Source organism: Apium graveolens, chromosome 4 (assembly GCF_009905375.1).
Source record: "Apium graveolens cultivar Ventura chromosome 4, ASM990537v1, whole genome shotgun sequence".
NCBI classification, from domain to species: Eukaryota; Viridiplantae; Streptophyta; class Magnoliopsida; order Apiales; family Apiaceae; genus Apium; species Apium graveolens.
The window spans coordinates 310,396,466-310,447,512 of NC_133650.1; the positions used below are offsets into that span (position 1 = coordinate 310,396,466).

General features: G+C 34.5%; 4 protein-coding genes across 4 annotated transcripts; 2 read left to right on the forward strand and 2 right to left on the reverse strand.

Moving 5' to 3' along the window:
- Positions 1 to 2,377: 2,377 nt before the first annotated feature.
- LOC141720125 (uncharacterized) lies at positions 2,378 to 3,865 on the forward strand. The gene has a single exon (XM_074522480.1). It carries the CDS (start codon positions 2,378 to 2,380, stop codon positions 3,863 to 3,865), a length of 1,488 nt encoding a protein of 495 aa, XP_074378581.1.
- Positions 3,866 to 23,981: 20,116 nt separating this feature from the next.
- On the reverse strand, positions 23,982 to 24,479 carry LOC141720126 (uncharacterized). Its single transcript, XM_074522481.1, has one exon. It carries the CDS (start codon positions 24,477 to 24,479, stop codon positions 23,982 to 23,984), a length of 498 nt encoding a protein of 165 aa, XP_074378582.1.
- Positions 24,480 to 25,624: 1,145 nt separating this feature from the next.
- Positions 25,625 to 27,112, forward strand: LOC141720127 (uncharacterized). The gene has a single exon (XM_074522482.1). The coding sequence runs from the start codon at positions 25,625 to 25,627 to the stop codon at positions 27,110 to 27,112; it is 1,488 nt and encodes a 495-aa protein (XP_074378583.1).
- Positions 27,113 to 33,673: 6,561 nt separating this feature from the next.
- Positions 33,674 to 34,150, reverse strand: LOC141720128 (uncharacterized). Its single transcript, XM_074522483.1, has one exon. It carries the CDS (start codon positions 34,148 to 34,150, stop codon positions 33,674 to 33,676), a length of 477 nt encoding a protein of 158 aa, XP_074378584.1.
- Between the last annotated feature and the right edge of the window lie 16,897 nt (positions 34,151 to 51,047).

Sequence of the window (51,047 nt, forward strand, 5' to 3'; positions counted from 1 at the left end):
AATTTGACACTATCTTCCTTCTTCGGGTTAAACACCTTTACTTTCTTCTTTCTTTTATTACAGGGGGATCCCAACATAACCCAATTTTATGTTTTCATCTTCACTTGATGAATCATCAGACCTTAATTCATCACTAGCATAATCATTCTCATCATACTCACTCTCATCACTATCAACTGCTATTTTTCTTCTTTGTACTCTAGAAGCAATGAGCTCTTCATCACTTTACTCCTCACTACCTACCTCATAATTAAGATCTTCACTGTCTCCACCACTTGACCATTCACCAATATCATCTTCCAACACATCATCTTCAACATTTTCCTTACCACTGCCACATGTTTCTACAACATCCTTACCACTACCTGTTTCTACAACATCCTTACCACTACTACCTGTTTCTACAACATCCTTACCAGCCAATTGCACATTATTCCCCAAATGATCAATAAACACATTCATTTTCTTAAATGGCCTAGAAATCCTAATCAACTCCCTAATTGAATCATCATCATACAAGAATCTGATGCCCCTTTTAAATGTGTGACCATCAGATTGAAAATAATAAAAGTCATCCTTACTATAATTAAACTTCTCGGCATAATCTTCAAAATTAAGAATTGATTGACGATCAGTGTCAACATCATTAATGATACCAACCTTTCCCCTAACATAATTAGCATTAGATTTGAAGGACCCAGGGGTAAATGAGTCATGATGGTGCAGATGAATTGAAACTCTAGAACTCATTCCTATTTAAAAACGGAACAACGATTACAAAACAAAATAGATACAAAAGAAACATAAACAACACGAATCGAAAAAAGTCTATTTTTTACAACTAATTTATATTTTTTGTTAAACTCCGTATCCAATCCCAAGAAGAATCCCAAGAAGGTGGGAGTATATAAGCAGGCCCAACAAATTATTAATATGTATTTATCGAATTCTGGAAACGTGACAAAGCAAGCAGATGTAAGTAATAACTTTGTAAAATTTAATATTAACGACTAGTAAAACATTAAATTTATAATACCTTCCGCGATAATAATTTTTTATTAAGTTTAAGGATACCGATTAGTATTTATTCAATATAAATTCTAGGTGACTAATAGATAAGAAGTTTAGATTTTAATTATCTTATTAACCAAATATTTGATATTTTAAATAATTTAATATTAATTAATATTATCTTTAAGTTATTTTATAATTAACTTTTTTAATATAATTTATTTAATATTAAAATATGAATGATAACAAATATTTTTTAAATTAAAAATAATTATTTTATTTGTGTACCAATTAAATATAATTTTAAATTTAATATAAATTCCAGGTGACTGTGGATGAATATGTTGTTTGTTGTTCAGTTACACGTGAACGACATTTTCATTTTTGCTACTTGAACTAGGGTTTGGTCGCTGGGTGTAGGGATGATCATTTAATCCGATCCAACGGATACCGATCCGAAATCCGAGATTTTAGATATACCGAATCCCAAGTTTTGGACATAGGCAATAACTAGCGTATATGGTACGCGGCTAGGGGTATGCTGCCACGAGCGTAGTCTATTTAAAAAAGTCTCTAAAATATAAAGTGAGAAAGAAAAAGTTTCAAGAAAGAAGGAAAAAAATAATAATTAAATAAGGTGAAACAATTAGAGAGGAAAATGTGGGAGGAGTATGAGAAGGAAATAATAATATATTAATAATTTGATAAAACGAAAAGAGACACGAGGGAATTTGAGAGGAGTATAGTGATGGATGACACAATAGACATGACCTAATAATTGACAAAAAGTGCAAGGCCCACCCAGCTTCCTATGTCAGGTTTTCATAATATCCCACTCTTGTGTGTGGTGCATTTTAAATATTAAAAAAATAATAATTAAATAAGGTGAAACAATTAGAGAGGAAAATGTGAGAGTATGAGAAGGAAATAATAATATACTCACACTCTATGCCATTAAATTCTATATGTTACTTTTCGGCATGCTTTTTAATACTAATTTAAAATAAAACTTCACAATATTTTTTATAAAAAAAAAAATTTTAAACTTTTAATAAAAAAAAAATTTGAAAAAAACATTATCAAACTCGAAATACTTGCAAATAGTAAACTTATAAAATCTAAGTGGACGGAGAGAATGATGAAATCTTCCAAGGACCGGCAAACAGACTAGAGAGAAATCATCCACGAGAATGTTATCTTCTGAGGACCAGCTAACCGACTAGCTATGTCTGCTACTACTCGAATACTTACTATATAAAGAGGTCTTTACATGAAGCTTAATTAAGTGCATTCTTTTATAACTCAAACATACAGTGAGAAGAAAATAATATAGGTACTCTAATATAAACACAGTGAGAAGAAGAAAATGAGTCCAACAGTCGTAGCGTTGCCGAGGCTTATTGAGCTGAGGTCGCAATATGACAATACGGTATTGCGATATGTAAAGGAAGAGGGGGAGGTGAAGGGGTTTGTTCAATTTCGTGGTGAACAGGTAGGGAGCGCAGACCCAAAGTTTGAAGTCCAGAGCTCCACAAATGGGAATGGACTGGTTCACTTGAGAAGCTGTTACAACAACAAGTACCTGGTGTTGAACGAAAACAACAATTGGTTTGCTGCCAAGGCTGAAAAGCCCGAGGAAGATCAATCCAAGCGTTCGTGTACACTGTTGAGGCCTACTTCTGTGGACGGGGATCCTAAAAAAATCCGACTTACCAATGTTCATATTGAAAATTATCTTTGCTTGTGGCGAGCAGCTGCACCCTATTATGGATGCATATTCGCAGGCGGCTCAGATCCGGATGCCTCCTCCTGTGACGTGTTTCATGTTATAGATTGGCAGGCATTGGTGTTTCTTCCCAAATATGTTACCTTTGAAGGTGATAATGATAAATTTCTCCAAGCCTACTCGTGTGAAGATCATGAATATCTTCAGTTTTCGGAAGCTAAGAAAGATGATAATCCAATGAAGGTGGGGAATGAGATCGTGGAGACTTCCAACGGTAACATTTGCATTCGTAACTTGCACTGGAAGAAATACTGGAGGTCAAGCACAGACTGGATTTGGGCGGATTCGACAGATCCCACAAGTAATGGTACAGAATTTGAGCCAGTTAAAATCAGCGACGACACAATCGCTCTCAGAAGCATAGCAAACAATTTATTCTGCAAAAGGCTGACCAGCAGAGACGTAGAAAGCTGTATTAGTGCCTGTTCTTATAAAATCGATACTTATTCCAAATTAAAGGTATCAGAGCTTGCCATTTCAAGGAAGATCGAAAATGTCAACTTCCGGCTCATGGATGCAAGGATCTACGGTGAGTCTGTTGTCATGATGTACAGTTCATCTTTTACAAATCATAGCAATGAAATCCAGGGGCAGACATTACACTTGTCATATAAAGATCCAGCATTAAGTACTTGGAGCTGGAACGTGTCGTTGAAGACGAGTGTTGAAACAAGTTTTAAGTTAGGCCTTCCAATGATCGAGGATGGCGAAGTTAAATTGGGGGATGAGGTTGCGGGAGCGTACCTGTGGGGAGAAACTAAGGACATAGAAGTAGAAAGATCCTTTAACTATGAGGTTAAGATACCACCAAAGACAAAGGTAACGCTACGACTTTTGGCAACCTGTGGTACATGTGATGTTCCTTTTTCTTGTGATCTGCACGAAGTACTTTATACCGGGGAAACACTTACCACTGAAATGGACGACGGGGTTTACACTGCCGTCAATAGCTATTCTTACTACCCTGAAGTCAAAGAGGAATCACTGATTAAGGATCATAATATCGAAGCTGCAGGATTTAAGAAGGTTGCTAAAGTGTCACCGTCTGGTGTGATAACTCCTATCTAACGACCTTGAATCAAGGTGGCAACTGGCAACATACCACGATGCTTTGGTGATGTTGGTTTAGTACTCTAAGCTATATACCCGTTTTATTATAAAATAAAGACTTTGTCGTTTATCAGGATTGTTATAAAAAACAGTCTATGTTTAAGCTGTATCTATGCTTACTATTGTATTTCTGTTGCTTGGTATGTTGAAAATATTACTATTCTCTCGCTCGCTCGCTCTCTCTCCCTCTACCTCTACCTCTACCTCTCTCTCTCTCTCTCGCTCTCTCTCTCTCTCGCTCCCTCTACCTCTACCACTCTCTCTCTCTCTCTCTCTCGCTCCCTCTACCTCTCTCTCTCTCTCTCTCGCTCGCTCGCTCGCTCGCTCGCTCTCTCTCAATCTCGTCTCTCTCTCTCTCTTGCTCTCTCTCTCTCAATCTCGTCTCTCTCAATATCCTCTCTCTCTCTCTCTTGCTCTCTCTCTTGCTCTCTCTCTCTCTCTCAATCTCCTCTCTCTCTCTCCTCTCTCTCTCTCTCTAGCTCCCTCTACCTCTCTCTCTATCTCTCTCGCTCGCTCTCTCTCTCAGTTAAAAGTTATTCTGTAGTAATTTGAAAATATCCTGCAAAGGCTTTCAGCACAGAGTATGCATCAGTATTAGTGATCTTCTGCATAATAAGGTGTTTCTATTCGTGATTCAGACAACACAGTTTGGAGGTGCAATGCTACATTTGAATTTGTATAAGATGCAAATGATGGAACCACACTCGATTTAAATGAAACTAAAATCATACTCAACTTTGCTTCTCTCTTCTTATGCTAACATCAAATGTGTTCCTATTGAATTTATCTTGTCCAAATGCTGACATAAAAAAAATGGAGAAACTATAATAATTAAAGAAAAAAAAAACACCTTATAATTCTGAAATATTTTGGTAAAATGTATTCTCTATTAATTCTTTAATTTAAATTATAATTTATATTTTAATATAAGTTTAAGAATTTCGAGATAAACTTTAACAGAAATTTCATAAGATGGTCATTCATTTGTGCGGATTTTATTAGGAATGTAAATATTCATGATAGTAATTTCAAAACAAAAGGATAGTAAGTAAATGAATGTCAATTAAAATTTTACATAATTTTCTCATAATTTCAGAAGAAAATTGTGATTAATCTCAATATCTTTTGTTTTATTTGAAAGACTATCGATAATTACCGTAGGTAGTTAGGTAAGACGGGTAAAAGACTAGTCAAGATATCATATTTTCTTTTTTACGGTATAATTAAACAGTTACATCAATATAATTATTTAATATGTAAATTTAAATACATGTTTTTTGCATCGTTGTGTGTGTTGAAAAATAATTTCAAAATATAATAAATAAACATGACATTTTGCATGTAAAATTCTGCCGCGGAACGCTAATTAATACTGTAAATAATGTAAAGTTCTAAAGCTTAACTCTGCGTAAGTAGCATGTTAATACTAATGAATAAAGTGAATTTTGCTGTAAAATGTTATGTTTTATACCTGAACTCTACGTAAATAGCAGATTAAAACTACACAATAAAGCGAATTATGCCGAAAAACCCTAATTAATACTACAAGTAATACAAATATTGTTATAGAACCCAAAATTTTGATCTGAATTCAATTGTTAAAAGATCTCATGATTTCAATACAAAATACAAAGTTCGGTTAAAGAATACAAAACTACAAAATAAGGCGAGTTCTACTCGAGAATCTTAGTTAACTTACCTAAAATATATAAGTTGTAAGAGTTCTTAGGCGAAAAGGTCTAGGAGGAACATAACCCATACTTATATTATTTAATAGTCGATATCGTACTTGATTTATATAATACAACCAAACTACTTTTATATCTATATTGAAGATAGAAGTATTATAATCATGATATGATTCAAACTTATTATTTTATTAAAAAATAAGAAAGAATTTTATAGAAAGTAGAAGTATCATTATTATTTCATGATTAAAACAATTTTATATTATATTAAATAATAACATAAAACTCTACCTGTAATAATAATAATAATTTATTTATTATAATTTCAATCATAATTAAGAACTTATCTCTATAAAAATATTATTTAGTATTGAGATTTTAATCTCGGCCCGTACTTAGCAAGGTTATCAACTAGTTAATAATTTTTATTAATAAGCGAAATCTCTTTTTAAGTGATACTTTGGTTTCACTCATTTTTTAGTTCAATCACGTTTTGGTTTCACTTTTTATGATTTATGTTATAACTCTAAGTGTATTATTTTTATATTTTTTGATTTCTATTGATTTATAATTCTATATATATTATTTTTACCCGTTTTTCTTTATTAATTATCTTTTTAAGTGGTACTTTGGTTTCACTTATTTTTTGGTCCCACCACCTTTTGGTTTCACCTTTTATGATTAAAGTTATAACTTTAAGTGTATTATTTTTATCTTTTTTGATTCTTATATGACTTGTAATTCTATATGTATTATTTTTACCCGTTTTTCTGTGAAAGAGGTGAGAAAGAAGTCGAGGGTAATTAGAAGTTAAGTTGAATTGTAGTTCAAAGATTTTGTAGTTATGTTAGATATCTGATTTAGGCTCTGTTTGGGATTGCTGTTAAAAATTGTTGTGCTGTTAAAAAAAGTGCTGCCGTAAAAATCAGATTACTGTTTGGTAATTTTTTTGATACGTATATGTTTTGATGCAAAAAATTAAAAATAATGATGTTTTTGGTAAGGTTTGATGGTGAAATCAGCATCTGCTTCCCGCAACAGCTGAAAAGCAGTTTTTTCTAAAAGCATGGGGGACTTGCTTTCTCTAACAGCAGCTTTTAAGCCAAAAGCACTTTTCAGAAAACCAGCTTTTAAATTTTACCAAACAGTTTTTTAACTGCTTTTCAGCGAAAAGCTGTTGTTGCTGTCTGCAACAGCAATACCAAACACACCCTTAATATATTTAAATAAATTATTTTTGTTTTAACTTTATGTTGAAAGGTGAAACAAATGTTTTCGGTAAATGAATTATTTTTGTTTTAACTTTATTTTGGAAGGTGTAAACAAATATTTTAGAAAAGTGTTAACTAATCGACCAAACGAAATCATATTTCGCTTATAATAATATAATATAGATAGATTGTATCAGTCAAGGTATAATAGGAAATAAAGGTATAATAGTGTTAACTACCGGAGCGATGACGATAAAATGCATTGAACTAGTCAAATTTTTACTCCAAACACATTAACAGGCAAATGCAGTTGGACTGGTCAAGCACACCTCTAAAATTCTAATGCTTCAGCCAGATCTAGTTCTGCTTCTATTGTGTTGGGGGATATTCCGATACTTCCAACATATTAATTTCTAAAACTATTGTGTAGGAGATTGAAGATGATTTAGAGATTTTGATGTATATTTGTTGTTTTAATTCATTAAACTATGTTGCTCGTGGTCACAGTTTATTTGGTAAATCAATAATAAAGATTTTCTTAAATCAATTATATTTATGCTTACAAATAAAATAAAACATATTTATGAAAACAACTATCATTAGTAAGGTGCCACATGGCCCATACGTGGAACGCCACATGAAACAATGTAAAGTCGCCATTTGGCATTATAAAGAGTCTCCATGTGGCATGACCAAAGTCGTCACATGGCATAATAAACATATGCCAAGTGGCACATCCATACGCACCACATTAATATGTCATGTAGGTGCCACATGTACTATTATCGCCACGTAAGCTTGTGACAAGTAGGCTGATTACTCATTATTAGTTATTCAGGTGATGTGGGGTCCACAAGTTATATTATCTACCAATTGACACATGTGTAGGTAAAGAGTCTTTCTCCGCCAACTTTTATCTACCAATCACTACCAATACTTTATTGGTAAGTAAATCTCTATGCTTACCAATACTATACTTTTACCTGCCTTTATAATTGGTAGGTAAAGGTCAAATTTCTTGTAGTAACCCCTCTGTCAACATATGCAGGGCCAGGTACAGGGACATTTACAATTCTTACCATAAAGAATGTAAAATGCTCACCAGCCATTCTCAGGCATACCGACTACATACTATATAAACATTCAAAATTCTACAAAAATACACTAGGAAACACCAAAAAATCCAAACTTTAAATTATGTTTGTCGGAATACTACTATGAAGTGAAGTCTGTAGGAAGCTATTGTATCATGCTCCTTTTATACTATTCAAATATCATTTAACAGATAAAAAAAGAACACCAGTTATCACTAATGTGGCCATTTAGATGTAAATCACTAGTGACGATTTAAATACAGCCCCTTAAAATGACACAAATTACAAGTCACTAATGATCGGCGTTCAAAAAATAGCTGGTCTTAACACAACAAATCAGTAGCTCTCAATTATCATTCTAATTTTGATTATTTCAGGACTCTCTATACACAAGTATACATACAATCATATAAAACCAAAAACTTTACAGAATCAAATACTAAAAAACAACACAATTACAAAACATAATCATCATTATCACATAAATGAAATAAAATAAAATCTCAAGTTCCTTAAACAGCGATCTCCGAATAGATGAATCACTGAGAGGAACAGACACAGAAAGCTACAACCAAAAAAATTAAATAAAATGAATGACACAAGTATGTAAAAATAATTACAATCTAATTAAAATGAAGAAAGTAAACCTAAATTAGATAAAGTTTAGAACAGAAACCTGTGCAATAACAGAATTAGCCATGAAAATGAGGTAAAAAGTAGTGTTTGTGTAATGAGCAGGACAAAACTATAGAGTTGGACCATGGAGCAGTTAAGTTGGGTAATGAGGAACAACCTTTAGGCTCATGGAAAGGACAAAACTATAGAGTCGTAGGAGTTTCAAGAGACAACTTGAGCGAGCACCCCGCATCACAAACCGTAACACCACTCAAACCACCATCATCTTTTAACATTTTCATAACACTTTCCACAGTTTTCGCATATATCCAATTCTAATATCCAATTGCACCTTATCAGTATCTCCATATATCTTCTTCCACCTATCAAACCCATTGTTATTAAAATACTCTCGGACCACTTCCTTATCGTTGCCGCCGACTTCTTCGGCTTGCAGTTGGCGGTGTTTCTCGGGGTCGGTGAGAGTGAAGGCGGCCACGATGGCGGCGACGGAGCTGGTTCCAATGACGGCGATTGTGGCGGTGTCGAGGATTTCGAGTTGGGGTGAAATGTCGGAGACTGAGAGGGGCTTTCGGGTCGGGTTGGTGAGAGTGGGGAATGGGCTGGGCTTTTTGAAGTGGAGTGGAGTGTGGGAGAAGATACGGTGGCTGGTTATGATTAGCTTACCGTGGAATTTTGGATTCAATACCCCTTCTCTATCTAGATTACTATCATCAAATGAGGAGATTGATGAAAATCACTTAATCGATGTGATTTTGAAAAACAAAATTAGGTAAGAAACTGGAGAGGTGACATTATTTTAAACAAATCAAGGTCAGAAATCAGAGATCGGAGATGGAAGAGCGGTAGAGAAACAATGAAAAATTGGGGGAGCAGACAAAAAATTAATTAAAGAAAGAAGTAGTGTGATTGGGAAAAAAGGGGGAGATAAGGGGGAAATGAAATTTGGAGGAAGGGGAAATGAAATTTCATTGAAAGGAATAGAAAAATTGGGTGAAAATGTGAAAATAGTTTAATAAATTTTTCAATTTACAAATATTATTATATTTATCATATTATATATTAGTATTAAAGAATTATTTAAATTTTTCTTATTTAAAAATATCAGTTATTTTTATACATGAATTTGTATTAATATTATAAAATTTCCTTAACATCGAAGATGGATTTTAAATTTGTTAATAATTTTTTCATATGACTAAAATCGATATATCTTAACAATCATATGGTTGGATCATTGAAAAAAATCATTTTAAAAATTAATCTTGTAAATCGGGAACGAGTCTCGTTGTCGGGAGAGGTACTTTTACGGGATTTTTCTAATCCTGACATGCAAGATTAATTTCAAATTTGTTAATAATTTTTTCATATGACTAAAATCGATATATCTTAACATCCGTACGGTTGGATCATTGAAAAAATTATTTTAAAAATTAATCTTGTAAATCGGGACCGAGTCTCGTTGTCGGAAGTGGTACTTTTACGGGAATTTTCTAATCCTGACATGCAAGATGAATTTCAAATTTGTTAATAATTTTTTCATATGACTAAAATTGATATATCTTAACATCCTTGTGGGTGGATCGTCGAAAAATTCATTTTTAAAATTAATCTTATAAATCGGGAACGAGTCTCATTGTCGGGAGTGGTACTTTTACTGGAATTTTCTAATCCTGGCATTCAAGATGAATTTCAAACTTTTTAATAATTTTTTCATATGACTAAAATCGATACATCTTAATATCCGTACGGTTGGATCATCGAAAAAATCATTTTAAAAATTAATCTTGTAAATCGGGAACGAGTCTCGTTGCCGGGAGTGGTACTTTTACGGGATTTTTCTAATCCTGACATGCAAGATGAATTTCAAATTTGTTAATAATTTTTTCATATGGATAAAATCGATATATCTTAACATCCATACAGTTGGATCGTCGAAAAAATCATTTTAAAAATTAATTTGTAAATCGGAAACGAGTCTCGTTATCGGGAGGTGTACTTTTACTAGAATTTTCTAATCGTGACAAGCAAGCTAAATTTCAAATTTGTTTATAATTTTTTCATATGACTAAAATTGATATATCTTAACATTCGTACGGTTGGATCGTCGAAAAAAGATTTTTAAAAATTAATCTTGTAAATCGGGAACGAGTCTCGTTGTCGCGAATGGTACTTTTACTAGATTTTTCTAATCCTTGACAAGTAAGATGAATTTTAATTTTTTTAATAATTGTTTCATATGACTAAAATTGATATATCTTAACATCCGTACGGTCGGGTCGTCGAAAAAAAGAATTTTAAAAATTAATCTTGTAAATTGGGAACGAGTCTCGTTGTCGCAAGTGGTACTTTTACGGGATTTTTCTAATCCTGACTTGCAAGATGAATTTTATATTTCTTAGTAATTTTTTCATATGACTAAAATTGCTATATCTTAACATCCGTATGGTTGGATCATCGAAAAAATCATTAAAAAATTTAACTTGTTAACATGGAATCTCATTTTATACAGTTATACTTTTACAATGGTTTCCTTTAAACACCATTGTGTAAAGATAAACTAAGACAATGCTTTTTTTATTATTATAAAACCGTTTTGTAAGTATATCATCTTTTTTCAATCTAACGGCTAATATCTAATCTCATTTCAATCAAGGGCTGTCATTTTGACACTTCAGCAATCCGAGTAATATGTTTACAACCTATCATGCGCTGTCAGCTCATCACGTGGTGCTTATTTAAATTATAAAATAACTATTTCAGACAACTGTTTTATTCCGTTGTATGAAAGTTTTTAAGACAACCCTTCTAAAAATTGTGTGAATTACACAACGTAATATCTAAAAGCTTGTATGAGACCAACTAAGACAACACTTTTGTTTTAACATAAAAACGTTGTATAAGAATATTCGTTATTTTTCGCTCTAACGGCCGATATCAAATCTCATTTCAATTAAGGGCTCTCATTTCGCCACCTCAGCAATCCTTGTGAATGATTTACCACCTATCACGTGCTGCCACCTCAATACGTGGTACCCATTGAAATTTCTCAGACAACTGTTTTCATTCCGTTGTTTGATGGTTTAGAGGACAACCTTTCTAAAAAATCGTTGTCTGAATTACACAATGTATGTCAAGACCGTTGTCTTATATCCCTATACGTTAACATAGTAACAACGGTTTGGAATCGTTGTGTTAAAGATCTACAACAACACTATATTTTAAAAACCGTTGTCTGACTCGATGAGAGGATATAACTTGTACAACAGTTTAAAAAAGATGGATATCCGTTGTTTGTTCTGAAGCTCACACAACTGTTTTTTCTGCAAAATCAATTCACCGTTGTATGATTTTTTAGGACGACGGTTTTTTTTAACCATTGTCTATCAAGTGTTGTCTGATTGCAAATTTCTTGTAGTGAACTCTAAGTGTATTATTTTTATCTTTTTGTATTCCTATATGACTTATAATTCTATACTAGCCTATGACCCGAGCGATGCACGGATTGCTTTAACACTTGAATGATTTTTTAATAATATAATTATATCTTAAAATTATTATATTTTGATATATAGTTTCAATAGTTGAAAAATAAATTGAAGAACATAATAAATTATAATAATAATTGTTTTGTGATAATTTGAGAGTTTACTGAAAATAAATAATATAATATCATATGTTGTTCACGGGACTCGAGCCCTAAACCTGTAGAAATTGTTAAAATAAAGAATATAAAAGTTTAAATATAATAAACTGTTGACGGGGTTCGAACCCCGAATCCATGAGAGCAGTTTAAATATTAATATAATAATATTTTATTATTGCATCCAACGGTTCTCATCTATCTAACTTTAGATCTGACGGTTGTTATTTGTCGTACCAAACAACTGTACCGAACAACCGACTACCAAATAGAGGGTGTTCTGCTTATAATAGTATAACCTTGAATCCATGAGAGCAGTTTAAATATTACTATAATAATATTTTATTATTGCATCCAACGGTTCTCATCTAACTAACTTTAGACCTGACGGTTGTTATTTGTCGTACCAAACAACTGTACCGAACAACCGACTACCAAATAGAGGGTGTTCTGCTTATAATAGTATAGTATAGATAGATATATTATTTTTACCCATTTTTTATATGTTATAAGCCATGCTTTTTAATTATTTTTATAGGTTTGAATCCTATTTTTAATTATGTTTTAAAATAAATAAATTCATAAATTGGCCCAACTAAATAGGTTCCGAAAAATATAAACCACAACCAAGTAAATAGGTCATGTGTTTAAATTGGAATTTTTATTTAGATTTTTTTAATTTTGTCGGTGGAATTTTATTTTAATAAAATGATATGAATATTATAGAAATTGTTTTGGTTTCATCCCTAAAAAATAATAAAATTGTTCAAACCGTAGTATGATTATAATTATATTTTCTTAGAATTCTAAATTATTTCTTGATAGGGTACTTGGTTTCATCATAGTACGGTTACGCCGTAATTTGGTTTCACCCTTATATTTCTCTTTTATGTAGAGTTCTATGTTGTTTTTTAACAAAATATAGATTTGAATCATATTATAATTACGATATTCTATTTTTCATAGAATTCTTTTTTCTTTTATATTAAAATAATAAAATTGAATCCTTTATACATTGTTATTATTAATTATTAGGGAAACCATCTTTTTAGGGGTACTTTGGTTTCGCCCTTCTTCGGTTATACGAACTTTTGGTTTCACCCCTTTTTAAATCTTACTATATCTCTAAATATATCATTTTTATTTTTTTATTCCTATATAACTTATAATTCTATATATAATATTTTACCCTTTTTTTGATTCTTATATACCATATATTTATATTATTTTTATATAAACAAAATCGTATATACATTGTAATTTCTAGATTCATACCTACAAAATTCTATTTTAGCACCAATACAAATTTATACATTCATAAAGAATATTTTATTAGAAAAAAATATGCAATCACAAATTATATAAAAACACAAATTCAGCTAACAATAAGAAATATAATATGTAATTACTTAGTAATGTTGATTTAACGTTTTTTCAAATTATTCATCAATCGTGTTGCTCATTACTTACCTAAAGTTTCGATGTAAAATGTTAGTTATGCCCTTTTGAACAACAGATACATAATAACGTTGAGTTTGTTGTCCTAATAATATTTGAGTTAATGAAAACTACATATAATTTAAAAGGAAAAATTGCAATAATCGTACAATTTTATTTATTATATATTTTAATAATAATTTTTTAAAAATTCTATAATCATTATTTAATATTGATATTGTTATGGATAAAAAACATGTAGTTATTTATTCCGTGTATTTAATGTTAGGGTTTGATAAGCTTCGAGCTTTAATGGCTGCACTTGTGTTTCATGGCTTGAATCTGCCCTCACAAGATGCCTACGTACCTTAGCGTATGCCAAGGATCAAGCCAAAACGTAGTTCTTGGTGATGCATGCCCTCGGGGCTATGGCAGCGAGAGCTCACCAAGGACGTAGTGACTTTCATGTCCTTCAAGGACTAAGTCTAAAACGTCATTCTAGGTAATGGCCTCGTGGCTTGTGGGATACCTTCGCGGTTTTACGATGCTTAAAGCTGTCTTCCAAACCGGGTTTAATAGTGGTGACGTATGGAGCTCTTGTCCAAAACGTTCTGCTGAAGTTGAAGGGGTAAAACCCTTTATATAGACGTTGAGAGTCTAGGAATTATGATAGAATTGGGTGACTTGATGGGCAAATCCCCTTCTCAAACTGGACTTTGTAGTCCTAGAAAGCAGGAATTAGTTTCCTTCTGAATTTGGGTTGCTTGGAGGCTACTTCTTGTAGAAGTAGTTATTTATTTGAACACATTCATTGGGCTGTTTAATTAGCCCCTTTATTAATTATGAATTTAATAAATAGTTAGGGTTTTGGGCCTCATTAATTGGGCATTCTCCTTTGACCAAATCAGGTCTAATTAATGCGACATTAACTCCGCAACTAGGGTTATTTTTATTCCCTATCATTTGCCCCCCAACTTCTGGGAAACACACTCGATATTCGTAGAAGTTAGGTTATCTCTTACCCTATCTGGGTTATCGTTTTTAGCATAAAGTATGGAGTGACCTACAAATTTACAATGATTTTCCTTATCCGAGGCTTCAGGATATTTTCTGGAATTTATATAATTTTCCATACTCATTTTCTTACCTTATTCCTACTTTTAGGAATTTTCTGGTATTTTCCCTTAATTTTCGGGAATTATCTCGTACTCGTAGATATCTTCTCTAAATTTTTAGGAATTTTTTTGGTACCTACGGGTATTTTTTATAATTTTTCCTAATATTTTAGGAATTTTTCCGTACCTCTGGGTATTTTTCATAATTTTTCCTAATATTTTAGGAATTTTTCCGTACCATCGGGTATTTTTCTAATATTTTAGGAATTTTTCCGTACCTCCGGATATTTTTCATAATTTCTCCTAATATTTTAGGAATTATTCCGTACCTCTGGGTATTTTTCGTAATTTTTCCTAATATTTTACGAATTTTTCCGTATCTCCGGGTATTTTTCATAATTTTTTCTAATATTTTAGGAATTATTCCGTACCTCTGGGTATTTTTTATAATTTTTCCTAATATTTTAGGAATTGTTCCGTACCTCTAGGTATTTTTCGTAATTTTTTCTAATATCTTAGGAATTTTTCTGTACCTCCGGTATTTTTCTTTTTATTCCTGGTCAAAATTCGACCAGGATGCGTTCTGGTCGAACTGATTTTAGACCAGGATGCGTCCTGGTCGAACTGATTTTAGACCAGGATACATCCTGGTTGAACTATGGGTCATTCCTTCATCCTGATCGAACTCATTTTAGACCAGGATGTGTTCTGGTCGAACTGATTTTAGACCAGGATGCGTTCTGGTCGAACTGATTTTAGACCAGGATGCGTTTTGGTTGAACTATGGGTCATTCCTTTATCCTGGTCGAACTCATCTTAGACCAGGATGCGTTCTGGTCGAACTGATTTTAGACCAGGATGCGTTGTGGTCGAACTGATTTTAGACCAGGATGCGTTCTGGTTGAACTATGAGTTGATTTGTCATCCTAGTCGTATGGATTTTCGACCAGGATTCTCCCCTTTTTCGATGAACACTCTCGTCGGATTATGGGCTATTTCAACACTCTGGTCGAATTGATTTTCGACCAGGAATCCTGACCTCGTATACCAGGAATCCTAGTCTTTTAGACCAGGAACTCTGAATTACGGGTTACCAGCCTTTTAATGGCCATAACTTTTCGCTCTTTGCTCTGATTTGAGCATATAATATACCGAATCGAAGCTTATTACGAGCTCTAACTCATAATGGCATCTTCATTTTTTTTTTGCGTGCCTTGATCCCTCAATTTGGACGGAAAGTGGCCTAGACGAGCCTTCAATCAATGTGGCCTCTACGAGCCTTATTTTTAGTTAGTCCAACCAGGTGAGTTGTCCTACTTAGATTCTCAACTAGATTAAACCTTGAGGTTTAAGGTATGTTGAGCCTGAGTACCTTATTTTCTCAAAATGTTTCCAAGTTTGTGGGATCCTTGTCCCAAATATGTTTATGTTTAGGGACGACCCTTCGAATATAGATATTGCCTTTCCTTTCTGCCCAACTTAGGATGCCTTGATCTTTCTGAGGACTAAGTCTCTCTATCGATGAAATCTTTCTTTTTGTCTTACATTATAGTCATCGAAACTTGTTGCAGATGCTCAACAATCCCGGGGTTGGCTTTAGTGAATTTAAAGTATGTGTCGTCGTGTCTTCCTCGTTCTCCCCGGGCTCAAAGACCTCAACCTTTGGAGTTTTTTGAGTGATTCATAATGGCATCATAACCTCAGCTTTATCATCCAGTAAGAATGGAATAAGTCCTATCATTTCTTTGCAAGTGGCATATCTGCCTAGTCATTTCTCGAGTATTCGTCCCTCTTTCAGTCCATCAAGGATTACTCAACTTCCTGTGGAGCAGGATTTACTATCACTCTTCTCACATCATTGATGTTGTATTGTCCTCTATCACCCGTCACTAGGATTCATGGGAGTTCATACCTTTATATCGCACTTTTTTACGGGAATTGTGTCACTTGGATGTTGGTTATACAACTAATGGTTATAGCCTTAATCTTCTTTGTGTCAGGATCTACCTCCGGGCACTGCCTATGGGAATGTATCAAGAGTATCAATCTTATACGTTGTAAATGAGACATGGGAATTGGTTAAAATCAATATCTCATAAGATTTCCAAACTACACGTGTGTGCTTCCGAAATCAAGTATACTTTCCTCTCACAATCTTTGGCATCAGCCATCATCTTTGGCTAATATAATCTAAATAGGATACGTTTTAAGTGTCAACCTTGCCCCCCGAGACCAACTCCATTTTTCGTGTTCTCAGGCATTTCAGGTAAGGAGTTACGAACTACTTCTTGTATAAATTCCTTGTTATCGGATCAAGCTTCAAAGCTTTTTCCAGCATTTTTCATGCTTCCATGGCATCGTCGGGTCATCGACTAGTTTGAGTCGAGACTTCTAGGCAATGAGTCCTCGCACATATCGGTGTTATCAGCTTTGTATTAGTTTTTGGGTCTTTGAGACTTAGAACTAAAAACTTCCCGTATAAGTTTGTATCTCTTGAGTCACGACCCTCATGCCTTCCTTCCTCAAGATGTAAAATTCATCAAATTCAGTCATGACTTTACAAGTCTCTCATATCTTGTTGGCGAATCTATTGATTCTAAAACTCCAGCCTTCTGGTCGACTTATCTTTAATTCAGATAGCCTGGTTGAACCGTATTTTGATCAGGATTCAGTCTCCTTTCGAGCTGAATTCTGCTCAACTACTTTTTATTCTGGTGTCAGCCCTGCCCCCCGGGTGCTGCTCATGGATGACCTTCTTTCGAGGTTAGTTCCGCTTCTAGGGTCCCAGGTATTCCGAGTACGGAATCACAAAGAATTTCTTACGTAACACCTCTCAACCAGAGCGTACCTAGGCGCTTTTCTAATGGCTTTCATGCCTCATATGCATTGGGCAATCACTAGTTTCTAGGTAAACCTTCATAAAATTAACCCAACAATTTTCCACACCTACTGTTGGTATCAACTTGGAATTCATGCTTCAGGTTCCGAAATTTATAAATCTTTATCGTTGAATATGCAAAATCAAATAGGACATTATCCTTCATGATTTCCTCCACTAGGATGTAACTTTACGTAACATCCATCGAATTTATTCACGGCTTCGCATGCCTCTTTCATACTTTATTTCGAATTCCCCATTTACTTGAGAAATCACCAACACCGAGTCTCCATAGACTTTGAGGTTTTCAACCCTCAAGGTTCAAGCTAAACCAAGTCTGACCATCGAGGCCTTATTTTCAACTTCGTCATTCGTTATTGAGAAATCCGATGTCGAGGTTAACTATATCATTAATCCGTCATGAATTTGCAACACTTACTTTTGTTTTGAATGTTCCATTAAAATAGAAAACCAAATAGTACTTCAGTATGATATCTATATCTTGTCCTACATGTTTTTCGTAGGCCATCAACAGTCTTCATCTTTTTTAATTTTCATCAACATGCGGCTTCTTGGAGTATTAAAATGTGCACACTTGGTTAATTTCGGTTCTCTGTTGTTCTTTCTTGTGGGGAAAGTCTCCATCAGAGATACTTATCGTTAGCATCATACTTTTGATCCTCCTTTTGCTTCTAGTTGTTATCTTATCACCTCCTATCTGAGGTCAAATTCTTCTTCATGTTATTTATTTTCACCTCCCCGCTGTTGCAACCGATGTATGTTTTTCATATTGGTTTCGGCCAATGATAACTTAAAGTTAACATCCTAGGCTCCTTGTTGGACTATCAAAGACATCATACCATTCAAGTATATGATTATCTAGGATTTTCTTTGAATCGGTCTAGGTCATATAAAGATTTTTTTTATCCTCATTTCATGTTCTTGGGGATGCAGTGTGGCTCATGCACTTTTACACCATAATCGAGTCATGCCCCCCGGGGTTTAAGAAAATGTCACGCGCTTTATAAAATCGTGCATCGGCTGTTGTAGTAGAGAGTTTGAAAACTTTTCTACATGGTTATGCGGATTACTGAATCCATCATACAGCTAGATTAGGGTACCTTCAGCTTCCTTGAAATATAGGTATTTGTAGTTTCTTTCGTAAAGAGATACGTTAAATCATTCAAGCCTTAAAAGGGCATTAAATATTTGTAATCAACCCTTAGAATCTCCGTCTTCCTTTTTATGGAAGGTCGTTTAAACCAACTATATTGGGTAATCGACCCTCGGGGTCCAGGCTTTCCAAATTTTGCAAGTAGTCGAGTTTGTTGTTCCCTTTTCAGGTTTCTTTTCCTCCATTAAATCACGAGTTTGATGAGACGAAAATCTGATCTTCATTCTCCTAAGCTTTCAGTCCTTGAGGTCCTCGAGGCTTGGGATATCCTTCTTCGGTCGGTCACTTCATGGACGTCACCTTCTTGGAGTGGCATCCTTATCACTTCAGATTTCATCATCCTCTGTACAGAGACTGGAACAATCAAAAACTTGGTCATTGATGGGTTTCAATCCTTGAACATAAGGGGGTGTACAGCCTTTGCAAGGTTGATGTTGAATTCTGCTTCCTTGGTTATAACCTTTGAATTCATATCCCGGATCGTCCCTGGTTCAGGAAAGGATAACATTGGTAGAGCTAAGGTCTCAATTACCATCTGAAATTGGGGATTGGACCCTTAAACTTGAGGATTCTATCATTCGAATTTGGGGATCTTAAATCGTCTCTTCGGATTAAGATCGAGTTTTTACCTAACGCATCTCCCAACTTGTTAAATCTTGTTGATGTGCTCCTTATGAGCTCGAATTCTTTTTCGCAATGGGTCTAGGAATCATCCTTTCACGCCCTCAAGACTGAGAACGTTTTCTGGCAATGGGCTATTTGTTTCATGGCTCGGTCACCTTATCAGATGGACGATCAATGTCCTAGGTATTGGAATTAGAGAAATCTCAAAATCTTTTATGAATGAGGATCAGCCCCTGGAAATACCGGAATTTATAATCCTACTGTGTTCGACGCTGAAGTTTACTCTAGTCAGGTGGGTTAGCGTTTCTCCTAGATGAAAACATAATTGTTAACATCTGAAATCTGATTGGGGTTTCGTCGCCGAGTTTTACCTTCCTTGAGATTGGGGATCGGTCCCTAGAATTAGCTTTCGGGTTACAGGGAATCCCATTATTGTGGGACCAGCTTCAGGGTTTTGTGATCGAAAGTTGTGGTGCTTCAAAAGGTGGAAGCGACAACTTGAGTTATGGCTGGTAGATCTTGATCGCTTTATGTTTCTAGATCTTTTTGGGTTTCCGAATGTGTGCCTCATGAGCACGGATCCTATTTTTATGACTTGGGGATTCATCCTTTCACGTCTTCGGGGCTAAAACCGTCATTTGATAATAGGTTCCTTAATCGGCTACAACCTTCTTGAGGCGATCTCTTCTTCATATGAACAATCACTATCCTCGTCATAGGGATCACATAAATCATAACTTCTCCCTTCAATAAGGTTTAATCCTTATAAATTGCGAGGTTCGTACTCCTCATGTACTCGACGTTGCATTCCTCCTCAAAATTTTACATCCCATAAGGTGGGTGATCATTCACCCTTGAGGGAAGCTCAATTATTAACATCTAAAATTCCGATGCTCATTAGTGAGAGTACCATCTATAGTTAGGGACTCTTCCCTTGATTCTTCATCCCCTTACGGTTGGAGACCGTTGTACCAGCAGTTGGGTAATGGGGATCTCTGTCCCTGAGAGATTAGTCTCTCAAATATTGAGGTTTGATTGTGGTGGAATCCCAATGTTGGATGCAATATTGTGCATCTCATCAGGTGGTTTCTCGGTGTTTCTTCGTGCTTTCATGGTTGTCATCCTTTTCCCACAGACGACGCCAAATGTTATGGATAAAAAACATGTAGTTATTTATTCCGTGTATTTAATGTTAGGGTTTGATAAGCTTCGAGCTTTAATGGCTGCACTTGTATTTCATGGCTTGAATCTGCCCTCACAAGATGCCTACGTACCTTAGCGTATGCCAAGGATCAAGCCAAAACGTAGTTCTTGGTGATGCATGCCCTCGGGGCTATGGCATCGAGAGCTCACCAAGGACGTAGTGACTTTCATGTCCTTCAAGGACTTAGTCTAAAATGTCATTCCAGGTAATGGCCTCGTGGCTTGTAGGATGCCTTCGCGGTTTTACGATGCTTAAAGCTGTCTTCCAAACCGTGGTTTCATAGTGGTGACGTATGGAGCTCTTGTCCAAAACGTTATGCTGAAGTTGAAGGGGTAAGACCCTTTATATAGACGTTGAGAGTCTAGGAATTATGATAGAATTGGGTGACTTGATGGGCAAATCCCCTTATCAAACTGGACTTTGGAGTCCTAGAAAGCAGGAATTAGTTTCCTTCTGAATTTGGGTTGCTTGGAGGCTACTTCTTGTAGAAGTAGTTATTTATTTGAACACATTCATTGGGCTGTTTAATTAGCCCCTTTATTAATTACGAATTTAATAAATAGTTAGGGTTTTGGGCCTCATTAATTGGGGATTCCCCTTTGACCAAATCAGGTCTAATTAATGCGACATTAACTCCGCAATTAGGGTTACTTTTATTCCCTATCAGATATTATGATCTCGATCCGTGCTTCGCACGGTTATCAACCAGTTATATCTTATATATAATTGGAGTAAGCGGGTTCTCATCGTACGGTCTGGTCGTCACCGATAACTTAGGGTTAACTTCTTTTAAAATAATAAAATATTACATATTATGTATCCTCTAGCCTATTAATCTATATTATCTTTGCAAACTTATGATAAATCAAAATTCTTTACATTCCATAAAATCCTCATGAAAATTTAAATAGTATGGTTTTATTTTTATATGTGTTATGTATGGATATTAAAATAATAGTATCAGTAATAAAAATAACATAAAATTAAATCTAATGCAAATAAAAACGTAAACAACATTTGTATATGACAATTATTCAAGAAATAATTTAGAAGAGGATATGTTCGAGAAACACGGGCATTTGTTAATATAAATATCTAAAAACTCCGAGGAAAAAAAGTAATACAAGTACAATAGGTATATATAGGAATAAGTAATAATAGTTAAAAACTCTTTATCAAATATATGATTAGTTATTATAATTGTATCAAACACAATTCGATAATATTATTAATTAAAAAATTACTTTGCAAAAATACATAGATATCAAATATATTAGTTTACAATTTTTATAAAAAAAATAAAAACTGATGTAAAGGATTTACTATGATATATTTTGGTCGTCCCTTTAAAAGTATAATTAGCAATTAAAAATTATAAAATATTATTATTTGTAAATTATTCATCAAAATTTCTGAATGGGATTTGAATATACATTATCTTACAATTTTTACAAGAAAAATTACAATATTATAATATAATGAAAGCGACTAAAATATAATATATAAAATTTGAAGATTTTAAATTTAAAAAAATATTAAATTACATGACAATATACAATAACAATTAAAACAAAAGGTTAATACTAAAAAATTGTATGTAAATATTATTATATAATCATTTTTTAGAAAAATATTTTAATATAAAAAAGAATTATAACTAATAAGAATAAAGTTTCCCCGTGCAATGCACGGGTACAAAACTACTATTAATAAAGAGTTTAGATTAGTTTCCCTTGGCTGTATCAATAGATTTTAGGGCTGCAAATGAACAGAGTCGTTCGTGAACAAAACTCGGGATCGGCTCGTTTAAGTGAACTCGGCTCGGTTCGTTTTTTTAAACGAGCCGGTCTTGAACATGAAAATGAACTCGGATAAATAAATGAGCCGAGCCGAACTTTTTGTCTACTCGACTCGTTTAGTTCGGGCTCGGCTCGGAGTCGGCTCGAACTCGGTAACTTGACTCGGCTCGGATAAAGTTTATATATATTATAAATAATAAATTATTACTAATCACTTAAATATTTTTACTAGCACATTTTTTCAGCATTTATTAATAATTTAATTATTTTAGAGATTTTGTATATTTTTCTAATTTTAACACTTACTTTTTTTTAAATAAACTATCAAATTGTTATTATGATACATTCATATTCAATTATTCATATTTCATAAACATCATTAAATAACTTGTAATTTACATAAATCAAATTTAAGTAAAAAAACAAAACATAATAAAATTTGACACCGTCATTTTAAAAAGTAATGTACGATTTATAAAGTTATGAATGTCTCAATAATTTAAAATAAAATGATATAGCTAGATTAAGAAATAAGTGTAAAGTGTGAGTGTGCATATATAATTTTAAGTTAAAACTAGTAGTTGATATCGATACAACTTGTAAAATTATAAATTATAATTTAAGGTTATTCGATTGAAAAATATATTCAAAATATTAGTTGACAACTCGACTCGGCTCGAGTTCGGCTCAGTTCGGTTGTTCGTGAACAAACCCGTGTTCGGCTCGGGCTCGACTCGTTTATTAACGAGCCGAGCTTGAACATCACTTTCCGCTCGGTTATTAAACTCAGCTCGGCTCGGCTCGGACAGAACTCGGCTCGGCTCTGTTCGTTTGCAGCTCTACTAGATTTTGTGCTGAATAGGTTGCATGTGCTATAATAGATTGTGTTTGTTTAACCCTTGCCTCTGATTCTCACCATTCTCACCTATATCGAATTTATATGAACATATACTAATGAGTATTCTTAGATTTTTAGGCCATTCATTAGAAATACAGCTTATTTCAACAAGAAAATCCCAAGTTGTTGTTACAGCCGGCATTGCCACAAAAGACTTTTCAAGAGTGCGGTTTGAAGGACATGATGAACAGTTTTAGGCTGTCTTGTTTTAAATTTTTTCGGGCATAGCTTCTGCAACTTCCTCGACACTTCAGTAATTGGATTGATGCATTTGGTTCTTGTTGGTTGGTTTCATATGTTATCCAAATTTCATACATGTACCAAAAAATAAGAAAAATAATTATAACAATCCTACGACAAACACGTTTTAAACAGCAACACATCTTCATAAACAGCATCATACACATCTGGGGCTCTTCATTATGCACTCCAGGAGCTTAGCTTGCAACACCAGATTTGCCATAAAAGCACTTAAATATAGAAATTACTTAGGATAGCAATCCAAATTTATTTTAGTTCAAATTATTCCAACAAACAGAACTGAGATACAAGCTTATATCAAAAATAGAAACTGTTTCCTGATAGGCATAGAGTATGAGTACTGATCCAACAACACTAAAGCGTCGCGTGGGGATGTTTATGTTGCTAGTTGCCCCCTTGATTCAAGGTGGTTTTAGTAAGGAGTTATCAGTGATTCCTCTTCGATCACATTAAACACATCACATGACGAGGCATCCGGATTTGAGTAACCTACATATACGCATCCATAATAAGGCTCACCTGCTCGCCACAAGCACAGATTATTCTCAACATGAACATTAGTAAGTCGGATTCTTCTAGGATCCCCGTCCACAGAAGTAGGCCTCAACAGTGTACACGAACGCTTGGACTGATCTTCCTCGGAATATTCAGCCTCTGCAACAGTCCAGTTGTTGTTCTGGTTCAACACCAGGTACTTGTTGCTGTAACAGCTTCTTATGTGAAACAGTCCATTCCCATTTTCCGACTTGTGGACTTCGAACTTTGCGTCTTCTTGGCTCCCTATCTCTTCACCATGAAACTTAACAAACCCCTTCACCTCCCCCTCTTCCTTAACGTATCGCAATAATGTGTTGTCATATTGTGATCTGAGCGCAATAACACTTGGCAACGCTACCACTGTTGAACTCATTTTCTTCTCAAAGTTAGGTTAGTTTTCTTCTCAAAGTTAGGTTCTGGCTAATTGAAAAACTCAAGACCAGTCTTATGTATTGAAAGATTTTGAACATTCAAAGAGGGAGTAAAGATGAATTTCTGCCAGAACACGAAGTCTTCGTCTTTTTTTAACATTAATTTGACGTGACATCAATCTTTAAACAAAGATCCTAACAAACATAAATTTGACTTATTAAGCTGACAACAATTTTTTTTGACAAAATCTTACTTCTAACAAACACAAGTTTGACCTTATAAGAGAGGGATATCAAAATTTTACAACCAAGATCCTAACAAACATAAATTTGGCATTATTAAACATAAATGTGACGTTATTCACGTTTTTGTTTACAGTATTTTTTTTGAGTAATGATATTTACCGCGTTTTAATTCAGGATTATTGGTGCGGAGGAGTATCCAGGATTAACACCACTTTAGCCCAAAATATTAATTTAATGATAATTTATATATTTATAGTTACATAATGTGGTGAACATGGTGTACCTGAATACCTTATAATTTTCCATGTTTTATTGTAATTACAAAAATCCTGAAATTTATAATTTTTCCAAATTAAATTTCCAACTTTAAAAAACATCAAAATATTAGTTACCTCAATTATCTCATCAAAATAACTTTGAAAATTATTAAAAAAATTCAACACTCTCCCTCACTTGAAAACTCAATTACTACAAGAACTTAAGAAATAAGAACTGCCCTACCTAATCTATATCTCACTCCATTACCATTAAGTATTGGTTGGTATGTCATAAATTTTCATTGTTTTTTAGCAACGTGAATCAAATTTTAGCAGGTCACAATTTAATGGATCAGTTAGTTGTAGGAATGAATGCAGGTCTTAATAATCTTCCATCAGTTCCAGGCCAATATGAACTTCACATGTTATAACAGTGAATGTAGTACCATGAGTCTTCAATATGGATCTGTTCGTTGTTTAGCAACGTGAATCGCATTTCTGCTGGTCCACCAGAATTAAATCTTCTGATTAGCTATGTCTCTAGTCCGTTCACTATATAAAGGGTCATGACATGAAGCTTAAGGGCATTCTATAACTCAAACAAAATATATATGTACCTTGATATATCCACAAGTGAGAAGAAAATGAGTCCAACAGTCGTAGCGTTGCCAAGTCTTATTGAGCTCCGATCACAGTATGACAATACATTAATGCGATACGTTAAGGAAGAGGGGGAGGTAAAGAGGTTTGTCAAGTTTCATGGTGAACAGGTAGGGAGCGCAGACGCAAAGTTTGAAGTCCAGAGCTCCACAAATGGGAATGGACTGGTTCACATAAGAAGCTGTTACAACAACAAGTACCTGGTGTTGAACGAAAACAACAATTGGTTTGCTGCCAAGGCTGAAAAGCCCGAGGAAGACCAATTCAAGCGTTCGTGTACACTGTTGAGGCCTACTTCTGTGGACGGGGATCCTAAAAAAATCCGACTTACTAATGTTCATCTTGAAAATTATCTTTGCTTGTCGCGAGCAGCTGCACCCTATTATGGATGCGTATTGGCAGGCTGCTCGGATCCGGATGCCTCCTCCTGTGACGTGTTTCATGTTATAGATTGGCAGTCACTGGTGTTGCTTCCCAAATATGTTGCTTTTAAGGGTGATAACGATAAATTTCTCCGTGCCCTATGGTATCTTAAACATGGATATCTTCAGTTTTCTGCCGCTAATATGGCAGATCATTTAATGCTGGTGGGGAATGAGATCGTGGAGACTTCTAACGGTAACATTTGCATTCGTAACTTGCACTGGAAGAAATACTGGAGGTTAAGCCCAGACTGGATTTGGGCGGATTCGACAGATCCCTCAAGTTATGGTACAGAATTTGAGCCAGTTAAAATCAGCGACGACACAATCGCTCTCAGAAGCATAGCAAACAATTTATTCTGCAAAAGGCTGACCACCGGAGGCGTAGAAAATTGTCTTAATGCCGGTTCTGGTACAATCGATACTTATTCCAAATTAAAGGTATCAGAGCTTGCCATTTCAAGGAAGATTGAAAATGTCAACTTCCGGCTCATGGATGCAAGGATCTACGGTGAGTCTGTTGTCATGATGTCCAGTTCATCTTTTACAAATAATGGCAGTGAAATCCAGGAGCAGACATTTCACTTGTCATATAAAGATCCAGCATTAAGTACTTGGAGCTGGAACGTGTCGTTGAAGACGAGTGTTGAAACAACTTTTAAGTTAGGCCTTCCAATGATCGAGGATGGCGAAGTTAAATTGGGGGATGAGGTTGCTGGAGAGTACCTGTGGGGAGAAACTAAGGACATAGGAGTAGAAAGATCCTTTACCTACAGGGTTATGATACCGCCAAAGACAAAGGTAACGCTACGACTTTTGGCAACCTGTGGTACATGTGATGTTCCTTTTTCTTATGCTCTGCACGAAGTACTTTATACCGGGGAAACAGTTACCATTGAAATGGAGGACGGGGTTTACACTGGCGTCAATAACTATTCATACTACATTGAAGTCAAAGAGGAATCACTGATTAAGGATCATAATATCGAAGCTGCAGGATTTAAAAAGGTTGCTAAAGTGTCACCATCTGGTGTGATGACTCTTGTCTAATGACCTTGAATCAAGGTGGCATCTGCAGGATCAGTACTCTAAGCTAGCTACGGTTTATATTACTAAATAAAGACTATGTCGTCGTCTATCAGGATTGTTTTCAAAAAAAATTCTATGTTTTATGCTTGTATCTCAGTAGTACAGTTATTTCTATGTTTGTACACTGTTTACTTAACCACATTATCAATAAAATTCTTATCAGCATCTTCTAAGGTTTAAGTTGAACATACATTCGGACAAGTTCAGAACAAACTTACTGATTGTATTGAACGTACTAACTCAAATGGAAAACACTACAAGCAGATAAGTAAAACAAACTGAGTTCACATCTCCTACAAATACTCCACTAATCCAACTAAACCAGGACTCTCCTAAAATCTCTCTAACTGATGTACGACTAATTCAGTCAGCTATATATATATATATATTAGCCAACTATTTATTAAGACAAAATAATATAAATAAAGCTTAGATTAAAATAGTTCCAACAAAGCCTTGAGGGACGCAACAAGAACGCTTTCAATGTTGAGTGTTAAATTTGAGTGATGAGCCAGCTGTGTATGCACATACATATGTAGACATTACACTTTCAATCTGCAAGAGGAAAGAGATAGAGGCTAGAATACGATTTGCAGATTGTTCTGCAAATGAACTGTTATCGTATAATTTTTGTTTTCAATTTATAATCTCTGATCTCAAGAAACTATCACTAGTTGTTTAGTACTCCTTATTTTCTTGTAAGACGATCCACAGAAGAAATTTACGCATTACCTAGTAAATATGGCTTGTATTTCACCAACAAATTATGTGTCTTCTGAGTCTGTGCAGTGCAGACTGAGGACGCCAGCTCGTATATATAAAGTTCCTGTTACTAAAAGTAAATGGAATTGAAAAGAACATGTTCTGCTATGGGGTAAGGCTAATTTCAGATAATTACGGTAAAAATGTTGAACTAATCCTCTGCGAAATCACTTAACAGTGAAATCAAAAACAATCTCAGCCTAATAAACTAGAAGGATCATGCTGAAAAAGAGAGGGAAAATACGTTTTTCAATGTATTTTTCAGAGAAAGAGCAGTTTGCTATCGCCTATCACAGTCAATGCATCCTCTGATTCGTCTGTTTAGTTTTTAGGTTTCACATTAACTTCTGCACTATAGATGTTTTCACATATCTGTGATATCATGATCACACATTTTCTGTTATTTGTAGACAGTATGCAGTTATGTAAAGTGTATTAAATCTTTTCACTACGCAACATTGTCACTTCTATTGGTATAGTTGTTATAGTTTTGTATAAAGTTTACGTTCATTTTATCAATCACATATCATCAGAAATCAAATTAGCACAAATAACGATATATCTTTCATATTGTTTAACAAATGTAATCGTAGAAATTATACTATTTTTATTTCATTGTAGTATACCTAAATAAATTAATATTTTAATTAAATAAATTATTAAACTAACATTAAACATGTATATTACGAGAAGGGTGTCGACTTTTAAAATTTTGTTAGTTATATTTAAAATTTTGTAATATTTGATTGAAATGATCACGTTTATTTGTTAATTGCTATTTTTTATGATTATTAAATTTTTAAGTGTATAATAATTCTTCTAACTAATTACTCATGTAAATTGTCACAATTTTTGAAGCAACTATTAATATTGGTATCAAATTATTTTAAAATAATAAAATTAATTTTTAATATTTTTAGTAATTTACAAATAAAAATTTGTAAAACACGCGGGTAAGTTAATTAGAATTATAAATAATTATATATTAATTCTTATATACAACAGGTAATCTCTTTTTCTATAAAAATAAAATATAGTTTTTAGTAATTTTGATAAAAAAATGAACGATCTAAAATTTGTAAAACATATTATATTCTTTGTTTTCAATATAGTTAAGTGATATATTGATGACTCTAATCTCGCTTTTTTATCGATCAAAGGTCGATTTTGTTAGTTACAACTATTTTTATTTTATTTTAGCAAACTAAAATACAAAATGAACTACTACCTCTTGGTCTGTGCTTGAATTTAAACTGTAATCACCTAAATATAATTTATATTCAGTTTAAAGGATAGTTTGTATCGTGAGATTTCATCCCCGTTAACGGAAAATGGGAGATAAATATGATAAATATTTATTTAAATATCATTTTTATTCATTAGTTAAAATTAATGATACAAACAGTTCCTAAACACTTTTACAATAGACTTGTATGGGCAAAAAAAGTTATTTAAACTCAACCATTTTATTTGGTTTTTTGTAAATAAAAGTTAAATAACATTTTATTTTATATTAATTATTATAATTGTTAATATAAAATAAAACATGACAACAATATTTTAAGACAATTATATTTGGACCATTTTTACGTATCACAATAATTTCTTCTGTATACTATTACATAAAAAATATATAACAAAATTTTTGTATCGTCACGTCAAACTTGATTATGTTAATGATTATGCAATATATAACAGAAATTTTAATTTATATTATCAACCGTCAAATAATTAATCTCGCTCGACAACGTAATTAAATACATAATTACTAAATAATTTTCGTACCGCGCGTAGCACGGCTTTATATCCTAATTTAAATTAATGACTTGATTTGCAATTAATGGTTAGCGCTATTATCAACGACAAAATCGAATTAACTATTTTTTATGAATGAAATACTTCATTAATTTGGAAATTCAAAGGATAACATCTCCAACAAATAGTTTGGAGGAGATATAAAACAGTTGTGGCAATTAATTGTTACAAATAGAAATGTATGTATATGTGTGTAAACAATCAAGAAGATGATATGAATAATGAATAAGAAGAAGAAAAATTGTATATTTACATAACCTATTGTTATCATAGTTTGTCTCATGCACTATATTTATACATTAACTCTGACTTAACTAACTAACTAATTCTCCTGAGCTGTCATCTACCTGGCATTGACCTGAGCTGTCATCTAGCTGGCATTGACCTTCATTGTCTTGCTTAGTATCAGATGGACTTATATATCTAACAGCCCCCCTCAAGTTAGGAGTATGGAAAAATTTACAAACTCCTAACTTGGAAATGAGATGAATGAGATGAGTGGAAGACAGGGATTTAGTAAACAAGTCAGCTGGCTGTTCAAGAGAAGGTAAATGATTAGTGACAATCAATCCCTCCTTGAGCTTGTGTCGCACTAATTGGCAGTCAATCTTAATATGTTTGGTACGTTCGTGAAAGACCGGGTTAGAAGCAATATATAAAGCACTCTTGTTATCACAGTAGAGGGTGAATGGAGTAACCTGAGGAGCATGAAGTTCTTTAAGCAGAGAGACTATCCAAGTGATTTCACAAAATGTATCGTCCATGGCACGATATTCAGATTCTGCAGAGGACCTAGAGACAATGTGATGATTTTTACACTTCCAGGATACTAGTGAATCTCCTAAAATAAGGCAAAAACCAGTCAAAGATTGCCTGGAGTCTTTACAGGAACCCCAATCAGCATCAGTATATGCATTAAGAGTAAAACCTGAAGAGGAGGAAAGCAATATTCTATGCCCACATGTGTGCTTAATATAACGAACCACCTTTAGAGCAGCCTGCCAGTGAGCTACCTTTGGTTGATGCATAAATTGAGAAAGGATATGGACAGGATATGCCAAGTCAGGTCTAGTAATAGTGAGGTAGATGAGAGGGCCAACAAGACGCCTATATCAAGATACATCATGAAACAGAGGAGACTCCATATCAAGAGCAAGAATGTGATTCTGTTCCATAGGTAACACAGTTGGTTTAGAATCCAACATGCCCATATCAGTCAAAATTTCCATAGAATACTTTCGTTGGTTGAGATATATACCACCAGCAGACCTAGCAACTTCAATACCTAAGAAGTATTTAAGAGGCCCAAGGTCTTTGATTTTAAACTTGGTAGCCAGGAAATCAAATAGCTTTTGCATTAGAGTGGAGTCACTACTAGTAAGCACCATATCATCCACATACACGAGCATAATAACTATCTGGGATCCTTGTTTGAATACAAATAAACTAGAATCACTAGTTGTCTGAGTAAAGCCAAAATCTAAGAGAGCTTGAGAGAGAACTGAAAACAACTCTCTTGGGGCCTGTTTAAGACCGTAGAGAGACTTAATTAGCTTACAAACCAGATGTTGATTAGGATATAAGTCTCTGATATGAGTAGGAATCACATAACCAGGAGGTACTTCCATGTAGACCTCTTCATGTAACTGACCATGCAGAAAGGCATTAGTAACATCTAATTGCTTGAGGGACCAGTTGTGTTTAGCTGCCAAAGTAAGTACAACCCTTAAGGTGGTCATCTTTGCAACAGGTGCAAATGTATCAAAATAGTCTAGACCAGCAGTTTGAGTAAAACCCTTGACAACTAACCGAGCTTTAAATATCAATCAACTTCACCATTTGGTAAATATTTTATCTTGTAAAGCCATTTGCAATCTACAACTGGTTTACCTGTAGGTAAAGGGACAATCTTCCAAGTAGCATTAACTTCCAAAGCTGCTAACTCAGTATTAATTGTTGTGCACCACTCAGCAGATGACACAGCCTGTTTGTACGTAAAGGGTTCAGGAATTTTATTGATGCTGGCCAGAAACTGAATATGTGAGTCTAGAAACTGATCACATGTATGAGTATGATAAAAATCGTAAGGTTTGAGCTGAGAAGTAGTGTGAGAAGTAAGGTGAACAGGTAAGCCAGTATAATCCTTAAATCTGACAGGAAGAACCTTATTCTGTTGAGGTCTGACTGGCATAATGGGAGTTTCAATATAATTATGAGCTAAATCTGGAACTGAATTTTGATCTGAATGTTGATAATCATTATGAGTAGAAGGATTATTTGTAGGAGAAGGAGGTGTAGAAGAAAATGCATTAGGAGATGGTGAAATTAGTTGAAAACTTGTGATTGGATCATAAGCATATAAAAATCATGAGACTGAGAAGGAAACAGAAGTGGGTGGAGTGGTAGCAATAGTGTGAAAAGGAAACTCATTTTCCACAAAAGTCACATCTCTAGCAATGAAAACATGTTTAGTTGCTAGATTTAGAATTGTGTAGCCTTTCTTGCCATAGGGATAGCCTAAAAAAACTCCTTTAACAACCCTTGGATTAAATTTTTTTAATGACTGAGGAACAATTGTAGCATAGCATAAGCACCCAAATACTATAAGTAAATTGTAATCAGGTGGTTTATGATATAACAACTCAAAAGGTGATTTATCTTGAAGTACAGAAATAGGTGTTCTATTGATTAGATAGCAGGCAGTAAGAATCAATCACCCCACAAAGATATAGGGATAAATGCATGAAACCTGATAGCTCTAGCTACATTTAATAGATGCCTATGTTTTCGTTCAACAAGACCATTCTGTTGAGGGGAATACACACAAGAAGTTTGATGATCAATACCCTGACTACTGAAGAAAGAAGTGAGTTTGTGATTCACAAACTCTGTACCATTATCTGATCGAAAGCATTTAATAGTAATATAGAATTGAGTTTGGATATATTTTACAAAATTCAAAATAATAGAAGGAACAATAGTTTTATCGCTTATTAAGAACATCCAAGTAGTTTTGGACATATCATCAACAAGAGTTACAAAATATATGCAATTTCCATGGGTTTTGTATTGATATGGACCCCATAAATCCATATAAATCAAGTCAAATACAATATATGTAGTGGTAGTACTAGTGGGAAAAGGAACTCTACTTTGTATAGCTAAGTGACAACTGTCACACTCATGAGAAAGATCAGAATTACAAGAGATAGGTAAAAGTTTATGTAAGCTACTAGGTAGATGTCCAGTTCTAGCATGCCAAAGATCAACATTGGCAGAGGAGTTGTGAGCATGAGCTACAAAGGATGAAATAGATGAGCTGGAGTGAAATAGGTATAGACTTATGCACAGTTTACCAATCTCTAGGTCCCTCTTCAAGTTAGGGGCCTGAAGAGAATAATTGGTAGCCGTAAATTGCACAGTTGTATGAGAATCACTTAGCAATTTAGAGATAGATAGTAAATTGTAGTGAAAAGAAGGCACATATAACACATGATGTAATGTGATATGAGGACTCAAGACAACAGAACCAATGTGAGTGACAGGTGCAAAATTACCATTAGGTAAGTGCATAACAGATGTACAAGAAGAAGGATTATGTAATAAGTGAAAATATGGAGTGACATGATCAGTTGCTCCAGAATCAATAATCCAGTTCGATTGTAATGATAGCACATTAGAATTTACAGGACTAGCAAAGTGAGTAGCAATACCTGCAAACTGTGAACTGTTAAACACAACATTAGATGAAGAAGACTCAGCTGAAGTGGAAAGCATAGATTGCTGCAATATTTGGATTAACTGTTTATACTGACCATCAGTCAAGTTAAGAGAACCAGAATTAGAGGAAGCAACCTCAGAGCTAGCAGATGGAGCCATATTGGTAACAGTCTCAGAGACATGAGCAGCAACAGTAGACTTGTGAGATTTTGGCCTTGGCTTTGGCTAGCCATGTAAACGGTGCCATGGAGGATAACCATGAAGAAAAAAACATTTTTCCTTTACATGACCAGTCATATGACAATACTCACAGACAACAGCACTAGTATCAACAGATTTCTGACTCGTCTTAGTCAGATATGATTTTCCATAAGTATTTTTCCTAATTGACATTGCTATGGTGTCCTTGTTGAGAGATACAGTACCAGTAGATTCTCTCCGATTTTCTTCTTGAAGAAGAACGGAATAACACTGACTTAGTGAAGGCAAAGGATTCATAATCAGAATTTGACCTCGCACCCCAGTAAAGTGCTCATTTAACCCCATCAGAAATTGTGTCAATTGCACAGTTTGATCATAAGCTTCAAGTTTTGAGTTGATTGTGCAAGTGCAAGTAGTGCAAGAACATCTAGGTTTAGCAGATAGACATTCCAATTCATCATGAATTGTCCTAAATTTAGTAAAATAAGCAGCAATTGACATCGTTCCTTGAGTAAGATGTGACAATTCTTTACACAAGTTAAACAGCTTAGGAACAATAGTCTGATCTGAAAGGACATATTCGATTAATTATTTATTTTGGTATTTGCATAATTTAACATAAAATTTAAAACACGTATATCCTCTCCAAATAGGCATGAATCTAATTGACATAATCAAAAGTGAAAAGCCATATCTAGCAAAATATTTTCAAAAATGTTTTTTAAAATGTATTTATATTTTAAATATAAATACAAGAGATATTCCAATTTGCTGAAAATCAAAATATATATTTTTAAAGGAATATACTCCAAAGCAATGAGATCGTAAAAGAATTATCGGTAATATGATCTTTCTTAGGCTCTCTTGTAATATTAATAAGGCAACAAGTTTAAAAAAGGAATATCAGAACTTGGATATTCTTTAGAAGGCCTGTGCTAAATTTATTTCAAAAATACATGTTTTTTAAAAGGGATAAAATATATATGTTTCACTCCATAAATATTTATTAATCCAAAGATATATTTTTACACTCTTAGAAATTAATATTTGATAAAGGAATATTAATATCTCATTTTATCCCCCTCCTCATATATTTCCAAATCATTTTCTCTCGTATCTCAAATATATTATTTATCAGAGAAAATACTTTTAAATACTTAAAAATATTTCCCACACTCTCAAAATATTTTACATTTAAGGAAATATATTTTAAGTATTTATTTTATCCCAAACTGAGCCAACAAGGTCCTTTCATAAAAGATCGTTCATATTTTATTTGGAACTAAACCCTGATTTAATCGTTTTAAATCCAAATAAAATACTTCCACTTCCTAGAAAATCTTGAAACTTAAGATTTGTCACTTAAATGTTATTTTCTATGCATGGTTAAAGTTTCGTAATTTTTGAGAAATTTTGCCCGGGTGTGATTTTTCTGGGTGTTGACCAAGACTTTGACCGAGCGTTTGACCAAGCTACCTTTGACTAAAATTGACCAAAACTTTCAGATCATCATTTTATGATATTCAGGTAATTATCATATTTTTTGTTGTATTTATTAAAAGTTTTTCAAAATTGTTATATTTAATGGTGCTAATTGCTTAATTAACTAAGTAATTAATGATTAATTGAAAAAGCTAAAAATCATTATTATATAATTAATAGTTGATGGGATTTTTCTTGTTTGTTCTATATGCAAGTTGCAAACAAACACACTTTATCCTCCATGTCATCAATCCACACCACTCTCTTCATCCGTCATTCATTTTAACTCAATCTCAACCACTCCCTTCACCTAATCACTTCTATAAATAAACACCCACCCCCCACCATTTTTTACACAAGCTAAGAGCTAAATAATTGATGGGCATTTTCAAGAAGTATTCTCTCTACACATTCTCTAATATCCAAACTCGAATACTTCATCTCAAAAACCTCTCTCTTACAAATATATATCATATATTCAAGGTTTTTTATCTTCAAGCTTAGTTCCACCAACCAAACTCTATCGTCCCAAGCAAAGCTCATCCATACCACTCTCTTGCCTCCCGAAGGGCTGCCCAAGTTCGACCAACAAACCAAAATCCGGTCGAACCTCCGGCGAATTTTTTCGGCGAATTTTTCCGTTCATCTCTTAAAAGTGGTAAAACCTCTTAACTTTCATCCGAGTCTTAACCGACCACTCTTAATATTCATATAAGAAGCTTAGTAACACCTTCTCTTCATCTCTACAAGCTCTTATATAGAATAACTTAAAGAAAAACAAATCCGTACAAGGATTGTTTTCTACAAATTATACACTTCTAAGCACGAAGTGATAATTTCAACAACACTTGGTTTTATTCCTATCTAGCACCTTTAGTGTTTCGTGGGAATTAAATTACAAAGCTAGAATTTTATTCTTTAAACTTAAACGCACTTATTTTGGCCATATATTGATATATTCGTTATAATTGTTTAACAAGACTTAAGCGACTTCCCTTACTAACACCTTTAGTGTTCCGTGGGAAAAACTTAAGCCTTATATTATATATATTTATATATACATATTTATTATATTTAGTTAAAAGATTTGAGTAAATTCCCTTAACAGCACCTCTAGTGTTTCGTGGGAAGATCTTAAAGCTTTTAAGTAAATATAAGTATATATATAATCGTATAAGAATTAAATGACTTCACTTACTAGCACCTTTAGTGTTTCGTGGGAAAAACTTAAAGCTTATATTGTATTATATATACACGCATATAATCTGTGCTTATATAATTTAAACTCTGCTCTTATATTGTTTTGATATATTGTGTTTAAATTACGCACCTTTTATTCTCTCGGCCAAATATTTTATAAGTGCAAATAGCTGAAGAATAAGTGTAACGTTCTCGATTTATAAAAGTCTACACACGACTATATTAAACGAGAAATTATTTTATTAAAGATCTGAAAGCTATAATGCTTTCACCAAGGACTTGATATATTTATTACTTCGGAAATAAGATATATTATTCGAAACGAATTAATACCAAATATACTTTAATATTCACTTAATCTAAAGAAAAGTATACACTAATATTCTTTTAAGAATATTTGTAAGTCATCCGGTCTAGTTAAGTGCATTACTAGTCCAAACTCTTTTTATCTATAACGGGTATTGTTTCGTAGATATTGTCTTCTTCGTTTGGCAGTGAGGTGAAGTATAGTGAAGTGATTCTCGTTCTAAGACCCAAGTCCTAAACGTACTAACGGGGAGTTTGTAGTCTTCACACCGTGAGGAAGAGGAAAGACCCAAGACCAACTACTAAGATCCAAGACCGGCAAAATCTTAGAAGGACAAAGACTACACCAAGGGTTCTACATCAACTTTGAAGAAATAACAGGGTGTTATTGTCTAAGATAGGTTGTGTAGGTTGCACATTTATTTTGAGGTGGTAACCCGGAGTTACGCACCAAGACTGTTAGTGTATACTGAAAATATTTATTTGAAGTATGTACATTTATTTCTGGCCAGTTTATTTGAGAATCATTTGAATGTTTACATGTTGTCTAATATTATATATTGTAAACAATCTAGTATCAAATGGGATACAGAATATTAGATTGTTAAATACGGTTATATAATATAATAAGGTTCACAGCACAGGTGGTGTTGGACAATCCACTGGTATGGCTGTAGTATTATTTAGATTAGTTTATATTGACTAATAAACAATGCTAGTATACTTTGTGTATATTGAACAGGATCAAATTTAGAATTGTTCCCTTAATACTGATTAAGAAGGAGAACTAAGATTCTATGTTATTATTAATGCTTAGGTTCTTAATCCGGAAATAGTAATTGACACGTGTATATTATCTACATGCTTTGATTTATATATGAAATAATTCTTTTGAATTATATCATTATATTTTGGGTGATGGAATTATATACATGGTGGATATTATTTATTGAAGGAATCCATGTCCTGATAATATTCGGGTTAATGATGTCCCCTTGAAAGCTCAAAAAGATTTAATTATGTGAAACCCTGCAGGTGGAATTTATTCTGGCATAATTAAATAAAGGTTGAGTGGGTGATCAAGGCTAAAAGATATTAATTAAATAAATTATCAGTAATTTATTTAATTAATGGACATATGATATTTTAAACATGGGGAATTTAATAAGCAAATAATATTGGAACCGAATTAATTAAATTACGGTATTAGGAAAGGTAGTGCAAAGATTAATTCTTTAGTGGATTGAATTAATATTTAATTACATTGGGCTAGGCTCAAGATGTAATTAGAAGGCCCAACCTAATTATCCATGGTCCCTATTGTAGCCTATATATATTCTTATTCTCTTCTTGCTTGGCAATTGTGTGAAAACATATTGTAGCCACCAAGGAGCAAGAAGAGAGGATAACTTGAGAAGACGGAGGCCACACTTCGCTCAAGGGAATTTGGGAATACAATAGAAGAGCGTGGAATCAACCATTAACAATGTAATCCTCCTTTCGTAATCTTTATCGTAAAACGTAGTAACACCCTAAGTCCGTGGTTCCCAACAATTGGTATCAAGAGCCTGGTAATGGGTTCTACGTTTTATGATATAATGTCCATGTCGTAAATATATATATGCGTGTATATAGTGTTTTGCTTGTATTGGTTTTGATGCAGGTTGTTAATCCACTATTATGGCCATGTATATTTTAATTATGTGTTTGGATCCCACGTGGTTTAATCGTGGTTAATTTTTGTTTTGGTTTCCACGTGGTTTAATCGTGGTTGTAATTTACACGAGGGTTGATCGTGTTAGAATAGATTTTACAAAATTAGTTTTGTATTAGATCTATTTTTTTTGTAATTGTTCCGGGTATTTTGTAATAGTTATGTGCGATCGGAAATCAATTCCGGTAGTTTTTTGTTCCGCTGTGCGATTACAAGGGGCTGCTGTTGATGTTTGGATCGAACAAAATAAAAACAAAACTCACAGAAAAGCAACAGGCGCGCGCGCTGCGGCCGCTGCGGCAGCTGGGGCTGTTGGGGCCGCTGCGGCAGCTGGGGCTGCTGGGGCTGCTGGTGTTGTCGGGGGCGTCGGGGCGCGCTTGGGGCAGATGTTTTTTTGAGAGCTGGATTTTTTTTTTCAAGGGTCATAATAGTGGAAAATTTATTTTAATTATTGCTTTAATTTATTGATTATGTGTGTCGTTAATTATGTGTGTAATTCTTTTAAAATTGCATGTTTAACTTAATTAGGACGACATGGACATAAAATTTATTTATTGCTTTAATTAAATGTTATATGTTGTTAAAATTATGTGTGTATTTTGAATGCATGATTAGACATAATTATAACAATATAGGGCCCCATTTAATTTTAAAATTCCTCAATTTTAATAAAAAAAATTCTAAGTGGGAGAGGGAATTAATATGAAATTAAATCTCATGGTCTCCATTATTGGTTGTAGGTAATTTAAAATAAAGACGAATATAAATTATATATACGTCACCCATCGTGGCATGTAATTTATGGTGTCTAGAATGTTATAGAAATTACTAGAACAAACTTCTTAAATTAATAAATTTTGAAAGGAATAAATACGGATTTTCTTTATTTCTGATTTGGGGCGATTTTGTCAAAAACGGGTTCATCGAACTTGTAAGGCTGTGGGTTTTAAGCGAGACCGATGTGACTCCTCCACTACCTGGAAATCAAACCATTGATGAATATTGAATTGAAGTATTCTATTCAAGGCAAAATTACGAATATTGGAAGGTATACACGCCACTCATCGTGGCGTACCAAGTTCCATAGATTTCGAATAATTTAAGATTTGATGATGGTATACACTTAGCTATGAAAAATAATATAGTCCACCCCAACGTGGCATATTGTTTAGTAATAGGACCGAAGTTACATTTAAACAAAATTAGGTGGTATACATGTCACACATCATGGCGTACCAGAAGCTTATGGTGTTTAGATATTAGTGCATTAAATTTTAATAATTTAGATCTTAATAATTAATGCACCCTTATTTATGTGATATTTTTATGCATGATTCTCAGGATAAAATGGGCTTTAATCCACTATTCACCATACTTAAGGATAACAAACTTACCGGACCTAACTATATTGAATGGAAAGGAAATTTGGACATTGTGTTGACTGCTGAGGAGTACAAGTTTTGCACTTATGAACCCAAGCCTGAACAGCCTGCTGCTGATGCTCCTGAAGATGAGAAAGAGTATTATAAACGGTGGATTAAGGCTGATGAGATGTCGCGATGTTACATTCTGGCAGCAATGTCGGGTGTTTTGCAGCATTAGCATCAGTCTATGGCCACTGCTTCGGATATGCTCTTTAATCTCAAGGAACTTTTTGGAGATCAGAATAGGGCTGTTAGGCAAGTAGCCATGAAGGCTTTAATGAACACTCAGATGGCTGAAGGCACACCTGTAAGGAATCATGTTCTCAAGATGATGTCGCATCTGAATGAGATAGAGATCCTTGGTGCTGAACTTGACGGGGAAACCCATATTGACATTATCCTTATGAGCTTGTCCAAGAGTTTTGAGCAGTTCCGCTTAAATTACAACATGAACAAGAGGCAGTATAGTCTCGCGGAACTGCTGACAGAACTTCAGGCAGCTGAAGGATTATTTCGGCAGAGTGTTCAAGTGAATGTGGCTGAGAAAGGTTCTTCCTCTAAGCCGAAAGGTATTAAGAAGAAGAAAAAGGCTCAGACACAGAAAGTTGTGAAGGCAGTAGGAGTTCAGGGTGGTGTGAAAAAGCCTAAGGGAAAGTGCTTCAGATGCAAACAGTCAGGTCACTGGAAACAGGATTGTCCTCTTCCTAAGAAGACAAACAATACTGGTATGTCTCTTTCTCTAGTTACAGAAACATTTATAGCGGCTATATCTACGAGCACTTGGTGTGTAGATACAGGAGCCACTGATCATGTTTGTAATTCTATGCAGGGGTTCCAACTATCCAGAATGCTTAGAGATGGTGAGATATACGTGTTCATGGGAGATGCTACGAAAGTAGCAGTAGTTGCAGTAGGAGTTATTCATTTATCTTTTGGTTTTGATAGGATTTTGGTTTTGAACAATTGTCTTTATGTACCTTCTTTTAGAAGGAATTTAATTTCGGTTTCTAAACTTGCTTTGGATGGTTATAATGTTTGTTTGGATCATAATGTTTCTATTATGATGAATAAACGAATTATATGTTCTGGTACATTGCAAGACAATTTGTATATAATTAATCCTAGTCAACCTGCACTGCAACTGCAATTTAGGGAATTGAACAACACATCTTCTAACTCTACTAAAAGAAAGGAACCTTCTAGTTTGAACCAAAGATATCTTTGGCACTTGAGATTAGGTCATATTAACTTGAGGAGGATTCAAAGACTGGTAGTAGACGGGCCTTTAAGCTCATTGGCAGTTGAGCCATTTCCAGTTTGTGAATCCTGCTTGGAAGGTAAAATGACTAATAGGCCTTTCAAGGTAAAAGGGAATAGAGCCAAACAATTGTTAGAATTGGTTCACTCTGATTTATGTGGACCCATGAATATCCAAGCAAGAGGTGGTTATGAATATTTTGTCACTTTCATTGATGATTATTCTAGATATGGGTACGTTTATTTGTTGCACCGTAAGTCTGAGTGCTTTGATAAGTTCAAAGAGTACAAAGCTAAAACGGAGAAGCGACTTAATAAAAGTATCAAGTCACTACGATCAGATCGTGGTGGCGAATACTTGCTTGGAGAATTTAGGGAATATTTATCAGAAAATGGGATAGAATCCCAGTTAACTGCACCAGGCACACCCCAGCAGAACGGTGTAGCAGAGAGAAGGAACCAGACTCTTTTAGAGAGTGTTAGATCGATGATGAGTTATTCGGATTTACCCAAGTCGTTTTGGGGACATGCCTTAGAGACAGCAGCTTATCTTCTGAACTTAGTACCTTCTAAGTCGGTTCCTAAAACCCCCTTAGAATTGTGGACCGGGGATAAACCGAGTCTAAGACATATTCGAATATGGGGTTGTCCAGCACATGTGCTGAACAAGAACGCGACTAAGTTAGAATCTCGTACAGAAGTAAGGTTGTTTGTAGGCTACCCCATGGGAACGAAAGGATATTTATTTTATAGTCCGAAGAATCGGGATGTCATTGTTAGCACCAATGCAAGATTCTTGGAGGAGGACTATATAATGAATCACAAACCCATGAGTAGTGTCGTTTTAGAGGAACTAGTGGGAGGGACAAATAATACCCATGAAGTTGTAGTACAAGTAGAACAACCACAACATAATGTACAACCTGTCACTAATACCGCACCAGTGCCTCGTCGTAGTGGGAGGGTTGTTCAACAGCCTGATAGATTCATGTTTTTGGGAGAGTCTTCAGACTTGGTCCCTGGTGAACATGATGATGATTCCCGTACATACGAAGAGGCAGTACAAGACAAAGATGCAGATCTTTGGCAAAAGGCGATGGAATCTGAGATAGAATCAATGTATTCTAATCAGGTCTGGGAGCTCGTGGAACCACCCAAAGGTATAAAACCTATTGGATGTAAGTGGATCTACAAGAAAAAGTAGGGATTAGATAAAAAGGTGAAAGCCTGGAAAGCAAGACTTGTTGCGAAAGGGTATACTCAGAAAGAAGGTATCGATTATGAGGAAACCTTTTCACCGGTAGTCATGCTTAAGTCAATCCGTATTCTTTTATCTATAGCAGCTCATCTCGATTATGAGATTTGGCAAATGGATGTCAAGACAGCTTTTCTTAATGGAAGTCTTGAAGAAACCATCTATATGCAGCAACCAAAAGGATTCATTAAGGAAGGCCAAGAGCATCTGGTATGTAAGCTTAAGAGGTCTATTTATGGACTTAAACAAGCTTCTAGAGACTGGAATATTCGTTTTGATCAGGCAGTCCAGTCATATGGATTTGATCAAAGTCCAAGCGAATCGTGCGTGTATAAGAGAAATGAAGGTAATGCAGTGGTTTTTCTAGTACTATATGTAGATGATATTTTACTCATTGGAAACAATGTTGAGATGTTATCATCACTAAAGGCATGGTTGTTCAAACAATTTGACATGAAGGACTTAGGTGAAGCGGCATACATCCTTGGGATCAAAGTTATAAGGGATCGCAAGAAAAGGATGTTGGCTTTATCTCAAGAGCCCTACATTGATGAAGTATTAGCTCGTTTTAACATGCAGAACTCCAAGAAAGGGTTTTTACCTTTTAAGCATGGAGTTGCTCTATCTAAGAAGCAGTGTCCTTCGACACCTAAGGATATAGAGAGCATGAAAGCAGTTCCTTATGCTTCAGCATGTGGAAGCTTAATGTATGCTATGTTATGTACGAGGCCTGACATCTGCTTTGTTGTAGGCATGGTTAGTAGATATCAGTCGAACCCAGGTCAGGAACATTGGAGTGCAGTAAAAACTATACTCAAGTACCTGAGAAGGACTAAGGAGTATATGTTAATTTGCAAGGCCTCAGATCTATTTCCTTTGGGATATACTGATTCAGATTTCCAATCAAATAGGGATAAGAGGAAATCAACCTCGGGATATGTTTTTACTTTGGGAGGTGGAGCCGTTATATGGAGGAGTGTAAAGCAGAAATGCATTGCAGACTCCACCATGGAGGCCGAGTACGTGGCGGCCTCTGAGGCTGCCAAGGAGGCTGTATGGTTCAGGAACTTCCTTTTGGACTTAGATGTGGTACCTAATTTGCCTAAGAGCTTGACGGTGTATTGTGATAACACTGGTGCTGTGGTAAATTCAAAGGAACCGCGAGACCACAAAGCAGCTAAACATATTGAACGTAAGTATCATCTCATACGAGGAATCGTAAAGCGAGGGGATATAGTTGTGGCTCACATATCATCAGAAGACAACCGAGCAGATCCTTTCACAAAGAGCTTGCCAACTAAGGTTTTTGACAAGCATGTGGAAGCGATAGGAGTCAGATGGATGGACACATAGATATTTATGTAATAGTGGATTAAATAAACACTGATGTACACATAGAATATTTTGAGTATAAGTGGGAGATTGTTAGTGTATACTGAAAATATTTATTTGAAGTATGTACATTTATTTCTGGCCAGTTTATTTGAGATCATTTGAATGTTTACATGTTGTCTAATATTATATATTGTGAACAATCTAGTATCAAATGGGATACAGAATATTAGATTGTTAAATACGGTTATATAATACAATAAGGTTCACAGCACAGGTGGTGTTGGACAATCCACTGGTATGGCTGTAGTATTATTTAGATTAGTTTATATTGACTAATAAATAATGCTAGTATACTTTGTGTATATTGAACATGATCAAATTTAGAATTGTTCCCTTAATACTGATTAAGAAGGAGAACTAAGATTCTATGTTATTATTAATGCTTAGGTTCTTAATCCGGAAATAGTAATTGACACGTGTATATTATTTACATGCTTTGATTTATATATGAAATAATTCTTTTGAATTATATCATTATATTTTGGGTGATGGAATTATATACATGGTGGATATTATTTATTGAAGGAATCCATGTCCTGATAATATTCGGGTTAATAATGTCCCCTTGAAAGCTCAAAAAGATTTAATTATGTGAAACCCTGCAGGTGGAATTTATTCTGGCATAATTAAATAAAGGTTGAGTGGATGATCAAGGATAAAAGATATTAATTAAATAAATTATCAGTAATTTATTTAATTAATGGACATATGATATTTTAAACATGGGGAATTTTATAAGCAAATAATATTGGAACCGAATTAATTAAATTACGGTATTAGGAGAGGTAGTGCAAATATTAATTCTTTAGTGGATTGAATTAATATTTAATTATATTGGGCTAGGCTCAAGATGTAATTAGAAGACCCAACCTAATTATCCATGGTCCCTATTGTAGCCTATATATATTCTTATTCTCTTCTTGCTTGGCAATTGTGTGAAAACATATTGTAGCCACCAAGGAGCAAGAAGAGAGGATAACTTGAGAAGACGGAGGCCACACTTCGCTCAAGGAAATTTGGGAATACAATAGAAGAGTGTAGAATCAACCATTAACAAGGTAATCCTCTTTTCGTAATATTTATCGTAAAACGTAGTAACACCCTAAGTCCGTGGTTCCCAACACAAGACAAGTATTTGTGGGGTTGTAAAGGCTTCTCCGCCTACGTAAGGAGCAAGGTTATTTTTAAGGAAAAACTCGGGTCCTGGAGAGGAGCTCGGGGACTGGATGTAGGGGTGAGCGAATCTATTAGAGGTTGCGCCATCGCGAACCAGGATAAATCTCTCGTGTGGTATTTTCTTCCTTGTCTTTTATTTCCGCATATATAATCTGCATCGGTAAAATATTTAAAATGGGATAAATATTTTTAAAAACACCATAATAATTTTTAAATTGGTAATTAAGTTATTCAACCCCCTTCTAGCTTAAAATAGCCCTTTTACGGGACCTAACATGATCATATCGAACTTTCAAATCCTCCCAAATTGCATGATCAGTTTTTATATACCCAACACTTTGGCGAATATCAAGTGAAACAGAGTTAAGAATCCATGAGGTTACCATATTATTGCAGCATATCCATCGAATCAGAAGCACCGAGTTCACAGCATGTCTAACATATGTTCTATCAACGAAACCTAGCTTCGGCTTTGAAGAGAGCGCAATCTCTATTGATCAACGCCACTGACTATAATTTTGTTTAGTGAGAATCATTGTTGTAAGCACCATGCCTGGATTATCAGAGGCATGAAGAAAGTACAGATGATTCACATCCAAAGCAGAAATTGCAAGTATTGATGTGGAACCAGCAGCAACAGTTGAGTCAGAGCTTGGAGATGCCATAAGAGTTACATTGATGATGATTAAGAGGTTAAAATTGATTGTGAACTTTTATCAAACATCTTGTTAGGTCCCAATATGTTTGTAGAAAGGGGGGTTGAATACAAACTATACTGTTTAATAGAATTTAATGCGGAATAAAAAAGTGAAACAAAATTCAAGTTAAATAAAACTATTATTAAACTTGAAAGGTGTTACAACAATGGTATCGATTACAAGGGATTAATCTCAAATTAATTATCACAAATCTAGAATAAATTCGACATGAACTTTTTCTATTTTTGCAATAAAAAGATCAAATGCTAGAAGTAATTTGAGATTAAGTTCTAGGGATTTTGATCCGCTAAATAGTTACACAAGAACAAGAGAATGATTTCTAGTGGTTTGGATTTAACTTTAGTTACTAGAAATTAATGATCTTGAATGCAGTTGAGAGATGAAATATTTTGCTGCTACTGCTTTTCTTTTGTTCTTGAAGTGGTTTAGTTGTTATGTATGTCTGTTGAATTGTCAAGTCTCTTATGTGTGCTTCTCTCGTCTATAAATTTAATCAACAGAACTCACTAGAACTAGCAAGACAATCGGTATGACAATTGCTTGAACTGGCATGACAATCGGCATGACAATCTGTTGAACTAGCAAGACAATCGGTATGACAATTGGTTGAACTATCAAGATAATTCCATAGCTGGTAGAACATTCGGTATGACAATCCATTTGAACTAGTATGACTTTCGGTATGACAATTGATTGCCATACTGGTTCAATTGATTGTCATGCTGAATTAATATTGAATATAAATCCAAAATCAATTCTGAAAATTCATAATATTAATTCAGAATTAATTAATCAATTAATTCAATTAATCAATAAATTAATCTTTGCAGATATAATTTATTTTCTTAATTAAATTATATGACTTAAGTAATTAATAGAGAATTAATTCTACTCTTGAACAACAATCATTCTTCTGAAAATCTTCTTGAAATCACTGACAATTATGAATCAATTCCACCAATTCAATGTTGACACTCGATGTACTATCTGGTTCATGAGTGACTAACTTTCGTGACATTTCTTCATGTCTTGACTTTGATAACATGATTTTCTTCAGATTAAATCCCTGTAATTATCTGATACCCTGACAAGATCCCTGTCACTTGATTAAATCCCAATCTTGATTTATATCATTGAGGCTTGATCAGTTTCTTGAACTTCTTCCAGTGAATTAATTCCTCAAGTCTGTAGATGAACATTATTTCTGAATCCTTTGACAGATGTTACTTTGAGAGATCTCTTTGACAATAGATCCACTATTTACTTGTTACATTCTTATTTGAGTTGAGTTAAATCCTCGAATAAACAAATAGGCTATGACATATACCTTTCAATCTCCCCCTATTTGTTTGTTAGACAATAACAACAAATACCTAGAGGATAACTCAACTAACAAATAAGAAAAAGATGTAAACAGAAATGCAAAGTAAATAGCAGAAAAGTTCTGGATTATATTTAACCTTTTCCAGATTCCAAATAGATGTTCCTCTAGACTGAACATATCTTCAAGTAGTTTCATCTTCATTTGTACAACCACATTTCCTGTTGAGAAGCGCATATCTCTCTTGCTTCTCCCCCTATGAGAATCAACTGCTTAAAGAAAATCACCTTCGTTTACCACATCTCCCGTACAATAGGATCCGCAGATAAAAACCAATGGTACTCCCCTTTTAGAAAACAGCTTCTTCCCTTATGAAGAATAGTGATGAACCAAACCACTTCTTCTGATTACTAGGAAATCACCTTGTGTTTACCACCTCTCCCGTACAATAGGATCTGTAGTTACAAACAACAATGGTGTGGTGTGGTGTATATATGCTTTATCTTTTTCTCTCAACCCCGCTATTTCTCCCCCTTAGTTGAGGAATCCTCTAAACTATTACTTAAGCTTTTATATCCCCCTTAGAGAAGGAATGTATGTCGTTGTCTGAAGGAGTTCTCATATTCCACTTGGTTGGAAAAGAAATAACAAGTAGTTTCTCTTTCTTCCTCACTGTGAGTGTGTGATTCTGTTTAGTGTACCTCACATGTGTTTCACTCTTCTCTCCACTCGTGTTTACACTCATTCTCACAAGTGTATCACTCCTCTCATAGCTCCAAAATTCAGCTGTACCTGCAAGGAAAATCACCTTAGCCATCTTTAAGGAGGTCACAGGTGGTGCAATGGGAGTTCGTAAATCCCCATCTTCATTAAACTCGTCAGATGAATCTGAGTCATAATCTACAAGTTGCTAGTTTCCCTTTTAGGGTTCCACATTTGAACTCTGGGAAGGTAATCAATGATCCAACGAATTTAGCATAAAGATCAAAGTTCCCTTCTAATGTATGTGAAGACATTTCCTTGTGACTCATCAGGTAATATCTGAATCATTGTCAACAAGTTGTCGATCTGCGCCTATGTCAGATCCACTATCTGCAGATGCATCCAGGGGATTTAAGTCTGGGGAGGTAGACACTGACCACTGACATATGGCTATTGGATCAGTATCCTCTCCCAACACCTGTAAAGGCAATTGGTCCATTAAAGAACCTTGAACAATTGAATCTGACCTTAAAATGGTCGAAACTCTTGAACCGTCAACTCATCCTTGTGTGTGTAATATTTCCTTGTGCATCAAGAATTATTTATGTTTGAGGTGGTGACACTACATCGGATACCCTGGCCAACAGGCAAATTTCAATAGACGCACCATGTTGAGAGGATGAATCTAGTAACTATTTTTGTGCCTTTTCAGCCATTACATCTTTTTGAGAAGATGTGTCGGGGCTAGCAGTTGTCTCGGTTTAAATACTACTCATCTTTGTAGCAGACAGAGCTGCTGGGTTGACTTCAGAACCTTCCTTATGTGGTGAACTAAGGCACTATCTCCCTCACGCTCATTCATACTTCATTTTAGTGGTAAGAGAGTGTTGGTTGGTTCTATTTCTGTGTTTGTCTTTACAGTTTGGGATAGAAGTTGTGGGTTTTCAACCTCATGACTGTCAATGAAAGAAAGTCATTGGAGACTGAACCTGTATCACAGAACATATGTCAATATAGAGATAAAATGTACTTAAGATCTATAATGAATGAAAATTATATATTTAATTTTTTGAGAGAAATGATGTGCAATAGTGATTTCAAAAGATTTTAATGAAATAAGAAATCACTAACTGTTTGAGTGCACAGGTCTGTTTGTCGACCAACATATAACATTATCAATGATAAGATTTTCAGCTTCCAAATAGCCATATCCCTCAGCTAAACCTTTGATGTTATCTCCAAAGGTAACCACTAGGCCAGCTTTCTCAACCATATTTGATAGCAGGGCTCTATCTCCGGTCATATGTCTTGACGATCCACTGTCAAGAATCCACACTACCGGTTCCACCTGTTTACTGCCCTGCACTACAAATGGATTAGACCTTCTTCGGAACCCAAGCTTGGTTGGGTCCGGCATACCTGTAGAATTGGGCATTGTCAGGAAAAACAACATTCTTAATTTTTATGTTCTCAACTTTCTCAATGACTGGACATTTGACCTTGTAAACAGCCTTAACAAATTTCTGTTTAGGCTTAGGCACAAATGTCTCCTTTCTAGCCTTAGAAGGACTAGCAGTCTTAGACCTATCATGCTTCCTATTATTCACATGCTGACGAGGAGTAGTCTTATCACTAGAAACATGCTTACCATTAAAATAAGCATACATCAAATTGAAAGCACAAGACATATAATTAGGAACACCACATACTTTATGAGAGGGATTAACAACAGGCAAATTATTCAAGGTAGACATGGCATTTTTGTTATCCAACTCATGTGTGTCTGAGTTAGTCTCAGTTGTTTTCACAACTTTGACTGGAATTTTCGACACACTTGACTTGGAAACAACCTTCTCATTAGCAAGATCTTCAGCACGTATTTCTTCTTGAATAATAAAGGAGGTCTCATCAAATAGTTCAGCAATTGATCCTTTATAGAGGGGTTTATCAACACCCTTAAGCACATGTGGTACTTCCCTACCTTTAGCACAGACATGAGGTGGGGAGTTTATGCCTAATTATCCAATAGCAGCATTGTAATCAAAACCTATTCCAGATGTTTGATTAACATCTTGCTTACTGTAGAACTCTTTAGCCTTCGAACAAGAATTAAAGTAAGCTTTAACCTTAGTCTTAAGACCGGTGATCTTGTCTTTGAGACTAGTTTCGAGTTGTCTATTACAGTTAACTCTATTATCTAGAAAAGATACTTATTCTTTTAACTTGTCTTGATTAATGTGCACAAGTCTTAATTCATTGACCTCCTTCTCAAGGTCTTTGATCTGTTGACTTAACAGTTCATTATCATGACGAGCACAATCTAAGGAACCTCCTAGATGATAAACTAATTCAGCATCAGTAAATTTTACCTCTTTTCTAGACGATGAAGTGTTTCCATCAATAGCTACATTCTGTGGCAAAGTGTCCCAACTCATTGCAGTTATAACATCGAATGGTGCTCCGATCAACCATCCCTATTTTGTATCCACCACTACTGGTGTTAGAGGATGAAGATCCACCTTTCTGGAATTTGTTGTAGTTGGACTTGTACTTGAACTTGGGATTCCTCTTGAATCTGACATTGGAGAATCTCTTGACAATCTGGGCCATTGACTCATCTTCCAATTGCTCCAGCTCTTCCAAGGAGTAAAAATCATCACCGGATTGATTTGTAGTAGAAGGATCATGTTCTACTACTAACACATTTTCCTCAGCCTTGGAAGATTGTACCATTCTCTCTGACTGTTGAGATTGTTGTTGTTGTTGTTGACCTTCAACTACTAGAGCAGTAGACGTGCTGACCACTCTACCTTTCCCGTAGACTTCCTTCTGCTGAATCTGCTCCAACTCATAGGTTTTTAACACACCATAGAGCCTCTCTAAAGAAATCTCACTCAGATCTCTCGCTTCTCTTATGACAGTGATTCTATGTTCAAGATGAGTTGACAGTGTTAAAAGGAACTTTTTATTTACCTCCCTGAATGAATAATATTTTCCATTTATGTTCAGGTTGTTGATCAATGCATTGTACCTCTCAAACACTTCAGTAATTCCTTCTCCTGGATTGGATTTAAAATGTTCATACTCAGAGGTTAGGATCTCTAACTTGTTCTCCCTAACTTCCTCTGTGCCTTCATTAATCACCACAATAGTTTCCCAGATGTGTTTGGAATTTTTACAGTTCATCACATGTCTGTTCATCAAGGGATCAAGGGAATCAACTAAAATTAATTGAAGGCTGACATCCAAGGAGGCTTCTTCCTTTTCATCAAGAGTAAAATCTTCAGGCTCTTTTGCATAGGTTCTAGCTTTGGTAATTACAACATCATCTTCTATAACCTCTGGTTCAATAACCATCGGAATTTTTGGACCCTTCTTTAACAAGTTCAGATATTTGGGATTTGCAACTTGTAAAAATAAGAGCATCTTCTTCTTCCACATAATATA

Excerpts from the sequence above, each read along its gene's own strand:
- LOC141720127 (XM_074522482.1), top strand. The coding sequence starts at position 25,625 with ATGAGTCCAACAGTCGTAGCGTTGCCAAGTCTTATTGAGCTCCGATCA.
- LOC141720125 (XM_074522480.1), top strand. The coding sequence starts at position 2,378 with ATGAGTCCAACAGTCGTAGCGTTGCCGAGGCTTATTGAGCTGAGGTCG.
- LOC141720128 (XM_074522483.1), bottom strand. The coding sequence starts at position 34,150 with ATGTCAATTGCTGCTTATTTTACTAAATTTAGGACAATTCATGATGAA.
- LOC141720126 (XM_074522481.1), bottom strand. The coding sequence starts at position 24,479 with ATGAGTTCAACAGTGGTAGCGTTGCCAAGTGTTATTGCGCTCAGATCA.